The sequence below is a fragment of the Clarias gariepinus genome, chromosome 21 (genome assembly GCF_024256425.1).
Source record: "Clarias gariepinus isolate MV-2021 ecotype Netherlands chromosome 21, CGAR_prim_01v2, whole genome shotgun sequence".
Taxonomy (NCBI): domain Eukaryota; kingdom Metazoa; phylum Chordata; class Actinopteri; order Siluriformes; family Clariidae; genus Clarias; species Clarias gariepinus.
Window position 1 is genome coordinate 29289682 of NC_071120.1, and position 63384 is coordinate 29353065.

At 39.6% G+C, this 63384-nt stretch overlaps 3 protein-coding genes across 3 annotated transcripts in view; 2 read left to right on the forward strand and 1 right to left on the reverse strand.

Moving 5' to 3' along the window:
* chek2 (checkpoint kinase 2) overlaps positions 1–23048 on the reverse strand; it is a 23455-nt gene extending 407 nt beyond the window's left edge. The window contains exons 1-14 of the mRNA XM_053480872.1: positions 22820–23048; positions 21201–21526; positions 20789–20913; positions 16877–17009; positions 16386–16476; positions 4000–4096; positions 3837–3890; positions 3681–3745; positions 2344–2443; positions 1620–1706; positions 1212–1375; positions 1020–1135; positions 318–403; positions 102–218 (exon numbers count right to left, since the gene is read on the reverse strand). Of these exons, the coding sequence (XP_053336847.1) occupies positions 102–218; positions 318–403; positions 1020–1135; positions 1212–1375; positions 1620–1706; positions 2344–2443; positions 3681–3745; positions 3837–3890; positions 4000–4096; positions 16386–16476; positions 16877–17009; positions 20789–20913; positions 21201–21513 (1548 nt within the window). The 5' untranslated portion in view covers positions 21514–21526; positions 22820–23048. The remainder of the gene's footprint in view (positions 1–101; positions 219–317; positions 404–1019; positions 1136–1211; positions 1376–1619; positions 1707–2343; positions 2444–3680; positions 3746–3836; positions 3891–3999; positions 4097–16385; positions 16477–16876; positions 17010–20788; positions 20914–21200; positions 21527–22819) is intronic.
* A 3497-nt stretch (positions 23049–26545) lies between these two features.
* LOC128509091 (uncharacterized) lies at positions 26546–31506 on the forward strand. Its single transcript, XM_053480658.1, has 7 exons — positions 26546–26677; positions 26885–26947; positions 27027–27141; positions 27249–27345; positions 28591–28681; positions 28774–29032; positions 31502–31506. The coding sequence occupies exons 1-7, from the start codon at positions 26546–26548 to the stop codon at positions 31504–31506; spliced, it is 762 nt and encodes a 253-aa protein (XP_053336633.1).
* Positions 31507–32738: 1232 nt separating this feature from the next.
* On the forward strand, positions 32739–53739 carry LOC128509092 (uncharacterized). The gene is made up of 21 exons (XM_053480659.1): positions 32739–32811; positions 32898–33000; positions 33094–33225; positions 33316–33418; positions 34794–34888; positions 35014–35064; positions 35358–35733; positions 35816–35992; positions 36075–36227; positions 36439–36490; positions 39089–39227; positions 39572–39634; positions 39714–39828; positions 40112–40208; positions 40297–40357; positions 40449–40707; positions 41193–41289; positions 41372–41474; positions 41569–41700; positions 41792–41894; positions 53586–53739. Exons 1-20 carry the CDS (start codon positions 32753–32755, stop codon positions 41855–41857), a joined length of 2433 nt encoding a protein of 810 aa, XP_053336634.1. The 5' UTR covers positions 32739–32752; the 3' UTR covers positions 41858–41894; positions 53586–53739.
* The last annotated feature ends 9645 nt before the right edge of the window (positions 53740–63384 follow it).

Consider the following 63384-nt stretch of genomic DNA (forward strand, 5'->3'; position numbering starts at 1 on the left):
GCAATTTAATCTGCATAACAAAAACATTAAACAGCTTTGAGTGCATCAACATGGGCCACCAGGCCTTCTACTGTGTGTGTGTGTGTGTGTGTGTGTCTCACTCTCTGTGGTTCTATGGGTCGTGATGGTTCCGGTTCTGGTAGAACTGCTTGGGTTCTGGAATGACTGGGCTCTCCTGGGTACATCAGACTCAACGCCATCCGCTTCATCTCCTCATCCTAATCAGACAGACAGACGTCTGAGAACTGAGACAGACTGAGACTCAGACAGATAGTAGACAGGTCTCTCTCTCTCTCTCTCTCTCTCTCTGTTCTTACATTAAGCCACGGGTGCTGCAGAGCCTCGAAAATACTCAGGCGTTTATTCGGATCCACAACCAGCAGCTTCTTCACCAGATCTTTAGCTGCAACAGAACCACAAAATCAGACGAAATCAGTGAAATATTATTAAAACATACGAGAGGTGTTCGAGTCAAACCAGGACTTTTAAAAAATTAAAAGCAACAGGGGGGAAACCACTCAATATGGCAGCTTTTACAGTTTTATTTCGACTGTCGAGTCTAATTAAACACTCGTGTCTCTACCAATCAGTGACATCAGACACGTGTGCCTAGAGAACGCAGGTCAGCATGGTTTAAAGTGTGACATCTGTGTGTGTGCGCTTCCATAAGCTTTTCTGGGGAGACTCAGTCACACACATACTCACGTTGTCTATCAGAAAGGTCTCTATTTATTAACAGCAAAAGATGGAGTTTTTATATGTTTGACCAAACGCTTGTCATCTGTTACTATAGAGAACATAAACAAGTTGGACAGGCGTCTGTCCAGAGACAAATCACGTAAAGAGAGAATGAGAAGGTGAGCGTGGGAGCGTCAGCACCTTTAAGAACAGCTGAAAGAGGAGACAGGAAGGGAGCAGCATGGACGGTTTAGCACATTAATATCAGATCAGTGAGGAAGAGAGTAGAATTAACTCCTTTTATATCAAATAATCCTCTTAGTTTGTGATGGTGTTTATACCTTGGGCGGAGACAGACTCCCACTGTGAGCGAATGAAGCAGTAGTGTCCACTGATGATCTGATCACGCACAGACATGGAGCTCGACTCGGTGTTAAACGGGGGGTAACCTCCCAGACTGAGAGAGAGAGAGAGACGGGTCACATGACCAGCACAGGCTTAGTGTGTGTGTGTGTGTGTGTGTGTGTGTGTACCAGATGAACAGCAGTACTCCGAGGCTCCAGCAGTCCACGGCGTGTGTGTATCCTCCTGTAGCGTCAGCAGTGAAGACTTCAGGAGCTAAAAATGTCGGCGTTCCACAGAGAGTCTTCATCAGACTCGACTCCTCCAGAATCTTAGACTGGTTAAAGTCTGTAATCTGTCACACACACACACTGATGGGTATTAGTGTGTCATGATTGAATGATCACAAATTTGCCATCATTACTTATGCCATACATTATATGGTCAAAAGTATATGCCCCCCTGACCACCACACACACGCGCGTCCCAATCTGGAGCACACTGGATGTGATGGTCAGGGGTGCACATATTTTTGGCTGTAAATTACATGATTACATCACTTCCCATGACTGGGTGCAGAGGTTTGGGGTTCAGCAGACCTTGATGAGACACTCGTCATCGTGGGAGGCGAGAAGCACGTTCTCTGGTTTGAGGTCACGGTGGATGATGCCATTCTCATGGAGATACTGATCACACACACACACACACACACACACACACACACATTTATAAAGGGAAAAATACTTTACATACAGTTTATTGATACAAACACACGTGTGTAGGGAGACAGGGACGTGAGAGATCACACACACCATCTACTTTTTTCCCCGTAGTAAGAGAAGATGAACCTTTTGGAATTTTATGCTTTTCTGCATTAATTTGTCATAAAATGTATCTGATCTTCATCTCAGTCAACTGTGGACAAATGTAATGTTTCTCAAATAATAATAAAAATAAATCTGATATTTTATGTCTTTATTGAGAATATCCATAAAAACCTCATAGTGCGAGTGGAAAAAGTGAACTCTTGAGTTAATGAGCTCAAATCAGTTCATTAGAATCAGGTGTGAGTGAACCTACAGTCTCGTTAGGGAGATGAGTTTAGAGGAGTGGACGAGGACTCACTGATTAAAAACAACTCAAACCTAAAGCTGTCTCTTTTATTCTGCATCTCTGACTGTCTGTCCATCTTTCCCTGTCTATAAGGGAACAGTAACATCAGAGGAGTCACTTCATCGTCATAGCAACTCAGCACCTCATGACAGGTAGAACACTAAGGGCACTTTACCACAGCGTGCGTTCGGGACACAGCCGCCGTCTCACCTGCACAGCCTTCAGCATCTGAAAGAAGTACAGCTTCGCAATTCTCTCCTTTAACCGCTTCTGAGCTTTAATCCTGCTGAAGAGTTCACCACCCTCAACGCTGACACACACACACACACACTTTAATTTCTCACTCAAAGTGATCCTTATTAAAAATGTTTCATGAAACTGTACACACACTAAACGTTTACTCCTTATGGCAAAAATGATTTGTCAATGTTTTTGTAGGCATATACAGTGGAACCTTGGATTACGAGCATAATTCGTTCCAGAAGCGTGCTTGTGTAAATCAAAGCAAATTTCCAGCATAAGGAATAAAGAAAACTCAGACGATTTGTTCCACAGCCCAAAAAAATTACTACATAAAAATAATTAATACAAAATATGAAGTAAAAATAAAACAAATTAACCTGCACTTTACTTTTAAAAAGAATCGCAACAGAGCAGTGTTTCCATTAAGAATGTGTGTGTTTGAAGGCGAGAGGAGTCGGAAGGGGAACGCTGTCCAATGACATGCGCGCACGCGCAAACACACACACAGTACAGGCAGATACAGAGAGAGAGAAAAGGATCTTTAAGCTCTCTAATGAGACTTGCTTTTCCTTTACTTGCGTGCTGTACACACACACACACACACACACACACACACACACATACAGACACAAAATAAAATGTGTTTTACATACACACACACTCGAAGTGTTATAGTAAACAGTACACACGTGCACGGATGTTGATTATACCAGTAAGAGACGCGCACTAAGACCCAGCAGGGGAGATGATTACCCACAATTCCGTAGCACAAGAGAGAGAAAAAACGTTGACTCAGTTGTGATTACGTGACACTCGGCATCAAAACAAGAAGCGCATGCGCGATACATGATACTCAGTGCTCGTAAACCAAGACATACTCGTTTTTCAAGTCAAAATTTATTAAAAATATTTGCTCGTCTTGCGAACACTTGCAAACCGCGTTACTCGTAATCCAAAGTTTCACTGTATACAGTACTGTGTACTGCAAAAGTCTTTACACCCCAATTTCTCCATATTATATGAAATTTAATTATGTAGATCAAATGTAATGAGAACAAATGGCTATAAAGTGCCTAAAAATACGATTTAAAAAACTGGTTGTTTATTCTTACACAGAACAATCTCACTTATCGTCACGATGCACATTTCCAAAATCACATTTACACACAATTTTACTAAGACACTGATAAATGATTGTGAATGAATTAATATTGAATTATGTTTCCATAGCAACAGTTGGTCATTAGCGACTCCACAGGCCAACTAAAGGAGGCAGGGCTTAGAACTGGTGAATGAATACTCACTACTCCAGGACGATGTAGTAGGAGTCCTGAGTCTGGTAAAAATCTTCAGTTCTAATCAAACACGGCTGTAAGAGAAATAAATGTAATGTTTAGTGTTAACGAGCGTTTATTACTGCAGATCGCTGATCACAGAATCACAGATGGAAAAATACTCACATGATCAATTTTCTTTAAAATTTCGATCTCGCGTTCAGCGTTACGCGTTACTGTCTGTAGATGAAGTGACAGAAAACCTCTCAACCAATCAGATTGAGTCAACAATAAAAATAATTAATAAATATCTGTACATTAATGAGCTGATGCTCTCGCTGCTGCTTACACCGATGGAGGGGAAATCGTTCTTATTGATCGTCTTCAGCGCCACTTTTTTAGTGGTCTGACGATCTATGGCCAACTTAACATCTCCACACACACCACTGTAAACACACACACACACACACACACACACACACACACACACACACACAAGAAACACATTAGAATCAGTCTGCGCAGTTTAGCCTTTTTAACACCACACAGTGATAAGTAGGACATATTTGACAGAATCTTTAACACCGTACTGATGACCTGTTAATGCTTTAGGCTGCAGTCACATGACCCTGTCACTCTGACGCGTGTGGGCGTGTCTGGTTCTGTTAGAGCGAACGCTTGTGGGCGTGTTTATTAATATACAGAGGTTTCCCCTTGTATAACCAGAGTGTGTGCTCCGTCCCCTCGGGGTGTGACTGCACAAGTGTGTGACTGTAGAGTGTGTGAGGCTGTGGTGTGTGTGTGTGTGCGTGTGCTGTAGTGTGTGTGTGTGCTGTAGTGTGTGTGTGCGCGCTGTAGTGTGTGTATATGTGTGTGTGCTGTAGTGTGTGTGTGTGCTGTAGTGTGTGTGTGTGTGTGTGTGCTGTAGTGTGTGTGTGTGTGCTGTAGTGTGTGTGTGTGTGTGTGCTGTAGTGTGTGTGTGTGTGTGTGTGTGCGCTGTAGTGTGTGTGTGTGTGTGCGCTGTAGTGTGTGTGTGTGTGTGTGTGTGTGCTGTAGTGTGTGTGTGTGTGTGTGCTGTAGTGTGTGTGTGTGTGCTGTAGTGTGTGTGTGTGTGTGTGTGTGCGCGCTGTAGTGTGTGTGTGTGTGTGTGTGCGCTGTAGTGTGTGTGTGCACTCAGCTCAGAGCGAAACCGAGGTTAAGACTCTGATAATCGGGGACTCAACTATCAGAAACATTAGCAGCAGAACAACAACATCATGCTGCTTCCCTCAAGCAACCGTCTCTGATGTGAACAGGGAACTTCGGAACATTCTGACGGAGCACAAGACTGCAAACAGAATCATTATCCACGTGGGGAAAAATGATATTCGGAAAGAGCAGTCGGAACTCCTAAAGAAGGATTTCAGTGAACTCTTTGAAACACTTCAAAGACTTAAAGTTCAGTCATTCATCAGTGGACCACTCCCAGCAAGGGGAACTAACATGTTCTCACGGTTACTTGGGCTGAACACATGGCTTCAAAAAACCTGCAATTCAAAAGGAGTCAATTTCATCGACAACTTTAATCTTTTCTGGGGCCATAGACAACTGTTTAAACTGGATGGTCTCCACCCAAACAAACTCGGTGCAAGGGTGCTAAAGGAAAATATCTATTTCTCCCTCCATCATCCTTCAGCAGAGAAAGGCACATGTACGCCTGGGCGAAGTATGAGTGACCACAGACAGTTATCGAGTCATCATGGGGTTAAAGAATCCCACAAGGACATTGATAACACCACGCAGCCAAAACAACCACTGCTCATGGACATCCCGGCTCAGTCCTGCCCACAGAGCTCATCACGGACAGACTGTGACATACCACAACAGCTTCAAGATAACCTTCTGGAAAACAGCCAGGAAATTCAAGCCAATATACTACAGCCACGGGAAACACCAGAACCAGAGCCCATCTCACCAGACACAGTATCCCTCTCTCCAGCTTCTCCACTTCTAAGCTTCTCACAGAAAATGGAGGAACTGGTGTACACTGGGACCAAACTCTCCCACTCTTTTGCTGCAAGCCCCCAGATGCCAACTAAAAAACAGCGGGCTCCACAACCACCAAGGCCTATGGGCCCAGCTCGTCCTCCTCCTCCTGTGAGAGCTCTTCGACCGCTGCCACAGCGCCAAGGCTCGAACCCACCTCCTCCATCTGGTCTAATAAAACAAACAGATAGCAGCTCTCAGTGATGTGTGTCGGGTCCCCGCTATGATAGCAGAAACATTTACAAATGTTTACAGAACAAGCGGGAACCCAGTGTGCCTGTAGCTTTATCTATCTCTGTTCTATCACGTGATAGAAAGCCCAAGGCCTTCTTAAGCCGTACAGCTGAACCATCTAATCTCCGACCTGTTATACATCAAACTAAGATTACTGTGGGGACAAAAAGTAATGCCATCAAGGTAGCATTTTTAAATATTCGCTCGCTAAAAAATAAATCATTTCTAATCAATGATTTGATCACCACGAACAAATTGGATTTTATGTTTTTTAATGAAACTTGGTTAGAAGATAGCTGCAGTGCAACAGTCCTAAATGAAACAGCGCCTCCTAACTTTACTTTCATGAGTGTCTGCAGAACTGCTAGGAGAGGCGGAGGTGCAGCTGCTCTATTTAAAGATGTCTATCAATGCAAGCAAATGTCATTTGGTCAGTATTTATCTTTTGAATATCTAGGTATATTGCTGAAAGGTGCCCCACGCATTCTGTTTATCATTATTTACAGACCTCCAAAATATTCTCCAGACTTTATTGAAGAGTTTACAGAACTGCTATCAATGATTTCCTCAGAGTTTGACTGTTTTGCCATAGCAGGGGACTTTAATTTTCACATTGATAATGTAGAAATCAATATTACAAAAGAAATGATAAGTGTTTTAAACACTTTTGATCTGATTCAGCATGTGCACGGGCCCACACATAATCGTGGACACACTCTAGACTTACTCATCAGTAAGGGTCTAAATATCTCATCCATTATTACTATACTATTACCTACTATAAGGACGTAGCACTATCTGATCATTTCTGTATTTTCTTTGATATATTGATCTCTGTTACCACCGAATCTAGATCTGTATCTACCAGAAAAAGATGCATTAATGAGAACACAAGTGCACTATTTATGAAGGCTATATCTTTAACACCAAGCATTTCTGCAGACTCTGTTGATCTTCTCCTTGATTCCTTTAACTCAAAAGTTAAGAATGTTATTGACGATATTGCTCCAGAAAAGGTCCGAAAGGCGGGCAGACAGAAATCACCATGGAGAAAATCAACAGCAGTTCAGAATATGAAAAGACAATGTCGAAAAGCTGAGCGGATGTGGCGGAAGACAAAACTTGAAATCCACTGTAGCATCTATAAAGACAGCCTTCGTGTTTTCAGTGTGGAACTAGCCAAAGCTAGACAGACCTATTTCTCAAACATTATAAACAGCAACATAAACAACACACGCACTCTTTTTGCTACTGTTGAGAGACTGACAAACCCACCAAGTCAGATTCCTATTGAAATGCTCTCTGACAGCAAATGCAATGAGTTTGCTTTCTTTTTCTCTGAGAAAATCAGTAATATTAGGAGGGCTAGAGGTGAGGTCACGTGACCCGAAGCAGGATGGCAGCCTAGGAGTTTTGCTCCGCATCGAAACTCCGTATTTTTCTATTTACGCCCTATTTTTTACCCACTTTGTGATTATTTAATAACATATTTAGAAATGGAAAGTGGAGGGGATAAAGACTTTCCTATTTTTACAGCGACAAGATCACAAAAAAGTAAAGAAAAAAAGAAAAACCCCACCGCGCATGATGGAGAGGGGGAAGAGGCCGGCGCTGGTCCTCAGTCGGACACCTCGCTAATTTTAACAGAAATTAGGGCTGTCGGTGCTCGTTTAGACGGTATTGAGGGACAGCTGGGAAAAATAGCTTCCTCAGTAACAGTTCTTGAAAACTCTTTCGCTGCTCTCACCGCACGAGTTACCGACACTGAAACCCGACTTAGTATAGCTGAACAGCGGATTTCTGCGGTAGAGGACTCGGGGAGTGCACGCGGCACTCAGATGGCCGATTTGCGCGCGACCGTGGAACAACTCCAAGCGAAAGTGGATGACTTGGAGAACCGTGGTCGCCGCAAAAACTTAAGAATTGTTGGGCTTCCTGAGAAAGCGGAGGGCAACGAGCCTATGACTACATTTCTTGAGAAAATGTTGCCAGTGTGGTTACAGCTTCCCGCGGATTTCCCTGCTGTTGAGATTGAGAGAGCGCACAGGGCCCCGCTTCCATCCCAGTCTACGCCGAGCGCACCGCCGAGGAGTGTTATTGTGCGTTTCTTACGTTTCCCGGTAAAGGAGGCAGTTTTGCAAGCAGCTAAGAAAACTAAAGTCAGTTATAAAGGTGCCACATTACGCTTCTTTCCGGACTTATCTGCGGAGATTGTGCGGAGGCGGCGGGCGTTTGGGGCGGTGTGCAAGTCTATGGTGGAACGAGGTGTTTACCGGGGTTTTGCGTACCCGGCTAGACTCCGCTGTTTACATAACGGAAAGATCATTTTATTCGATAATGTTGAATCGGCTACTAAATTCCTGGAGGTTTCATATAAGTGAGCTTTCCTGATTAATTGGCGTGGACTTTAAGACAGTTTTCCTGGTGTTTTTCTTTCTTGAAACAATTTGAGGGTGTTTTTCCTATTGAACTTAATAGTGAATAAATGGCTTCTTTAAGGTGATGCAGCTATCCGGTGAAATTAGGTTTGCACGCACAAGGCCTTTTCAGGCTGTATATTTTATGACTGTTGTGCCGGATCTGCGAAGTTTATTTATTTAATTTTGTTTGTCATCTGCCATTTACTTATTTATTGTTTTCTTTTAATGTCTTAGTTAAACATTTTTTATTAGTACTATTATTACAGTGGGCTTAAGGGTTTTTTTTTTAATGGGGAGTTTTATGGCGGACTTCTCTGGCTGTTGTTTTTTCTGGTCGGTCAATGGAGGAGTTGGGGGAAGGTGTGTGTGACGTCTTGTTTTTTGGGTTATTTGAGCCCTATCGTTTGGGGATAGGGACAGGGGGGAGGGCCTGTGGGGGGTTTTGTTTGTGTTTAGCAGAGCTGACCGTACTTCAGATGTATGTCGTTTACCTCACTTCTGTCCACTTACAGCATTCAAATGTTTTGTACTGCACTAACATATGTCCAACCTGACTAGGGTGGTCACATGGAACGTGAAGGGCATGGGTAATGTAGTCAAAAGAAAGAAAATTTTAACATTCCTGAAGAAAGAAAAGGTAATTATTGCACTTCTACAAGAGACACATTTGTCAGATAGGGAACATTTACAGCTCAAAAGAGATTGGATTGGTCAGGTATATTTCAGTTCTTTTTCATCAAATAAGCAGGGAGTTGCTATTTTGATTCATAAAAACTTTCCTTTTATCTTAGAACAGACTGAACAGGATCCTGATGGCAGATTTATTTTGATTACCGGTCACATCTTGGGAAAACCCTTAACTGTTTTAAATGTGTATGCTCCGAACGAGGACAGTCCTGATTTTATATCAAAGATGATCCTATTGTTTAATCATCATTGTAATGGTCTGGGGATTATGGCTGGGGATTTTAATTGTGTTATGAATAACAAGTTGGACAGGTCATCTTCTGTAAAATCAACGTCTCGTTCTTCATAAACTCTTCAGAATATGTGTCGTGCTTCAGGCTTGGTGGATATATTATTGGAGAGAACTACATCCAGGTGTCAAAGACTATACCTTCTACTCTCCTCCCCATAATTCTTATTCCAGATTAGACTATCTATTTCTGCATTCCAGATACATTAACTGTGTAAGATCTTGTGAAATTGGTCCAATGGTTCTTTCTGATCATAACCCTGTTTATTTAGGTTTGACAGAATTTTCAACCCCTAAATCATCTTATTGGAAATTTAATAGTACTCTCCTAAATGATAATTTGTTTTGCCAGTTCCTTAAAGAAAAAATCTCCCAATACTGGCAGGATAATGAATTTTGTTCAGTAAATAGCGCCACCAAATGGGATGCAGCCAAGGCCACCTTAAGAGGCCACATCATCTCTTTTACTACTTGGCATAAAAAACAAAAGGCTGAGAATAGGAAAAAATTAGAAGAAGAGGTAAAAAGATTGAAACTGCTTCATAAAATTTCACCTACACAAATCAATTGGAATCTTCTAACTGGTGCTAGATCTAAATTAAACCTGGACTATTCAGAACATGTACAAAAATTAATAACATTTAGTAGGCAAAGATTTTATCAATATGGAAATAAACCTAGTCATCTTTTAGCATATCAACTCAACTGTGAACGAGCTGAAAGATCCATTAAGGCTATAAAAATTACTGAAGAAGTAATTTCATATGATCCGGTTAAAATTAATTCCAGTTTCAAAGGTTTTTATGAGAACCTGTACACTTCCTTGTGTACATCCCAAGACCCCATCAGTTTTTTGGATAAGGTGCAGTTACCTTTAACTTCAGAGGAGGATCAGGCTTTTCTGAACACTCCTCTTACAAAGGAAGAAATTTTTGCGGCTATTCAATCTATGCCTAGTGGGAAGGCGCCAGGGTTGGATGGCTTTCCTCTGGAATTTTATAAAAAATTTTGGCACGAGCTCTCCCCTATTTTCATGCCTGTAGTTGATAACCTTTTGGAAGACAGTCTTACTCCAGGTTCCTGGAAGACCGCCTCTATTAGCTTGATTCTTAAAAAAGGAAAGAACTCATTGGACTGTGCCTCATATCGCCCAATAAGTTTACTTAATGTAGATTTTAAAATTGTGGCCAAGGCTTTGGCTCGTCGTCTGGAGAGAATTCTGCCTAAGATCATTAAACCTGATCAGACTGGATTTGTTAAATCTCGCTATGGCTCAGACAATGTACGTCGTCTCCTGAACATAATACATCAGTTGAATACAGATGGTGACCCGGCCACTATAATATCTCTGGATGCAGAGAAAGCGTTTGATAGGGTCGAGTGGAGATTTTTGTTTCAAATATTGGAAAAATTTAATTTGGGCTCTAACTTCATCAGACTAGTCAAGCTTCTTTACTCTGATTCCACAGCTGTGGTTAACACTAATAGTTTATTATCAAGTAAATTCTCAATTCATAGAGGCTGCCGTCAGGGATGCCCCCTGTCGCCGCTCCTGTTCGCCTTGTTCATCGAACCCTTGGCAGAAGGCATTCGCATGCATGGGGGCGTCCGGGGCGTGGAGGCAGGTGGGACGGAACACCGCATATACTTAAGGCAGCCACAATCATCAATTCCTTGGGTATTGGAGATAATTAATCAGTATAGCCAGTATAGTGGGTACAAAATAAACCTGGGGAAATCCCAAGCCATGTTTTTAAATGCCCCACAGAATGTTAATTTACAGTGTCCCTTTCACATCACTGACTCTGGGTTTCTTTATTTGGGCATACACATAACCCCTGACTTAAAGGATTTATTCTCCAAGAATTATTCACCCTTAATGACAAAACTCAAACAGGATATGAATAGGTGGACTTCTTTGCCAATTTCTTTTTTTGGAAGAATTAGCACAATTAAAATGAATGTGCTTCCCCGTTTACTTTATTTATTTCAGTGCATACCCTGCTATTTGAATTCTAACTTTTTTAAGGGTCTGAATACAGCCATCAGTAAGTTTATATGGAATAATAAAAAACCCAGGATTAAATTCACTTCTCTCCTCAAGCCAAGGGAGTGTGGAGGCGGATCTTTGCCTAACATACAGCTTTACTACTGGGCTGCTCAAATCAAACAAATGCTTAGATGGTTTTCAAATGATACAGGCTCTTTGTGGGTCACTATGGAATCTTTTGCATGTGCCCCGAGAACATTAACATCTCTTCCATTTATTAATAATTTTAAGGAGATCCGGCCAGTTGTTGAAAACTTTTTGTTATTAAATACCCTTTTGGCTTGGGAAGATGTCAAAAAATATCTCCGCCTCCCCGGGAATTTGACCATGCAATCCCCAATTATTTTGAACCCCGACTTTCCTGCTTCCTTGGCTAATATTGGCCTTCGGTCCTGGGTGGAGAAAGGTGTTTTTAATTTAGCCAATTTATTTACAGATAATGTTGTCAAATCTTTCGAGACACTTAGATTGGATTATAAACTTCCTAGAACAGATTTTTTTAAATTTCTCCAGTTACGTCACTTTATTCAATCTGAAATGAGACAGGGCAAAATCCGCTTTGAATTGTCCGATATTGAGAATCATCTCCTTCTTCCAGGGGCTTTGAAGGGTCAGATTTCCTATCTGTATGGCTCCCTTTTATCAGAAACCTCTTCACCTTTGAATCCTTTAAGAAAGATTTGGGAAAAGGATATGGGCCGATCATTCACTGATGATGAATGGCTCTCTATATGTGAGGAGGTTTTTCACAAATCAACTTCAATTTCTGTGCATGAGCAAAACTTGAAATTCATATATAGAACATATCTCACCCCTGTACGCCTCCACAAAATGTATCCAAATGTATCTCAGCTGTGTTTTAAATGTAATTCAGAAACGGGAACATTGATGCATCTATTCTGGGAGTGTAAGAAAATTAATACTTTTTGGCATGAAGTGCATGATCTGGTTGAGAAAATACTGGCTAGAAAATTCACTATGTCTCCAATTATATACCTGTTAAATTGTAAAATATCGCTAGGTCTTCCTTCTGATTTAAATTGTTTATTAAATTTCATTACTTATCTGGCAAAGAAATGTATACTTATCTTATGGTCATCATCTCGTGTACCAACATTAAAGATGTGTTTGGCACAAGTGAGTAATCTTCTACCATTGGAAAAACTTACATATGACTTGCAGAACAAATCTGAACTATTCTGGCGGATATGGGCCCCTTTGTGGGATCTACTTGAACAATCATGACTCTCTCTTTCTTTTATGTTTTCTTTTACTGAATTGTTTTGCCCTTGGGTGTTTCCATGTTCACTCTTATATTAACAAATTATTGTTTGTGTTTAAATGTTTGCTGTGGGTGTTGATTGTATATCGATCTGGCTCTGTTTTTTTTGTTGTTGTTAAATATCAATAAAAATATAATAAAAAAAATATATATATTAGGAGGGCTATTAACACAACAAGTTGTACAGAGATCAGAAAAACTCAAACACAACCTCACAAAACAGTTACTATGTCTGTCTTTCAAGCAATTGATAGCAAAATCTTGAAAGAAACAGTGCAGCACCTCAAATCGTCAACCTGCGACCTTGACACACTTCCTACATCTTTTCTCAAAAGTGTGTTAAACTGTTTGGAAACAGATTTATTAGAAGTGGTGAACACTTCACTTCTCTCTGGGACTTTTCCAAACTCTCTGAAAACTGCAGTTGTTAAGCCACTTTTAAAAAAGAATAATCTTGATAACTCCGTATTAAATAACTACAGACCAATATCAAATCTTCCTTTTATAGGTAAGATTATTGAAAAGGTTGTCTTTCATCAGGTGAACAACCATTTAAACTCAAATGAATACCTAGACAGTTTTCAATCTGGTTTCCGAGCGCATCACAGTACAGAGACAGCGCTCCTAAAGATAATAAATGATATTCGTTTAAATTCTGACTCCGGCAAAATATCAGTGTTGGTACTGCTAGATCTTAGCGCTGCGTTTGACACTGTTGATCAGAACATACTAATAGAAAGACTGGAAAACTGGGTCGGGCTTTCTGGCATGGTACTCAAATGGTTCAGGTCATACTTAGAAGGGAGAGGTTATTATGTGAGTATAGGAGAGCACAAGTCCAAGTGGACGTCCATGACATGCGGAGTCCCACAAGGCTCAATTCTTGCACCGCTCCTGTTTAGCCTGTATATGCTCCCTCTAAGTCAGATAATGAGAAAGAACCAAATTGCCTATCACAGCTATGCTGATGATACCCAGCTTTACCTAGCCTTATCTCCAAATGATTTTAGCCCCATAGACTCCCTCTGCAAATGCATTGATGAAATTAACAGTTGGATGTGCCAGAATTTCCTTCAATTAAACAAGGAGAAAACTGAAGTCATTGCATTTGGAAACAAAGATGAAGCTCTGAAGATGAATGCATACCTTCACTCTAGGGGTCAGATAACTAAAAATCAAGTCAAGAATCTTGGGGTGATTCTGGAGACAGATCTTAGTTTCAGTAGTCACGTCAAAGCAGTAACTAAATCAGCATACTATCATCTCAAAAACATTGCAAGAATTAGATGTTTTGTCTCAAATCAAGACTTGGAGAAACTAGTCCATGCCTTTATCACCAGCAGGGTGGATTATTGTAATGGTCTCCTCACCGGCCTTCCCAAGAAGACCATTAGACAGCTGCAGCTCATCCAGAACGCTGCTGCCAGGATTCTGACTAGAACCAGAAAATCTGATCACATCACACCAGTCCTCAGGTCCTTACACTGGCTTCCTGTAACATTTAGGATAGATTTTAAAGTACTTTTACTTGTTTATAAATCACTTAATGGCCTAGGACCTAAATACACTACAGATATGCTCACTGAATATAACCCTAACAGACTCTCAGATCGTTAGGATCGAGTCAGTTAGAAATACCAAGGGTTCACACAAAACAAGGGGAGTCCGCCTTTAGCCATTACGCTGCCCGCAGGTGGAACCAGCGTCCAGAAGAGATCAGAGGTGATAAAACATTAGTCACATTTAAATCTAGACTCAAAACTCATCTGTTCAGCTGTGCATTTATTCAATGAGCACTGTGCTACGTCCGAACTGACTGCACTATTTTATGTTTATCTAATATCTTAAACTGTTTTATTTTTATTTTAAATTATGTTTTTATTAGTTTTACCTAGCCTTTTATTTTTATTTTAATTAAATTTTAATTAGTTTAAAGTTTTGTTGCAAACTGCATTTATTTTTATTTTAAATGAAATTTAAAAGTTTTTGTTAAAATGTCTTATTGCTATTATCTTTTATTTCATTTCATGTTTATTTTCTTCTTCTATGTAAAGCACTTTGAATTACCATTGTGTATGAAATGTGCTATACAAAAAAACTTGCCTTGCCTTGTGTGTGTGTGTGTGCTGTAGTGTGTGTGTGTGTGCTGTAGTGTGTGTGTGTGTGTGTGTGTGTGTGTGTGTGTGCTGTAGTGTGTGTGTGTGTGTGTGCTGTAGTGTGTGTGTGTGTGCTGTAGTGTGTGTGTGTGTGTGTGTGTGCTGTAGTGTGTGTGTGTGTGTGTGCTGTAGTGTGTGTGTGTGTGTGTGCTGTAGTGTGTGTGTGTGTGTGTGCTGTAGTGTGTGTGTGCTGTAGTGTGTGTGTGTGTGTGTGTGTGTGTGCTGTAGTGTGTGTGTGTGCTGTAGTGTGTGTGTGCTGTAGTGTGTGTGTGTGTGTGTGTGTGTGTGCTGTAGTGTGTGTGTGTGTGTGCTGTAGTGTGTGTGTGTGTGTGTGTGTGTGTGTGTGTGTGTGTGTGTGTGTGTGCTGTAGTGTGTGTGTGTGTGTGTGTGTGTGCTGTAGTGTGTGTGTGTGTGCTGTAGTGTGTGTGTGTGTGTGTGCTGTAGTGTGTGTGTGTGTGTGCTGTAGTGTGTGTGTGTGTGTGCTGTAGTGTGTGTGTGTGTGTGTGTGCTGTAGTGTGTGTGTGTGTGTGTGTGCTGTAGTGTGTGTGTGTGTGTGTGTGTGTGTGTGTGTGTGTGTGTGTGTGTGTGTGTGTGTGTGTGTGCTGTATGTGTGTGTGTGTGTGTGTGTGTGCTGTAGTGTGTGTGTGTGTGTGTGCTGTAGTGTGTGTGTGTGTGTGCTGTAGTGTGTGTGTGTGTGTGTGCTGTAGTGTGTGTGTGTGTGTGTGTGTGCTGTAGTGTGTGTGTGTGTGTGTGTGCTGTAGTGTGTGTGTGCTGTAGTGTGTGTGTGTGTGTGTGTGCTGTAGTGTGTGTGTGCTGTAGTGTGTGTGTGTGTGTGTATTCTGTAGTGTCTGGCACTAGGCCCTTAGCAGCAGCTCCTTAAAGTGCTGTGGGTGGTGAGACGGGCCCTCGACACTCCAGAATTGTGTTTTGAGGAACTTGGAGGTCGGACCAACAACCATGAAGTCTCTGCTGTCTCGCCCACAGCAGGCTGTAGTGCACTGGCTGTTCTGGTGCCTTTCTATCGCGGCCGGTATTGGCTTTTCCATGCCACATCGGCGTTTCCACGGGGTCTGACCGGACCGGACCGGACCGCGGGTACGAGTGAGCCTCGGGTGCCTGTGATCCGATTAGCAGTTTTCTGATGTTCAAATGATAATCAGTGTTAATGTTATGGCTGATCTGTCTATAGACATATGGAGATGTTTAGCTCCAGCTCACCATCTGTCCAATACGGAAAGAGAATAGATGGGAAATAAACTCCAGATGCAAACACCTGGATATGTTTTTTAAATGCAGTAATGAGATCACAGCAGTGCGAGATGTATTGATGTGTGACGAAACACTGCAGTGCATTAGAGTGACCTGCCGGCTCATGTCACGATGTCCACCAGAGGCACACACTCCAGACACACCAGACCGTTTGTTCAGTCACACTTTAGAACGTTTAGCTTCAGGCGTTTTAGTGTGAATGTTTAGCTTCGCGGGCTAATGCTACCTGACGTGAGCAGAGCGAGTGTAATTACTGCATTCACACTGACGGTCTGATTTTTCAGTCGGAAAGTGAAAACATCCCGAGGTGTGAGTGAACTTACGAGCCAATCTTGCGTGTGACGTGATACTTTTCTCTGAATTCTTTAGGGAAGTTTGGCTGATCGTCCTCCGTCATGTCAACAAACATAAACACTGGGGACAACACACACACACACACACACACACACACACACACACACACACACACAGAGGTATATTAATGTTTGGACACTGATGAAGTGAGACAGGGACAGGAAGCTTCAGAAATGGTCAAATATCAGAAACCCTGGAAAACTAAAGTAATAATAAAATAGAATTAAAATGATCGACACTAAACGTATCTAAACATAGTTTATAAATCGTCCTAAACTCTCTGCATTGACTCTGGTAAAGACTTCTGTTGATTGAGACACCGATTGTCTCCTGTTGGATTATTTAACTCTGGCGTGCTGTGGTACACAATAACGTACATATTCTGACAATCTCAAGACATTTATGCACCATTGTGTGTGTGTGTGGGTGTGTGTGTGTGTGTGTGTGTGTGTGTAATCACCTTTGTGTTTGGGGTCTGCGAGTGACACCACAGAGTTGTTGCTTAACGGACATCGTTTCCCTTTTCCAACCTCCGTGTCATCGACCCACGTACCGTTTCCACTCAGATCCTCCAGATACACCACACTCTCATCCTGCACACACACACACACACACACACAGTGTATTTCCATATAAAGGATATAAAAAAGATATTCTATACTGTTTGAACTCATCCCCTTCACTAGACAAAGGGACACACAGTCTGCTCTCTGCTCCGAAACGGCGCACCCCTTCTCGTACAACTGTTCCGATACTTGTGCATCAGTACCCCTTTATGGCAGAGCAGCCGTTCAGGACACAAACAGCCTCTCGTTCCCCTCGTGTCAAAGCGGGGACAGTGTCCAGAATGTGATGAAAGACAGAAGGGGACTGAAAACTCGTCATGAGAGTGAACTGCAGGAACAGCAGTCAGGTCAGTGTGAGTTCTCTCTGAGTTTAACATCAGCAAAGTAAAGGAGGGTGAAGATTTAATGCTGAATTAGCCGTGTGTCCCTCTAATGTGTGTGTGTGTGTGTGTGTGTGTGAAAAGTGGACTGAGCGGAAGTGCACTTACACATGCACCTGTACAAGTTTAAACTTATGTGATGTCACTCATACCAAAGCTGGTAATTTTCTCATCAGAAACCTTTTCCCCCTTAAATCCCCTGATTAAGGTTCGGGAGAAGGATGTGAGTCAACCACTCACTGATGAAGAACGGCTCTCTATAAGCAAGAAGGTTTTTCATAAATCAACTTTAAATCCATATACAGAACACATCTCACCCCTGTACGCCTCCATAAAACCCCCCCCTTACGCATCTCAGCTGGTTGTAAATGTAGTTCAGGAACAGGAACATTAATGTAATGTTGGACTGTAAGAAGATCGAACCTTTTCGGTATCAGGTACATGATCTCGATCAGAAAATACTGACTAGAAAATTAGATCTAAAGAACTAAATCTTCCTTCTGATTTAAACTGTTTACTAAATTTCATTAATTTTCTGGAAAACAAATGTACAGTTTATTTATCTTCTGTCCGTCGTCTCATGTACTGACTCTGAAGGTGTGTTTGTCACAAGTGGCTTCTCCCTTTAGAAAAACTTACATACGACTTACAGAACAAATCTGAACTATTCTGGTGGATATCGGCCCCTTTGTGGGATCTGCTCTAGTCCTGACCTGTTTTCTCTTTTTTTCTTTCTTTCTTTCTTTCATGTTTTCCTTCACTGAATTGTTTGCTGTGGGTGTCGATTCTATATCAATCTAGCTTTGCTTTGTTGTTAAAAATCAATAAAAATATTTTAAAAAGACGCGCAAAAATTTGTAATAAATTTTGATTTGAAAAACGAACTAGTCTTGGTTTACGAGTACCAAGTATCATGTATCACGCATGCGCTTCTTGTTTTGACGCTGAGCGTCACATGATCACAACTGAGCCAACTGTTTTTTTTTTCTCTCTCTTGTGCTGTCGAATTGTGGGTAATCGTCTCCCCTGGTCTTAGTGCGCATCTCTTACTGGTATAATCAACATCCGTGTACTGTTTACTATAACAGTGTGACCGTGTGTGTGTGTGTGTGTGCGTAAAACATATTTTTATGTTTTTTTTGTGTGTGTGTGTGTCTGTATCAGCCTGCTCTTTGTGTCTGTGTACGTCATTGGACAATGTGCCACACACACACACACACACACGCACACACTCTTTCTCTCTGCTCTACACAGAAACACTGATCTGTCGTGATTCTTTTCAAAGGTAAAGTGCAGGTTCATCTGTTTTATTTTTACTTTACAGCAGTGATTCTGTTAGTGTGTCGCTCAATCGGGTGTCATTACAGAGATTTCTTGTTTATTTTCCCGATAAAACAGTGTTTCCGTTGTGTGCGCGTGTTTGTGTGTGTGTGAAAAGAGTGGAGGAAGGGTAACTGTGTAAGACGAGAAGGGGAGGGGCTTCTTAGCTTCACACACACACACACACACAGCGCCTGCGTGCACAAACAGAAACTCTTTTTAAAGTGTAGGTTAATTTGTTTTATTTTTACTTTATATTTTGTGTTAATTATTTTTATGTATTTATTTTTTTGGGCTGTGGAACAAATAATTTGAGTTTCCATTATTTCTTATAGGGGAATTCGGTTTGGTTTACGAGTGTTTTGAAATACGAGCCTGCTTCCAGAGCGAATTATGCTCGTAATCCAGGGTTCCACTGTGTATGTGTATATATATATATATATATATCCTTATTGCCCTTTAAACCCTGTCAGCGGATCCAAGTACAAGTCCTTCTTTATAGATTAGTATAAAGTATGAAGTACAATAAAATAATTATATTTAACCCTCTTTCTTTAAAGGGATCATCCAGACACGTTTTTCATTAAATGTTAATATGATCTTTAGGGTCCTAATGAAAAGTTTGTAATATATTTAATTTAAAATTCTCAATGGTTGTGTAAAAAAACACTACTTTTAACTGGTAAAAACTAGCTCTGTTCTCAGCAACCTGTTTCAGTACATGTTCCCTTAAATGCTTATGATCTCTGCTGAGCCCGCCCCCCCAGTTCTGTGGGGCGTGTCTTCACAACACACGTGGGGTATAGCCACGGGAGTGTAGTCCAGTGCGGGCAATGCTTTGGACGGCATTACCCACAAAGCATTGCCCACAACGCAATGCTTTGTGGGTAATGCAGTCCAAACTGAAAAACGCTGGAATATAGAGTAGTTATATTCCAGTATAATAGTACAAAAACTATAATAGTATAGTTTTTGGTTTGATTTAAGTACGGAACCTACGCGGAAGTTTGTAATATCGCCTGACAACACAGAAATTAAAAGAATGGACATGCATCGACTCGATTTGTCTTTCTCATCACTGCATGGGCATGAATTAACGGGCTGTTACGCTGCCGCGAGCAACAATAACAAAAGCGGAGAAACTTACCGAGAGAGATACGGACGCGATGTGTTTACTGATGTGTTTACATGACTTCTTAATCTTCGACAGACATCGTTATAAACCATCTAACGTAACAAAGGTAAGTATAATATAGTTTTCCGACTACGTACACAGTTTGCAACTAGACAATCACCTTAATGCATTGTTTATTATAAACGGGCGATTAGGGATTTTTAGGAGCAGCTTCCTAGTAAAACCGGCTTTATATTGACCCGCGTTTATAAAGCAGTCTGGTGAAAAATGATTAGTGCAAACATGGACGCATTTAGGTAAATCGGCGTGGACGTTAGCTTCAAAAACTAAATTCAGCGACATTTTGCTCCAGCGGCGAAAAACAATGGCCGACAGCTTCTTCTCACTCGGGGCGGGTCTTTGCTAAAACACCAGTGTCAATCAACTAGTGTAGGAGCGGCCTCTTGTGGTGTGGCGTCACATCGACAGGCATTTGTGATTGGCCCGATTTCAGAAGGGGGATGTTACTGTAATAAACGAAAAGAAAACCACTGGGCGGCTCTTTATCATCGTAGAGTGGTTGTGTACGCACTCTCCTAACACACAGTTCAGTCCAAACAGCTTTAAAAAGTGCATGTAGGCCTGTATGACCCCTTTAAATGTTTTTTTGCATAGTTTCTATTGCATTAATTTTGCATTAAAATCAGATGTGCAACGATACACTGCTTTTCCAGTAAGAACAGCTGCGTGTAATAAAATATATTTTTCTTTACTCCTAAAAACAGAAGTAAAAAAAGCACATTGGATAATGAGTTTAGTCCATAGGGAGGCGCTCTACATGCAGAGCAGCTTTAGGGTTCATGCACTAGTAAAGGTTCTGGTATGGTTACTCGGTACCCCAAGTGAGGAAGTACTTGTTCGCAGGTCTGAGACAAAGTGGCATGGGTGCGTCTCTAAGTGAAATACAGAAGCCACACCCCCTTGTTACTCACCCTGAAGATCTTGAAGTGTTTCTTGCTGTAGGTTCTGTAGCGTAGTGATTTCAGAACAATCGGGTCATTAAAACAATAATCATTGCGACTGTCCCGTCCGAAGAAGTACTGATTCTCCACACAGTCTATACAGGATGACACACTGTTAGAATAAATTTAATACACTGCCAAGTATAATAAAAAATATGATAAAAAGTCTGTTCAGCCAAGAGACATTGATGTCCAAGTGTCTGCTCTCTTGGTTTAATTAGTGTTAGTGGTGAAGAGTGTTCGGTCTGACACCAGGCTGCAAGCCGTTTAATGCATAAAGCTCATATCTTCAGTATATAGTAAAACCGTGCTGTTCCAATACTTTTGAAAAGGACTCTGTGTGTGTGTGTGCAGTATATATAGTGTGTGCTGTGACACTTACTGAGCACATTAAAGCCCCTGATTAAGGGAACTATTCTGCCCCAGTATTTGGGTTCAGGCTCCTCAGGTTCCTCAGGTATGGACGAGAGTTCGGTGATGGGGACGGTGTCCACCGAGCTCAACGTACCCGAACCAGAGGAGGACGACTGGCTGGATGAAGCTGGAGCAGACGATGAGCTGGAGCTGGGCTGAGACTGAGTCTGAGACTGAGTCTGAGACTGAGAGTGAGACTGAGAGTGAGACTGAGAGTGAGACTGAGAGTGAGACGGAGTCTGAGACTGTGTTTGTTTGCTTGGACCCGGATCTTCAGACATGCTGACCTTCTGCCTATGATATAAACAGAATAAAAGCAAAATTAGAACAGGCTATTTTAACAACATACTAGTGAAGCTATATCAATATAAACAGACTACATTAGTAGATTAAAATGGAATATAAAATGATGGTAAAATGAGAGCAAAGTGAAAGGACAGAGGAGGGGTGGACAGGGGACAGAGGAGGGGCTGATGGGGGACAGAGGAGGGGTGGACAGGGGACAGAGGAGGGGTGGACAGGGGACAGAGGAGGGATGGACGGGGGACAGAGGAGGGATGGACGGGGGACAGAGGAGGGATGGACGGGGGACAGAGGAGGGATGGACGGGGGACAGAGGAGGGATGGACGGGGGACAGAGGAGGGGTGGAAGGGGGACAGAGGAGGGGTGGACAGGGGACAGAGGAGGGGTGGACAGGGGACAGAGGAGGGATGGACGGGGGACAGAGGAGGGATGGACAGGGGACAGAGGAGGGATGGACGAGGGAAACATAATATGAGCAACAGGCAGATTTTTAATCCGAGAGTCAAATGTTATTCGAATAATTTGTAATTGACATGTTAACGATCATAAAAAGAATAAGAGCAATAAAAACATGTAACATTTACACACTTCACTTCAGCGCTGTTATTTCAGCCAAAGTGAAAATATGAACTAATCCCAGTCAAAATATTCACTTTATCTTTTCTAATTAATATCTATTGGTGCAGGTGTTTGTTTACATTGAGACAGTAGCGCATTAGTAGATTATTTTACAGTAGATTATTAAATCCCACACATAACTGTTCATAACATCACTTTTACTCCACATTTAGATTCACTGATGGTGCAGATTAAACTTCAGGCAGAGATCTAAGGACTGCAGGAGATTCAGTAAAGTCTAGACAGACAGTTTTCAGTTTTCAAAATCTGACTGGACAGACAGACAGACAGACAGACAGTAATTGTTCCTCAGACTGGTTTAGTTACATAAAGATGTCATCGAAACGCTTCTGACCAGCGAACAGCCCAAACATTTCCTTTATTGTTATTGACTGATTAATAACAATCATGTTCATGTTTATAATCAGTATAATGATGTTTAACATTAATGCAGATGTTTTGGAAATTGGTCAAAATGAAAGTGGGCGTGGCCAAAGGGGTGAGATGTGCCAATCAAAAGTCCTCTAATTTAGTTTATTGTCATTATGGTGGTTTTTATTATTATTATTATTATTACTAGTAGGAAAGTGTTCTAGCGAGCCTGTTAGTGGAACAAAGACATTATTATAAATAATTTTATTCCTGTTGTTAAATGTGACACTTACCGTAAAACCTAAAAGTCTTAAAGTTCAGAACAGAAACCGGAAGTTCATCAGAAATAAACTCTTCATCGCTCCTCTTTGTTACTGCAGGAGAAAGCGCACGCGACACCCAGGCTAAAATAAATAAATAAATATAATAATAATAATAATAAACACAGCAGCGCGTGCACTCGTGTCTAATAAACACGCGTACAGTCACCGCGCGCGCTACAGCCTCTCCACATGGCCGAGATTGCCGGGAACCTCTGGACACGCCCACAAGATTTATTTCAACCAATCAGACGGAGCCAAGCGTGAATCCTGGGAAATGTAGTTTTAATGCGTTAAACTTAGGCGACCGATTTGACGACGTCACCGGTGTGTGTCGTGTGTGTGTGTGTGTGTGTGTGACTGAATGACCGGCTCACATCCAGATTGTATTTATATGCTCACTCACACACTGTTGCACTGATTGTTATTCCCTGGATAATTTCACACTTTGATGCCGGAAGTGAACTACAGGTTGCTGAGTCACATGTACAGAGGACCCGGATGATCAGTGCTGGAACTCTGTCTTCAGGGGTTTATGAGATCGATACATACAATGATATATAATAAAATGAGTACACCTGATGGTATAAAGTGTTTATTTTTTAAATGTTAGCTTTATATTTAGTGCCCTTGTCCTACATTAAAGATTAGAGATGTAAAGAGAGATGATCGGATTGAGAGAAGAATGCTGGGAGCGCCCTCTGCTGGCGGAATCAGGCACTGACTCGGAGTCACAGCGTTACAGAAGAAACTCATGTTGTATAACAAACAGGTTCTGATAACATTTTGGGTTCTTAACCCACTTCCAGTCATTTTAAACCTCCTTAGCTGTTTTCTTTCCGTAATACAGGACATTAATTTGACCTTCTGAAATTGTGATTTTTTTTTCGCCAAAGTGTATAATTTCAAATATATGTAAAAGAAACACATTCATCTCATTATTATTATTATTATTATTATTATTAGACTTTACCACTTGATGAGTCCGGACAGTCCCCTAACATTTATTTAATAATGTTAATAAATAAGATAAGGGTTATTAAATAGTGTTTATTTGTTTAATTTTAAAGCCCGCGCGCGCGTGTGTGTGTGTGTATATATATATATATATATATATATATATATATATATATATATATATGTGTGCGCGCGCGCGCCGGGTTGCTATGGCGACCGGACAGCTGCACGCTGCGCAATAAACGCGTAAAATCAGCGCGTGTGAGCGGAGCTGCCCTCACTTTATCTCTCTCTCTCTCTCACACACACACACACACACACTGTTACGCAGGGAGTTTTTACTGGAACTAGTGGTGATTTTTATCGTGTATAAACTCACACATGTAAGTCAGTAAAGTAGATTTATTGGTGAAAGAACAGCCGAAGTTCTGATGATGAGTGAAGATGAGACAGGAGACGAGGAGCGTCCAGGTAGGGTGTGTGTGTGTGTGTGTGTTCTGTGGTTTGAGATTCCCAGCAACTGACATTTTTTTATTCAGGATTTAAATTAATTATCTTCAAGTCACCAAAAACACTCCTGATTTTCAAACATCACAATTTCACCACAAAATTAAAAGAAAAAAAAGTTTTGTTTGCCAGCACATTATATAAGAGAGCACTTTAAAAAAAAAGTAATAATAACCTTTTATATATATATACATATATACACACACATACTGCATAGATTGTACATGAGACTGAAGGATCCTCATGACTCCAAATGACTAAAGATTTATTTCATTATTGTTTACTGCACTTATTCTTTCCAACATTTTCTTATTGTTTTAAAGACATCCTTTTTCTACATCATTTATTTCCAAGACTTTTGCACGAGACAGAACTTACAGTATATAATTTTGTGAAACAGGTGGTTTTAGTTTAGTTATAAGCAGAAGAGACAAAACAAACATGCTCTACATATCTCTACCAATCATATGCTCTATATCTTTAACAGATTTAAAACCAAGTTTAAACGTCTACATTAAAAGTGAATGATAATGGGATCAATGTCTAAATAACAAACTACATAGAATAAATCCAGACGTTGAAAAGAAACATACATTTCCTTTTAATTAATGTTGGGATCAAGTCATTTATACAGACACAGAATAGGATGCTCAAAAGCTACGCACACATTTTTACTATCAAGAGAAAATTCAGTGTTCATCACGTAAAACCCTTCTGTCCATCAATCAGATTTTGTTCTACTGTAAATACTTTTACTCATGTGAGGAACTTGTTTTATTTTGTTGACACGTTAAAAAAGTATTTAAACAAGTAAATCTAAATTTAGGTTTAAGTTTTTGGAGAAAAAAAAATCTTAAACATCTTATCGAGTTTTAATATCGAATAACCAAACTGAGACTTGCCATAAATATAGCTGTAGAAGCTGGCATGGCATTTAAAAAAGATGCCATGCAAACAATCACCTCACCATCAGCAAACCTGAGTGATCAATGAGAGTGAGGAAGACAGCATCTAAACACACCAGTTCACCATAATACTCTACGTCCATGAGTCCCCCAGATCTGCTCCTTTACCTAAGGCTAATCTATTTATAAAAATGCTTGGCTAAATAAATTTTAGCCTGGACTTAAACACTGAGACTGTGTCTGAGTCCCGAACACTATTTGGAAGACTATTCCATAACTTTGGGGCTTTGTAAGAAAAAGCTCTGCCCCCTGCTGTACTGACAAGCAGCCTGCATCCTTTAATCAAAGTAGGCGTGGCGGATCGTAAGACACTAGCAGTTCGCTCAGGTACTGCGGTGCAAGACCATTTAATGCTTTATATGTCAAAAGTAGTATTTTAAAATCAATGCGAAATTTCACAGGGAGCCAATGGAGTGAAGATAAGATAGGTATTGTTTGAGTTGATTGTTCCTTTGTTTGTTTTGTGTCTTTATTATTTATTCCTTCTGTCACTGCCCTTATTAAAAGACTCTTTTGTTTATAAAACCCCTCTGCATCTATGCCTGCTCTTTCCACCCACGGCGACAACATCCGCCATTACAAACCGATCGTGACACAAATTTGTAACGTAGCAATTTGTTAGGAAATAGCATAAAAGATAAAGATATAAGGAGACTTTTTTGTCATTGTAGTGATACAGCAAAATTTATTTGGTAGCTCTCAGAAACCAGCAGCAATAAAAAAAAGTAAGTATAAACAAAAAATTATTGCATTAAAAACCTAAATATGACAATATATACAATAGCATCACTCCTGTGATTCTTTTCACTTTTTTGTGTTTAATTGTGCTTATGGGTAGGACACACTGGACCGCTTAAGCTCCAAATGTTCTTTTAGCTCCTAACAGCCATGATGTACAATATTTCCCTGTTCTCTCTTTCATTTGACTTTAGGGGAGTCCGATGTTCTACAGTGGGATGAAAAAGTCCCTGGTCCTCTGGTGAGGTAAGATACTTGGGGCTTAATATTACATGATTTTAGTCACCTGTCTTTTACGCATGTGAGAGGTTTAACTCACCCGACAGAGAACCTCACAGGGCCAAAACTGAAAATTTCAGCTTTTTAAAGTTTCAAAACACAGAATTTATATATCTGGCATTTATAATCATGGGTTACCTTCCATTGGAAGACCAGCAGCAAAGCTTTGAATCAGACCTTTATATAGTTATACAGTGTAAGTGTGTGCAGGAATCCATATGACAACTGTTCCAGCCTCTGTTGCAGGATCAACATGGAGAAGGACAAGCTGATGAAATATATCCAGGTGAAGTGTCAGGAGTGTTTGCTCCACTTGGATGAACCTGAGGAGCAATTTTCCTATTTCTTCTGGCTGGTTATGGAGCGCTGCTGTAATAGAAATGGAGTAAGTGTTGAAGCTCATTACACTGTGGAAAAAAAATATTTATCTACTGATACCATGTCACTGTTAACTAAGCAGGTATACTAGATAATTAGCTAAATAAGCTTGTTAGTATCTCGCTGGCTTTATATAGACTAAAGTTAGGTAAGTCCATGAGTCAAAAGATCTGTGTACAGTGAGAGATGAGTTAAAGAGATTTTTCTTTCACAGAGAGCAATGATGGTGGAATTCTCTGTGCTGCTCTTCAAGGGCTATGGCCTTTTGATGAGAAAGGTAAGTGTTTCACTCTACATCACCTTCTGTCGTGTGTTAGTCAGATTCATGTGGACTAACTTGAAACTATTTGCTCCAGCTTGGATATGTGCAGAGCCTAGAGAGCTGGTGTCTTCCTCTGGCAAAGCTTTTATGCTCCAAATCTCCAAGAGATAAGCAGAGAGAAGATGTTATTATGATGGGAGATGATTTCGGTATGAAATACCCACGATTGACTGATTTGCATAAAAGCGTTCCTAATAAAATGGTCTAGTTTATGGACACCGATTCTCAGACGCAAGTAATTATTTTTTTTTTTTAGCTTCCAAAGGATGGATCTATCCAGCACAAATATGCTACGTAGTGGCACAAATGGAGCTGGGATTACGACCACATTTTCAACAGACTGGAACTGAGAGGTATCATGAGTGTGAGTGTAGAGCTGTGGACAAAATTGTTGAGATTGACACAAATTCTCCAGAATTTTATGAAGAGTGATCAGATGATTTGCAATTAATTAAAGTGCCCCTTTACCATGAAAATTAACTTAACTTAATCTTCCCCAAATCAACCATTTATCGGATCATCAAGAACTTTAAGGAGAGAGATTCAATTGTTGCAAAGAAGGTTCCAGGACACCCAAGAAAGTTCAGCAAACACCAAGAGCACTTGCTCACACTCAGTGCAGAACTTGCTTATGAATGGCAGCAGGCAAGTGTGAGTGCATCTGCACGCACAGTAAGGCGAAGGCTTTTGGAGGATGGCCTGATGTCAAGAAGCCACTTCTCTCCAGAAAAAATATCAGGAACAGACTGATATTCTGCAAAAGGTACTGGGATTGGACTGCTGAGGACTGGGGTAAAGTCATTTTCTCTGATGAATCCCCTTTCCAATTTTTTGGGGGGGATTCAGAAAAAAGCTTGTCCGGAGAAGTCCTGTGTCATGCCAACAGTAAAGCATCCTGAGACTATTTATGTGTGGGGTCGCCTGTGTCATGCCAACAGTAAAGCATCCTGAGACTTTTTATGTGTGGGTCGCTTCTTAGCCAAGGGAATAGGCTCACTCAGTTTTGCCTAAGCCATGAATAAAGAATAGTACAAAAATCCTGCGAGAGCAACTTCTCCCAACCATCCAAGGACAGTTAAGAGATGAACTTTTCAAGGTTGATGGAGGTCCTTGCCATAAGGCAAAAGTCATAACTCTTGTGGCTTGGGGAACAAAACTTGGGATTTTTTTTTCCTTGACCAGGAAATTCCCCAGACCTTAATCTCCTTGAGAACTTGTGGTCGATCCTCAAGAGGCGGGCGGACAAACAAAAACACAAATTCTGACAAACTCCCAACATTGATTATGAAAGAATTTGCTGTGCCATCAGTCAGGATCATCAGTGGCCTCGAAGTTAATTGACAGTATGCCAGGGATTGAAAAAGAAGGGTCAGCACTGCAAATATTGACTTTTTGTATGAACCTAATGATAATTGTAAATAAATGTGTAAAAACATGTATGAATACTTGTAATTATACTTCAGTATACCAGAGTAACATCTGACAAAAATATCTAAACGCTGAAGCCGCAGGCTTTAAGACTAATATTTGTGTCATTCTTAAAACTTTTGGCCACGGCTGTATTATCCTTATTTGACACATTGTTTTCTTTGCACCAGTTATTCAGTCCTGAAGAAGGTAATTGAGAAAACTGAGGTCTATAAATATATGGGGTCTCTCACCTCAGGATTTGGCCAATCACACTTCAAGGTTGGAATTTCTCTTCTTCTCTGCTTTATGTCAAACATAATTTAATGAGGAACCCATCATGCTGAGAATGAGTGGCTCTCTATATGTTTTAGGAGGAAGAATCAAAGGAGCTGAGGAATCTTTACCAGCTCCTTGAAGGCAGATCAGAAGGGTTTATCCCACATGGCCCTGCGTCTCAAGATGTATATTTCTCTCCTCTTGAGGTGTCACAGGACAGTCGGCAGTTTGCTGATCATGTTACCCTGTGGGGTTTGGGTTTTCTGTACGAGTTGGTCAGTGAAGATTTGGCCTCTAGTAGCAAAGAGGAGATTGTTGAGGGGCACCTGCCCTCTGTTCCTGGTGTGTCCGATGGTAAGAAAATGCAAAAGCATAACTTAATTATGATTTATATTGTTATATTATTGAATTGAAAGGTTTATTTTTGTCAAAACCTGCTCCTTCATGGGCATCATCCAATCGGCCAATCAATTGTCAGCATCAGTGCAATGTATAAACTAATGTGGATACAGTTGTGTTCAAAATAATAGCAGTGTTAAAAAAAGTGAGTGAAGCTCCATATACATATAATAACTTTTAATTTAAATCACATAAATGCATTGGACCCCCTGCACATTCTATTTTTAATCACAACATGGAGAAAAATGTGCTAAATGGATTATTAGTTTAATGTAAGTGAAGAAAAACATATATTAATCTGTTCAAAAAAATAGCAGTCATCATTCATCTTTTAAAAGTGATAATTTTACGGTTTAAACAAAAATGCTTGAAATTCCAGTCCCGAACTATTGAGCGACTAAAATCACAGGTCCTCAGAGAACAGCTGTCTGCATCAGTCGAGGACAGGACCACCTTCATGAAAAAGTGGAGCCATCCCCAGTCACCACACGCATCCCAGGCAGACCACACGGGGCATCCAGTGATGAGATCTCCAACCAGAAGCAGGACTCCAGGACGAGTTAGACAGGTCCAGAGGGCAGAGGAGGTCTGGATCACTGGCAGCTCAGGAGCGACATGTATAGTGCAAAAGAGAGATAGGTAGAGGAAAATGGAGAGATAGAGAGAGAGGAGAAAGCAGAAGAGGAGAGAGCAAGAGAGATGGAGAGATGGCAGTTAGGTATGGTCACAGTCGAACAACGTATAATGTAAATGTATATTTAGTGCAGAGAGCAAGCAGGGACTCCGGCAAGACTATGACAGCATAACTTAAAAGGGAGGAGCCAGAAGGAAACAGACATGAGGGCTTCCTGAGATGTAAAGCAACCAATCACCTCACCGTCAACAAAACTGGGGAAGACAGCATCCAAACATACCAGTTCACCATAATACTCTACGTCCATGAGTCCCCCAGGTCTGCTCCTTTACCTAAGGCTAATCTATTTACAAAAATGCTTGGCTAAATACATAGGTTTTTAGCCTAGACTTAAACACTGAGACTGTGTCTGAGTCCCGAACATTAATTGGAAGACTATCCCATAACTTTGGGGCTTTGTAAGATAAAGTCCTGCCCCCTGCTGTATTTTTCATAATACGCGGTACTGACAAGCAGCCTGCATCCTTTGATCGAAGTAGGCGTGGCGGATTGTAAGACACTAGCAGTTTGCTCAGATACTGCGGCGCGAGACCATTTAATGCTTTATATGTCAAGAGTAGTACTCGTATCTTCTGGTTCGCGTGAGGACTTTTGCTGTTGCATTCTGGACTAATTGAAGCTTGTTTAAGCACCTTGTTGAACAACCAGACAGTAAGGCATTACAATAATCCAACCTAGACGTGATAAAAGCATGAACTAGTTTTTCTGCATCATTTGGTGACAATATATTTCTTATCTTGGCAATATTTCTGAGGTGAAAGAATGCTATCCTGGTAATATTATCTACATGAGCTTCAAATGAAAGGCTGGAATCTATACTCACACCAAGGTCTTTTACTGTTGCACTTGATGGAACAGAAAGGCCATTTAAAATCACAGTGTGTTTAGAAAGCTTACTTCTAGCTGCTTGTGGTCCTATGACTAGAACTTCTGTTTTATCAGGATTAAGCAGAAGGAAATTAATTAACATCCAATCTCTTATGTTCTGCACACATTGCTCAACTTTAGTAAACTGTTTTTTCTCATCGGGTTTTGCTGAAATGTATACTTGTGTGTCATCAGCATAACAATAAACTAATACCATGTTTACAAATTATGTTGCCCAGAGGAAGCATGTAAAGGAAAAAAAAGCAGTGGGCCTAAAACAGAACCCTGTGGAACACCAAACTCAACTTGAGAACATGAGGAATGGTCACCATCTAAATCTACAAACTGATAACGATCAGTCAAATAGGATCCAAGCCATAAGAGGGCCGTTCCCTTAATTCCTACTACATTTTCTAATCTGTGAAGGAGAATACTATGATTAATAGTGTCAAAAGCTGCACTGAGGTCGAGTAACACAAGTATAGTGATGCAACCCTGATCAGAGGCCACTAGGAGGTCATTTACTACTTTAGCAAGTGCTGTCTCTGTGCTGTGATGAGGCCTAAATCCTGACTGATACAGTTCGTTTATGTTATTTCTATGCAGATATGAACATAGCTGTTGTTATACTACCTTTTCCAGAATTTTAGAGATAAAGGGGAGGTTTTCATATCGGCCTGTAATTGGACATCTGACAGGGGTCGAGGTCAGGTTTCTTGATTAGTGGTTTAATAACTGCTAATTTAAGGGATTTAGGAACATACCCACTGCTGAGTAAACAGTTAATTACTTTCAACAGGGGTTCTGTTATTGCTGGAACTATCTGCTTGAGAAAATGTGTCGGTATAGGATCTGATTCACAGGTTGACGATTTTAAAGAGGATTGGGCTGCCACTTCATAACGTCAATCTTGTTGGTCAGGAACCAAGATGCTGTTCGCCTACTGGTGTGTTTGAGGTCATTGTTATGTTGAAACACCCATTTCAAGGGCATTTCCTCTTCGGCATAAGGCAATGTGACCTCTTTAAGTATTTTGATAAACTTAAATTGATCCATGATCCCTAAAATGTAATAAATAGGCCCAGCACCATAGTACTAAAAGCTTCCCCATATCATGATGCTTGTGCCTCCATGCTTCACTGTCTTCACAGTGTATTGTGGCTTGACTTCAGTGTTTGGGGGCCTGACAAACTGTCTGCGTCCTCTAGACCCAAAAAGGACAATCTTTCTTTTATCAGTCCACAAAATATTGCGCCATTTGTCTTTAGGCCAGTCAATGTGTTCTTTGGCGAACTGTAACCTCTTCAGCACATGTCTTTTTTCCAACAATGGGACTTTACATAGCCGTCTTCTAATAGTAAAAGTACTCAATGGTAACTTTAGATGTTCTTTGAGTCAATTTCGTTATTCTTCGATCCATTCGAATAGTAGTTTTCCATTTTCGTCCACGTCTTACTGGTTTTGGTCTCCATTTTAAAGCTTAAAAATGATTTGGTATCATTTCAGCAGAGCAGCCTATCTTTTTCTGCACGTCTTTGTATGTTTTCCATCTCTAATTAATTTTTTAATAAAGTTTTCAGAGGAAAATGCACAGGACGACCTTTTCTGCATTTATCCGTAAATAAGTGGAACTAATTAGACACCTGTTTTTCACAGAATAATTTACCTCTCATCGAACTCCACACTGATATTATTTTAAACAGACTAATTTTAATTTTTCTTCACTTTCTGTAACTTAATAATACATTTAGCACATTTTTTTCATGTTGTGATTCAGAATAGAATGTGCAGGGGGTCCAATGCATTTATGTGATTTAAATTAAAAGTTATTATATGGATATGGAGCTTTACTCACTTTTTGCAACACACTACTATTATTTTGAACACAACTGTACATATCAAGAGCTTCAGTTAATGTTTACCTCAACCATCAGATTAGAGAAGAATTTCAGGCTGCTTTATTAGTGTCAGTTTCTGAATATCAGAAACATGAGTGAGTGATTGCGTAAATTTTCCTAATGACATTTTATAGACATTGATCCTTATGGGCATGTTTAATTTTTTTATTTTCAGCTTCCAAAGATCAGTGGATCAGTCCTGCACAAAGCTTTTACATGGTGGCACAAATAGATCTCGAATCACGACAACATGTTAAACTGGTTCAATTTGTCAGGTATTGTGTGTGTGTGTGTGTGTGTGTGTGTGTGTGTGTGCGTGCATGTATTTTCCTTATTTGACATCTTGCTCTCTTTGCACCAGATTTCCAGCCAGTAAATCATCCCTGAAGAAGGTGACTGAGGGAACTGAGCTCCATAAATATGCCCTGTCTCTGATCTCGGGGTTCGGCCAATCACAGTTCAGGGTTGGGATTTTCCTTTTTCTCTGTTTCATGTCAAATATAGTTTAATGAGAAAAATAAAATAATGAGAAGAAAATCGCTCTCTATCTGTCTTAGGACTTTAAGGTCCTTCATACCTGGAAGCTCTTCGGAAGTGAACTTGATGTTGGTAATTGTGAGGGCGTTTCTACAATGGTCCTCACACTCCCTTATGTCATTGAAAGCAGCATGATAAAATGGATTACACATGTAAATTAGAGTATTTTTATTCTGGACTTGCTTTTGGGTACTAAATGTGAAATTATCATCGTTAATTTACTTTCTGGTTGTGTCTTTTAGCTTTCAGATAATCTGATTCAACCGAAAGAAGAGGAAGAACCTGAGGAGCTGAGAAAAGCTTCTGAGGATGTAGATCTCCAGGAGTTCCACCCTTCACAACACAGTAGGTTACAATTCACAGCAGCTATTTCTAACATTTCAAAATCACTTAGCTTTGTGTGTTAGTGCTAAAGATCTCATAACTCAGTAAAATATTGCTGAGGAGAGAGAGAGAGAGAGAGAGAGAGAGATAGTTCTTTGTTTAATATGACGCTGTTTACACTGAAGTCTAATAATAGATGTGTTTTATCAAGTACACAAAGAAAGATTAATCACTGGGCCGTCTGATCTGTCTTTTTAAACTAACTAAAAAAGTCTTATATTTACATTACTGTATTTGCACCATGTTTATGATAAATATAAAAGCATAGCTGGCAACGTTTCAGAAAAGCTTGGAGTGAGATTATGAAAACACAGTCATTAGTTCTGCACGTATGCACACAAACCCCCAATAGTTCATGCCCAGCCATTTTGTCTAACACTAACCATACACTTTCCCCTTGATGGCCCAGGTACTGTATATTTTAGGATTGCAGTGTTAAAGTGAAACAACAGATGCATGTGATTGTATTTATTTTAGAAATGTAAATTCAATTAAAAAGTGGGGAGAAGAAACGATAAAGAAAAAAGATACCAAATAAAGTGAGGTTGTGCTGCATGTATGATTGTGAATCTCTGTCTCACTCTCTAACATGTTTGTTATCCTTTGAGTGTTCTTATGAATATGAAAAAATTGCTACCTGATTAAACTTTTAATTATCCCCTGTATTTACCTCTTTGTATAATATTCTGTCACTGCCCTCACACACTCTTTAATGAGCCAGCTGGTGTGTAACTTTGAATGTTAATTTATTTTATTAAATTGTAGATCTGTATAGCACTATTATGACTCTTCCTGTTATTATCCCTTCTTTTGCGTGTGATTAATCCCTCACTCATGTCTGTTAATTTTAACTGGATTACACTTGGAGAGAAAATGTGGTGGAGGCTCCTGCCCTCCGACTGCACTATAACTGAGTATTGATGAAATGCATGTTGGAATGGGGGATTTGACTTTCAAATAAAAGTGATTTATAGCTGACTCGTCAGAACAGGCCTGGAGCTCAGTGATTTTGTTTACATCTTCCACAGACAATTATTTTGAATATAAAAGTGTGAGAAATTGAAAGTGTAGTGCGAGAGTGTGTGAAGATGAGTGATTGTGTGAGTCTCACACTCAAAGTGTCAGAGATGGTAGCTTTGGTAAAAGCTAGCACAGTGTTATGTACACACTGCAGATGCCCGAGCTTTGATCTATTTTTTAACTGGCACTAGGCAAAGATAATTTAGACTTGATTACACACAACAATGTGATGTATTGGAACATAGCTGAAAATAACTTAACTCACTTGTGTGTCTGTGTGTGTGTGTGTGTGTGTGTGTGTGTGTGTATGTTACAGATAAGTTTGATGCATGCTACACTGTGGTAAAGGTTTTAGCGAAAGAATGGTACGGTGCGGTCTACACTGGAGTCCGCAAAGCAGATGGGAAAGAAGTAATTCCTCTGTTATTATTTTAAATAAAACAATGCAAATACTCTGTCTTGTAATATATTATTTCTACTCATTATAAAATGGTAGCATGTAAAACTATTTAATTCTGTTGTATCCATTTAAACAGGTTGGCATTAAGTGTTTGATGAAAGACCCCGTAGATGAGCTCATCACCATCGTAAGTAAACCTACTTAACTTTCTGAAATTCTGCAGAGAAGCAACAATCACAAAACACTAATCACAGTCTTATGTTATCGAGCAGATAAACTAATGCGTTCATTTACTTTTTTTCTGCCAACATCATCACAAACATCTCAGCTCTAAAACACATCTCATTTTCACACATTGCTACAGTGGAAGACTCTAATCTAAAGTCAGTGCCTGCCTCCTAACTTAACCTCCCTAACTCATAGTAATAATGTGTGTGTGTGTGTGTGTGTGTGTGTGTGTGTGTGTGTGTGTGATTTTAGCCCGGACTGTTGCACATTCTGCCTCTGGAGGTGGCATTAATCAAGCTGGTGTCCAGGCCTCCTCTCTGTGAGAATGTGGTGGAGTTGCTGGATTGGTTTGAGACGACCAATTTCTACATCTTGGTGGTGGAGCGACCCAACCCCTGCATGGACCTCCGCAACTTCTGTAAACTTGGCAACAGTCGGTTGCCAGAACCAGTGGCTCAGAAGCTCATGCAGCAGGTGGTTCGAGCTGCTCGTCACTGCTGTGAGCATGGAGTTCTTCACTGTGACTTTGAGCAGAATCTTCTGATAAATCCAGACACACTGGAAGTGAAGTTGGTGGACTTTGGCTGTGCTGAGGTGATGACGGACGAGCTCTACACAGACTTCCCAGGTTAGTTCAGTATAGATACTGGATACATTCAGATAAAGCATGGAGTGGGGAATCGTGACAGTTTCTGTTTTTTCTCCCTTAGGAAATCCAGCTTTCTCTCCTCCTGAATGGGTACGATACAGAAAGTACTTTGGATTTTCAGCCATCATCTGGGGTATAGGTGTTCTCCTGTTTGAGTTGGTCTGTGGAGAGTTGCCCTTTGGCAATGAAAAGGAAATTGTTCAGGGGCATCTGCCATTCATTCCTGGCCTGTCTGATGGTGAGAAAATGCAAAAGCATTATTTTTTTTTGGGTTTTTAGATAAAATGATTTTACCTTCCATCTCCTCACTGCTCTCACAGAGTGCTGCAACCTCATACAGCAGTGCCTAAACAAAGACCCTGAACATCGACCAACTTTCAAGGAAATCCTGGACCACAAGTGGTTCGAGGAGGGACTTCAGGACATGACCATGTTGGTGGTTAAAGGAGCTAAAGATCATCCATGCCGGACAGGTAGGACCAAGGGAAAAAATTTGAGTTCAACATTGGGAGGTTTGAGACCTCATGTAGGGGGTGCCTGAGCCCCAACGCCCCTACCAGGATATTTATAACCTATAAAGTTAACTGTTATAACAGATGAACTTTCTTAGCTTGTTATTGTTTTTTTTGGCTCCTTACAGCCATTATGTACAAGATTTCTCTGTTCTCTCTTATTTGTCTTCAGGGGAGTCCGATGTCCTGCAGTGGGATGAAAAATTTTCTGATCATCTAATGAGGTAAGATGCTCAGAGTATAATATTAAGCTTTTTTTAGTCACTTGTCTTTTAGGCAAATGGCTGAGAGGTTTAACTTACCTGTAACATTTTTGCCCATTAACATTTTAATAACATTCAACAATTTCTATAACACAGAATTTTATTTTATGGGCACTGTACCATTAGTCATGAAATAAATTTGAGGTTATCGCATACGATCTTATAAATTAAGACACAGACCCGAATTTTTAAAGTCTTCTTAACGTCTTGTGTGTTTCACAGGTAAACTTCCATTGGAGAGTTTTTTTTACCAAAATACCTGTAACACTGAGTCCCTGAAACTATGACAACCATAACTTGTTAGCATTAGTGCATGTGCACACCATCTCTGCCCCAAAGCACCGGGTTTTAGCTTATTCACTATTTGTTGTAAAGATTTTGAGTTAGTTTATTGTACTATGATTTTTTTTTCTCAACACTGTAAAGACTTAATTATGTTTAATTATTAATTCATTATTTCATTATGACACCATGTGTACAAAAATATGGGATAAATAGCAATAATATGCTGAAAAAAAAGTTAGGCACATCAGCCTATTGTGTCTTTCTGAGACACAACAGATATATAAACTGAAAAAACGGTGCACACTGAATACTAAACTGGGCTCACGGATTAATAAAACTGAGCATGAGGATTAATAAAGCGAGATTATTAATACAATGGAACTTTGTATTGCAAGCATAATTGGTCCCGGAAGCATGCTTGTGTATCAAAACACTTGTATATCAAAGTAAATTTCCCCATAAGAAATAATTGAAACTCAGATGATCCGTTCCACAACCGAAAAATATTCATATAAAAATAATTTAATAATTTTAAAATTAGTAAAAAATATAAAGTAAAAATAAAACAAATTAACCTGCACTTTACCTTTTAAAAGTTTAGTAACGCAGAGCCGACAGTTCTGTAATTAATGCCTTTACTGACAACAACAGAAAAACATGAAGTCTATGAACAAAAATTTATGAAATACATGCCCTCTGCTTCTCGAGTTCAGCTACTTGTTCTCTGCTCTTTGCAAATACCATTACTCACTACTGCCATTTAGTGGATAGGCGAACAATCAGCCCATTATATTACAAAAATAATTTTAGCTGTAGCGATTGAGACCAATTCAATTCAATTCAATTCAATTTTATTTGTATAGCGCTTTTAGCAATTTTCAATGCCGCAAAGCAGCTTTACATAGTCAAAAGAATTATTTAAGTTTGTATGAAATGTGAATTTGTATGAATCAAAATGGTCAGTTTGTCCCTGGTGAGCAAGCCGAGGGCGACAGTGGCAAGGAAAAACTCCCTGAGATGGTAATAGGAAGAAACCTTGAGAGGAACCAGACTCAACAGGGAACCCATCCTCATTTGGGTGAAACAGAAAGCAGTAAATGATCTGCATTTATACAGTGTGTAGGGTGGGAGGCAGTTCAGCTATAATAGCTGATGTTAATTGATGTTAATATGGAGTCCAGGTAGTTATTGAAGACCCAGGTAGACTTGTAAGAAGTTCCAGTCATGAACTATCGAACTGTCAAGTCCCCAGAGAAACAGTTGCCAACACCAGTCGAGGCCAGAACCATTTTCTAGGTAGAGAGAATCATTCCCAGACACCAGACGCATCCCAGAGAGACACACGGGGCATCCATGTGACGAGATCTTCAGCCAGAAGCGGGGCACCAGGATGGGTCAGACAGGTCCGTAGGGCAGAGGGAGTCTGGATCACTGGCAGCTCAGGAACGACATGTGTAGCTCGACAGAGAGAGAGAGAAAGAGTGAAAGGGGGGGACAGGAGGAGAGAGGAAAAAGAAAGAGGGGGGGAAAGAGAAGAAGAGGAGAGATGGCAGTTAGGTATGGTCACAGTCACACAATATATCCTTCATTGGCTCCCATCCCACCCCTCTAAGAGAGCTCAGCCAATCAGCTCTCTCCAGGCTAGAGCATCTCCTGAGAATCAAAATGGCTATCTTCGGATAATAAGGCCACTGGACTCGGGGGCCCTTGCTGATAGATTTTAAATAGTGAAACACACTGGGTTTATCTGTATATTATTAGTAGTTTGGGCTAAACACAAACTGGTATACTGGTGAACTGACCTGTCCTATTTGTTCCATCAGTCCCCTCAACATCTGGCTGCTATTACTGTTGTTGTGTTACATGTGGAAGGTGCGGGCAATTTTTACACTGGTTTTACACTGCCATGGGGAAGTGATTGGGCACCAAAATTAAGCAACTTGACAGTGTACCCGTAGCACTCTCCAATCTCATGCGTTGACCTATAAATCCATAGCTGATAATGTAGGAAGGCACAAAAGAGCATTGCTCTTCATATTATTCCCCCAGGTAATAATAATATGCAATTTTCTTTTGTGTTTAATGGCAGCTCACAAACCAAATAGGTGCATAAAAAAAAGAACCTTAGCCAGTGGGGAGAGGGTCCAATCTTTCTTGAGCATGGTACAAATCAATTGTGCCTAAAGTGAAAATGCCATAAGCTTGTGGAGGAATCCAGATTATATAAATAAATAAAATTGAAATATTAGCCCACTGTTCCTAACTTTGTTCCAGGACTAACATGGAGAAGGACAAGCTGATAAAATATATCCAGGAGAAATGTCAGGAGTGTTTGCTCCACTTGAATGAACCTGAGGAGCAATTTTCCTATTTCTTTTGGTTGATTATGGAGCGCTTCTGTAAGAGAAATGGAGTAAGTGGTACTTAGTAACCCAGTATAAGGATCTATTCAGTGACAGAAAATTCAAAGCACTTTTGTAAATCACTCTGGATTAGAGCATCTGCCAAATGCATAAATGTAAAAGTAAATGTTAAGTGTTTAATTACACTGTAAAGAACAAGTTGTCCTTTGTCTTCTGATACCATGTCCCTGTTAGCGAAGCAGGAATGCTAAATAACTGGATAATAGACAAATAAGCTGAATAAATAAGCTTGTTAGTATCTCGCTGGCTTTATATAGACTAAAGTTAGGTAAGTCCATGAGTCAAAAAATCTGTGTACAATGAGAGATGAGTTAAAGAGATTTTTCTTTCACAGAGAGCAATGATGGTGGAATTCTCTGTGCTGCTCTTCAAGGGCTATGGCCTTTTGATGAGAAAGGTAAGTGTTTCACTCTACATCACCTTCTGTCATGTGTTAGTCAGATTCATGTGGACTAACTTGAAACTGTTTGCTTCAGCTTGGATATGTGCAGAGCCTAGAGAGCTGGTGTCTTCCTCTGGCAAAGCTTTTATGCTCCAAATCTCCAAGAATTAAGCAGAGAGAAGATGTTATTTCATTGGGAAATGATTTTGGTATGGATACACTCGAGTAACAGCAACATGTTCTAATCGCTTTAAATTTATTAGGAACTTTTAAGAAATTCAATCAGCCGACCTAGTGTGAGCATCAGTGCAATGTATGAAATAATATAGACACAGATCAAAAGCTTCAGTTAAAGTTTGCATCAACTATCAGAACAGAAAAGAATCTCGAGATGCTTTATTAGTCTCAGTTTAGGGTATCAGAATTGGATAATAAAATGGTCTAGTTTATGGACACTTATTCTCACAAGTAGTTTTATTTGTTTATTTTCAGCTTTCAAAGGATGGATCTATCCAGCACAAATATGCTACATGGTGGCACAAATGGAGCTGGTATCACAACCACATTTTCAACTGACTGGATCTGAGAGGTATTGTGTGTGTGTGTGTGTGTGTGTGTGTGTGTGTTCGTGCGTGTGTTTATTTTCCCTATTTGACACATTGTTTTTGTTGCACCAGTTATTCAGACCTGAAGAAAGTAAAAACTGAGGTCTATAAATATATGGGGTCACACTTCAAGGTTGGAATTTCTCTTCTTCTCTGCTTTATGTCAAACATAATTTAATGAGGAATCGTCATGTTGAGAATGAGTGGCTCTCTATGTGTTTTAGGAGGAAGAATCAAAGGAGCTGAGAAAACTTTGCCAGCCCCTTGAAAGCAAATCAGAAGTGTTTATCTCACGTGGCCCTGAGTGTCAGGATGTATCAGGATCCCCACCTGAGTGGTCACAGGACAGTCGGCAGTTTGGCGATCATGTTACCCTGTGGGGTTTGGGTTTTCTGTATGAGTTGGTCAGTGGAGATTTGCCCTCTGGTAGCAAAGAGGAGATTGTTGAGGGCCACCTGCCCTCCGTTCCTGGTGTGTCTGATGGTAAGAAAATGCAAAAGCATAACTTAATCATGATTTATATTGTTTGTGAATCGAAAAGTTACTTTTAACACAAGCATGTTGTCATGAACGGGTTGTCTGTGCTTGCGTCGTGGCATAAATGCAGAAGGCAAGGTAGACAATTCAAGAGTTCTTTTTATTTAACAACAAAAGAAAGTAAAGTTAAAACCAAAACTCGACTTTGAGCACTTTAGGAACTTTACTTTAATTCTTCTATGACAAAAAAACCCTTAACCTAACCACAAAACTATAACAACAAGAAATGCTAGACCCTTCACTGAACTTAAGTCAGGCTATTTATAATCATCAACTTAATTAGTCGCCTCGGTTCAGGTGCGCTCTTCTATTACATGACCGAGGTGCATTCTGGGATACATTGTTCAAATCAAACAAACTACAAAATAATAAACCTAATCATTGGGCGTAGGGGTTAACCCTTACACATGTTTCATTTTTTTTATTTTCAGCTTCCAAAGGATGGATCAGTCCTGCACAAAGCTTTTACGTGGTGGCACAAATAGATCTCGAATCACGACAACATGTTAAACTGGTTCAATTTGTCAGGTATTGTGTGTGTGTTTGTGAGTGTGTGTGTGCATGCGCATGTGTATTTTCCTTATTTGACATCTTGCTCTCTTTGCACCAGATTTCCAGCCAGTAAATCATCCCTGAAGAAGGTGACTGAGGGAACTGAGCTCCATAAATATGCCCTGTCTCTGATCTCGGGGTTCAGCCAATCACAGTTCAGGGTTGGGATTTCCCTTTTTCTCTGTTTCATGTCAAATATAGTTTAATGAGAAAAAATAAAATAATGAGAAGAAAATCGCTCTCTATCTGTCTTAGGACTTTAAGGTCCTTCATACCTGGAAGCTCTTCGGAAGTGAACTTGATGTTGGTAATTGTGAGGGCGTTTCTACAATGGTCCTCACACTCCCTTATGTCATTGAAAGCAGCATGATAAAATGGATTACACATGTAAATTAGAGTATTTTTATTTTTGGACTTGCTTCTGGGTTCTAAATGTGAAATTATCATCGTTAATTGACTTTCTGTTTGTGTCTTGTAGCTTTCAAATAATCTGATTCAACCAAAAGAAGAGGAAGAACCTGAGGAGCTGAGAAAAGCTTCTTAGGATGTAGATCTCCAGGAGTTCCACCCTTTACAACACAGTAGGTTACAATTCACAGCAGCTATTTCTAACATTTCCAAATCACTTAGCTTGGTGTGTTAGTGCTAGAGATCTCATAACTCGGGGGTAGTGGTGGCTCAAACAGTTAAGGCTTTTGGTAACTGATAAGGTTGTGGGTTTAAGCTGCCACTTTTGAGCCCTTTAAGCCTCTTTGCTCCTGGCTGCCCTTGCGTTCTGACCCCTGCTTCCTAACTGGGAGATGCAAAAATAATAGGAATTTACATTTAGTCATTTGGCAGACGCTCTTATCCAAAGCGACTTACATTTTTATCTCGTTACACATCTGAGCAGTTGAGGGTTAAGGGCCGCGCTCAAGGGCCCAACAGTGGCAACTTGGTGGTTGTGGGGTTTAAACCTGGGATCTTCCGAACTGTAGTCCAATGCCTTAACCACTGAGCTACCCCTGAAATTCACTGTGCTGTAAGGTACAGGTGACAAATAATTTAATCCCATTCTAAATCCTGACTTATTGAAACATAGCTGAGGGTAGAGACAGAGAAGAATGTTTTCCTTATTTTTTTTTTATTTAAAGTTTTTTTTTACTGAAAATATAAACAAGTTACACATACAGTGAAACCTTAGATTGCGAGCATAATCTGTTCCAGAAGCTTGTTCGTATGTTAAAACACTCATAAACCAAAGAGAATTTCCCCATATGAAATAAAAAAAAAACTCAGATTATTCGTTCCACAGCACAAAAAATAAATACATAAAAATAATTAGTAAAAAAATAACAAATTAAACCACGCTTTACCTTTGAAAAACGTATAAATAAATTCCAACAGATAAGTGTTTCCATTGGTGTTTGTGCGCATATGCACTGTATATGTGTGTGTGTGAGTGTTTCTGCGATACCCTCTCCCTCTTCTCGTCTTATACAATACCCCTTTTTCCTCTCTTATTTGTGTGGGACGACTTTTACACACACACACACACACACACACACACACACACACACACACACACACACACACACACACACACGCACAAAGTAACAAAAACACTGCTTAATCTGGATAAAGGAAAATTAACAAGAAACATCTGACGTTCGAGTGCACTGTAAAAACTAATCTATAGAGTTTACCCAATAAATGTGAGGTAACAATTTGAATTGACTTTGGTGGGGTAGATTTAATCCCATATATTGGGTATAAACTATCTGAAGTAAAAAGCTATTAAATACTTGCATAAATTGGGTAACAATACCTCACATTTATGTATATGTTCAACATATACATAAATTTATTGGGTAAACCTACTCATTAAATATTGTAATTTAATGACCACTCAGGTGGGGAGAGAGATACATCCTGACACTTAGGGCCACGTGAGATAAACACTTCTGATCTGCACTTCTGATCTGCTTTCAAGGGGCTGGCAAAGTTTTCTCAGCTCCTTTGATTCTTCCTCCTAAAACACATAGAGAGCCACTCATTCTCAACATGACGATTCCTCATTAAATTATGTTTGACATAAAGCAGAGAAGAAGAAATTCCAACCTTGAAGTGTGACCCCATATATTTATAGACCTCAGTTTTTACTTTCTTTAGGTCTGAATAACTGGTGCAACAAAAACAATGTGTCAAATAGGGAAAATATTGGGTATTATTGGGTAAACCTACTCATTAAAACTAGATAAAAATTATCTTTTCAAATCAAAGTAAATTAATAACAATTGCTTTCTCAGAGAAGGTAAAATTTTCCCAGCAAAATGGGTTAAATATTCAACCCAAATGCTGGGTCATATTTAACTATAATGCTGGGTTAATTCTACCACATAAATTGGTCAAATGTTCTATCCAGATGTTGGTTCATTTTAACTGGAATGTTGGGTTAATTATAACACATAAATAGGTTATTATTATTTTCATGTTTAACAGTGAATCTGTAAAAAAAATCTACTTATGTCTATGAAACAGTTAAATTACTTTGATATACTGGTTTATTACAAAAAAAAAAACTTAAAAGTTTTGCAAACCATACATATATGCAATAAACAGCATCCTATTAAATGTTCATAAAAAAAAAACATTTATTTTTTAAAAGCACAAGAACAGATAATCAACAGTGACATCATTACCATACTATTACTCACAAGGGCAGAATGGAGTAATAACACAAATAGGCTGAGGCAGCTTCTACAGAGCAGGATCATTCTGTGACATTAGATATCTTTTCTGCAGAACAAAACTATCCAGCCCTGGTTCCGTTTTAACATACAAACACTGTCTATGACTTTTCAAGTAGGCCTCGCTATTTCATAGCAACATTACAAAAAGTCCTATACAGGTGCACACTACTTTAAATAGTTAATGTCAAAAATATAAAATGCCTTGAAGCACACATCAACCGCCCCAAGTAGTGTGCATTGCTCCAGAGCCTGTCCCACCAGAATGACGAATGCCTGACTCTCCCAACGTCAGGATGTGGGGGTACGGCCTTGACACTTCAGCCTGCTGGAGGTATTTCACCATGTTGGTGCCAACCTTAGAAAGAAATGAAAGAAAGTTAAACATTTGTTGCATAACAAAGATTAAACTGAATAAGACTATCAATTTAATGTGTAATAGGATTTATACTAAATAAAAAAATTACAAAGCTAGGGTATAGGTAACCTGAAACAAAAACATGGAGACAGCTACTACCAAAAATAAAATATGCAAAATAAGCATGGCTTTTGGGATAAAGCTCATTATATATATATATATATATATATATATATATATATATATATATATATATATGAGCTTTATCCCAATATATATATATATATATATATATATATATATATATATATATATATATATATTTTAGTCAGACTAGTTAATCTTGTGGTCTGCGTTGATTTTAAGCTAATTACCGAGGAGATGCATTGTCATAGCTGGGGTCATACTGGCACATTACAATCACCCAAACATTAATGGATAGATGGGTGGGTCCATCTAGTAGTTATCTGTACAGCTGACTTAATTTAGTCTGAGTCACAAGCAACTTTGGTTAAAGAGGGCTACCTGGTTATCTTACATGCAGCAGTCATATTTGCATACTACTTGCCAAAGGGGGAAAGGTGTAAAATATTGTTATAACTCGGGAGAAACGCGGACGAATTTTAACCGCGGAGTAAATTACTAGCTAGTGAAAAACGGGAGGTTAGCAGGTGTGTATATTTGTGAGAGGGTCAGTGTTTTGTAACACCCCAGCATTTTATTGTCTACAGCAGTGAGATTAATAAAGTTCTAATGTTAATGTGGGTGCTAACGCTAGGAACCTAACTAAATGCTAGCGTCATGCTAATACTACAGTTACAGTTTTGTCAACCTGCAAACATTCTACAGAGAAAGATAAAAAGCTCAGACATCTTATCCGTTTCCTTCACACACAGGTGGGGTTCTTTGGCTAACTATAGCAGCTATTGTCAGCTAAATTATCTTACCTCAGACCAGCCTGAAAGTTTAAGTGTAACCTTAACACGGTAACAGTAATAAATCTTACATATAGTAATAATTTTTCAGTCATATGTGACTTAGGTGAGTGAACATGTGAATACAGACCTTGTATTTAACGTCATTTTCCCTTAAATGAACCGTCATCAGCGGTGTGGGAGCTCAAGAGAGACACGAAGCTCTGACTGACAGCCGCTGAATCCACCGGTGAACTTTGGGGGAGGGGCCACCAAACTTCAACCCAGCAGCTGGGTTACACAAAAACTACCCAACTCTCTGTAAATAACCCAGAAATATGACCCAACAGCAGCAACCCAGCGTTTTTTACTGTGTATGAAACACTTAAAATATAGTGCAGCACAACAGCTTTACACAACATTTCAAGTAATGAACCTGTTGCGGGCTGACGCATGCGCAATTTAAAGCAAAAAAAAAAAAACGGTTTGGGGGTATATTTTACTGCATTTTTCTATGTGATGGTTCTTACTGTTAACGAATGGGTAGCATAAATAGAATTTACCCATTACTTAAGGATTCGTTGGCTAGCTTATATTTACCACTCTCCAAAATCACTTTTTTCAGTGTGTGCGCACACTAACGGACTCACTGCTATAAAGTGAAAATAAAACAAATTAACCTGCAATTTACCTTTGAAAAGAATCACAACAGAGCAGTGTCTTCGTTAAAGTAAGAAGGAGAGGTGTGTGTGTGAAGGCGAGAGGAGGAAGAGTGTGTGTGAAGGGGCATGGTGTCCAATGACGCACGCACGCACACGTTACAGGATTAGTAAAGGCTGATACAGAGAGAGAGAGAGAGAAAATGGAACTTTAACCGCTCTAATGAGACTTTCTTTTGCTTTACAATGGGCACACACAAATTTATTATAATAAACAGAACACCGAGCAGAGGAGACGATTACCCACAATTCCGCAGCACAGGAGACAGAAAAACCATTGGCTCAGTTGTGATTATGTAGTGCTTAATGACAAGCGCATGCGTGATGCATAATACTCGGTACTCGTGCTTGTTTTAAAAGTCAAAATTTATTAAAAATCTTTGCTCGTCTTGTGGAACACTCGCAAACCAGGTTACTCGCAATTCGAGGCTCCACTGTACATACATACATGGTACACTATTGTTTTCTTCTACCCATTCCCCTCCCCTCACCTAACAAACAAACAATATAAGACCTCCTTAATCCAGTGAGAACACACTGGTGGCAATGGCTCTTCCAATTAAATAGGATCGTTCTTCTAGCAAGAATGAAGCTAAAGGGTATCATATTGGCCCTGGGCATCATTCAGGCGGGCACCACTTGAGTCAACACCAAAAAGTGCAATGAATGGGGATGGTTCTAATTTATATTTAGGCATGTAGAAGACACCCTTATCCAGAGTGACTTACATTTTTATCTCATTATTTATCTGAGTCGTTTTAGGGTTAAGGGCCTTGATCAAGGGCCCAACAGGGAAAACTTGGTGGTCATGAACTTTGAACCTGGACCTTCCAAACTGTAGTCCAATGCCTTAACCACTGAACTACCCCTGGCAATTCTAATGGTATTTGCAATGTATCTGACAAAGTATCAAAAATAAACTTCAAAAATTATATAACTTTGGGCATGTCCAGAACATATGCAGTAGCGTAGCTGGTTCCCGCTTAAATTAGTCCTCTCTAATTTTAGCCTATTTTTACCTTGGACCAGTGAAGCCAGTGGACATTTTTTAATTGAACTACTCTGTGTTTGCAAACTGATAAGGAATAAATTATAATCTGTCTCGTACCACACTGAAGCTCAAAGAAAGGGGAAAAGTTATTATTTGTCCAAACTTTCCTTAAGAAGACACTGTATACACCAATGTTTAATAATAGATTATTTTTATCAGATACACAGAGAAAGATTGGTCAGCACCGGGCCATCTGAAATTTATCTTTGTAAACTGGATGAAAAAAAATATAATTATTTACATTACTAATATTTGTATCCTGTAAAGGTTTATGAAAAAGCTAGCACAGTGTTATGTACACACTGCCTAATGCTTTTTAAAAATAATTAGTGCTGAGACAACTGCAAAGATGATTTCAACTTGGTTACACAAATGCATTGTAATGTACTGAGAATTTTCACATGCAGCGTGAGACAACAGGATCATCACAACATGCTTTTATTAGTCATGTGGATTTGGAACTACTGTTCCTTTATTTAACACTAGAAGCGCTGAGCACCGGTCATTTGACCGCTATAGGGAAAAAAAATAATACTCCACACTCGATACTGACTGGTACTTTTGATTTTGAGCCTCCCTTCATTCAGGGACACATTGGGAAACTTTTAGTTAATATATTCAGTAAATGTATGAATTATATTCAAATGATCTATAAGCCTGATTTATTTGGTACCATCTAACATTTTATTTTCAATTTATTTTATGTTTTGCTAGCGAAATACATTTTAGGCAGAGATGTCAGCTCGGTCTTATTTTGTTTTAAAACCCCCAATACAGCCAATTCCCCATCAGCAAAACCGGTTTGACAACTTCACACCTATTGTAAATAAAAGTGGAGAAGAGGCATTATAGTAATTGGTGGTCTGTGGGTGTTCGGCTCGGAGCGCGCCGTCGCGTTGTATTCAGCGAATAGATATATTTGTTTGTTGCATTTCAGGGGGAGTATGTCTGCAGTTTTACTGATAAATCTCTTTTTCTCTGCGTGCACATTTATTTGCCTTTTGATCAACGGCACTCAATTTTACTTTGCAAAAGGCGGTGTTTATTTTTTACTGTATAGTTATAGTGCATACACACACTCATTATGAAAGATTTACACTTTCTTAAGAGGGGGTTGGAATGTGTTATTCATTTATTCATTCTCTACAAGGGCACCATCTGCACAGACCAAACTGTTATGTTCTTGTACTGGTATAAAAATTCTAAATATAAACAAAAAAAATACAGTTTTTTTTCTCAGAGGTAAACGGAAAAGTGAAGTTTTTCAGCGGTTTAGTGTCACTATGCAGATGTTACACCCAGTGTACTTACCGAAATCTTTGGTTTAGTTCTTATTAAGTGGCCACACATCACTTCCACATTTCCACATTCCTGAATAGGCGCGTGGTCCGTTGCCTAGCAGCACCTAGGACGAAACGAGGCATAATCCTGGTGTTTGCTTCGGTTATGACATAGCATAGTTTATTATCTGCTGTGGTAGATCTAATTTATTCAAACTCAATAATAAAGCTTTATCTCCTCAGGAGGGGTCATTACATTGTTTTAGCATAGATCTGCTTTATCTAAAGCACTGTCACACTAAAAAAAACAGTCACAGTTCTGTGACTGAGACAGTCCAGAAGCTCCAAATAGAATGAACGAACTAATAATTGTACGTTATCACTGTTGTGTGGTGGGTCATCTTATTCTGCTCCTTTTTCCTTACATACTTTGGGGACTTCTGTGCAAGGGTTTAAATAATACCATGTGGTTCTGCCTTCCACCTTAACCGCTGTTGGAGTGGCTGCTATGACCCCTCCCTCCTAGATTCTTTCCACCTCCTCCTGAACACATGCAGATAGATCTAGTCTCCTGGAAAGATTGGGCATGGAGCGTCACTCTCCTCATCTGCCTTCTTGCTTTTTTCCTGCACATACATTGCCTTATGTATGGCAGTTATTTTCTTTGTATAAGATCTGAGATTCATTTGCAATTATTCTAGCAGTGGGCCTTTATAGGGGCCTCTACAATATGGCACAGGCTGACCCATATGCATTTCATGCGGGGGTAAATGTGTATTTCTGTTATTTGCTTGCGATAGCTCATTAGTGTGAGCGGTAAAGCATCAACCAAGTTAAGTTTAGTACTAGCGCACATTTTGTTAAGTTTGGCTTTGAGAGTCCCGTTTATTCTCTCTACCATCCCTTGTGACTGTGGATGATAGACACACCCAAATCTTTGCTTGATTTTTCAGCTGTTGTAGTACCTGCTTTACAGTTTACTGAATGAACGCTGATCCATTATGTCCACATAATTGACTATCATGTCGACAGGATCGATCACTACGTACTTAATTGGCCGGTATATGGCCAATAGGTGTCACTGTTCCCTTTCTAACGTTATGCTTGGCACCTCTCACATAGAGCTAAAAAGTCAAGCACCATGGCATGTCGATATGGAGACCAATACCCTTTTTTTTTTTCCTTACAATCTCCCCTCTTGCACAATGGTCAAACTTATGAGCATCTAAAATTAAAATGTTTAAGAGTGCTGTTATTGCAATGATTTAATGTTCATGTGAACATCAAATATCCTGTGCATCTTTGAGCTCTCATCCGGAGCCACATTAAGTGCTCGTGAGGACCTGCTTGCTGTTGAATATACATATCATCCAACTGAGGCTGCAGCTCTAAGAATTACTAATATATTAGATATTAAAAATATTTGCTACCTGCCCCTTTGCTAATTGACATGCGGCTGTAAGCGCTTTCAATTCAGCTAACTGAGCATACAATACCTGTAAATAGTGCTTAGATCGGATAGGTTTAAAGTCCTCTTCATCCTTTATTATTACTAAATTCCCTGTGTAATTTCCTAAATGCTCTCTTAAGCTAGACCCATCAACAAAGTAAGTGACCTCTGCTTCAGGTTATCGATTTAGATTCAAGATCCGGTCTAGTGAATGCCAAGGAATTAGCCACACAATCATGAGGGGCACCTTCATAGGCTAAAGGAATTAATTCAGCTGGGTTAACTGTGTTACATGGCTTAATAGAAACATCTGGATATGTGAGCAGTAAAGAATATGCTAGAATGCGAGCCTGAGTTAGAACAAATTTCCCCTGTTTTATCAGTTCTACAACTACAGCTGACATGTATCCATCAGCTCAGTTAGCCACATACAGGTAGAACAGTTTGGTATAATCAGGTATACCTAAGGTAGGTGCTTTTTGCAGTTCTTTTTTGATGGACTCAAATGCTAACAATGCATCTGTTTTCCATTTTAATGAAGCACTTAGATCCAGCAGTTCTACCCATCTCATTATCTCCCACAGTGGAGCTGTTTTTACTGCATACTCCTCTATCCAATCAGTGCTAAAGTCTGGTAACCCTAAAAACGTCATCAACTGTTTTACTGTTTTTGGCACTTTCCTTATGCTTTCTAATTAGATCTGGGCTATGGCTTTTGAACTATGTGAAATTAGCCACCCTAATAATTTGAGTTTCCATTATTTCTTATGGTTTACAAGTGTTTTGAAATACGAGCCCACATTCGGAACAAATTATGCTCATAATCCAAGGTTCCACTGAACATAGAACAACATATAATATTGTATAATCACACAATGTATATTGTATAATCATTAAACAATGATTGCCACTTCTTTTAATGTATAATATTTCACTATTTTTCTATTATTATTTGGCAAAAGCTCAGTATGTTTATACTACAGACAATACATTCCCCAACAACCTGATTACTGCTACAGTATTAATACAGGGTTCAACCACATTTATCTGTTACCACTTTTACTCTATCCCTTTATTTATAGGGCTTATACATTCACAATGTCCCTTTTTCGAAAGAATAAGGCTCATCCATGCACACTTTGTCCCTTTTCTCTTAAGGGCTCAATCACCCTCACTTGACCCTCTTTTGGCAGGGCTCATACATGCACGATAAATGCAAACAAATATCTACTTTCTTTTTTACTGAAAATCTGACTAAACAAAGATCAATCACAGTGAAGTATTTGGCTTTAGGAGGGACATTGGTTAGCAGCATGTTTGGATTTGGAACATCTGCTGGAAAATCCTCGATCATTGCTCGCAAATAATAAACAAGACACCATTTATTTTTACTCCGTATGATCACAGAAAAATTTGGAGTATTACAGCAACTGGTTGTTTCTACTAACACAGCTGCTTTTAGGAGGCCCTTAATTGTGTGTGTGTGTGTTTTTTTTTGTGAGGCAGCTTCTGCCTCAGGTTGCAAAGGACATTGTCTTATTCTTTTGACAATATTGTCTTATATTTTGAATAAGGCTGGCTGATTTTATTAGGTCTCTATTTGTATTATGCTGAGACCACAATTAAGATTGGAGTCACTCACTTACTCATCTTCTATACCACTTTATCCTGTATTCAGGGTCGCGGGGACCTGAAGCCTATCTCTGGAGGCTTAGGGCACAAGGCGGGGTACATCCTGGACAGGGTGCCAATCCATCGCAAGGCACACACACACACCCTACTGACAATTTGGGAACATCAATTAACCTAACCTACATGTCTTTGGAATGTAGGAGGAAACCCACCAAGCACGGGGAGAACATGCAAACTCCATGCACACAGAGATAAGAATCGAGCCTGGACCCTGGGAGGTGCAAGGCGACAATGCTAACCACTACACCACCATGTAACCACTAACCCTATGTGACAAATTAAATTACAATTTTTGAAATTTCTAAACATACCAGTTTACCATAATACTCTACGTACATGAGTCCCCCAAATCTGCTCATTTACCTAAGGCAAATGTATTGACAAAAATGTTTGGCTAAATAAATACGTTTTTGGCCATCTAGGCCATCTAAACATTAACAATAACATTAATTGGAAGGCTATTCTATACATGTGGGGCTTTGTAAGAAGAAGCTCCTCCCCCTGCTGTAGTTTTCATAATCCGCGGTACCAACAAGCAGCCTGCATCCATTGAACGAAGTAGGCGTAGCGGATTATAAGACACTAGCAGTTCACTCAGATACTGCGGCGTGAGTCCATTAAATGCTTTATATCAAAAGTAGTATTTTAAAGAAATTTCACTGGGAGGCAATGCAGTGTGGATAAGATAGGGGTGATGTGCTTGTATCTTCTGGTTCTTGTGAAGACTCTCGCTTTTGCATTCTGGACTAACTGAAGCTTGTTAATGCAACTAGTTGAACTACCAAATGGTAATGCATTACAATAGTTTAACCTAGAGGTGATAAAAGCATAAACTTATTTTTCTGCATTGTTTAGTGACAATATATTTCTTATCAACATTTCTTATATGAACTGCTATCATGGTAATATTATCTATGTGGACTTCAAATGAAAGACTGTAATTTATAATCACACTAAGGTCTTTTACTGTTGCACTTGATGGAACAGAAAGCCATCCAAAGTTGCAGTGTGATCAAAAAGTTTACTTCTAGATGCATGTGGTTCTATGACTAGAACTTCTGTCTTGTCAGGATTAAGCAGAAGGAAGTTAATTAACATCCAGTCTCTTATCTTAACTTCATTAAGTTGGTTTTTCTCATAATTTTTTTTTCTAAGATGTATAACTGTGTGTCATCATTATAATAATGAAACCTAATACCATGTTTACCATTTATGTTGCCCAGAGGAAGCATGTAAAGAGAAAAAGCAGTGAGCCTAAAACTAAACCCTGTGGAACACCAAACTTTACTTAAGAACAAGCAGAATAGTCAGCATTTAAATCTACCAACTGATAATCAGTCAAATAGGATCTGAGCCTGGAGAGGGCTATTTCCCTGATTACTACTACATTTTCTAATCCGTGAAGGAGAATACTATGATCAATGGTGTCAAAAGCTGCACTGGGGTCAAGTAACACAAGCATGGTGACGCTGATCAGAGGCCAATAGGAGGTCATTTATTACTTTAACATGTACTGTCTCTGTGCTGTGATGAGGCCTAAATCCTAACAGATACAGTTCATATATGCTATTTCTATGTAGATATAAACATAGCTTTTCCAGACTATCTTAGCGATAAAGGGGAGGTTTGATATCAGACTGTAATTGGACAGCTGACAGGGGTCAAGGTCAGGTTTCTCAATTAGAAAATGGTTTATTACACAGGTTGATGATTTGGCAGAAGAGATAAGTGATATTATTTCATTCTCTTCTCTTATATATGACGTGCAGTCAGTAAAAGTTGACCAAGTTCTTCAAAAAGTAAACTTAAAAAGCTGTCGTATGACAGAGATCAAAGCCACTGCGTCTTGTAGATCTTGGATCATCAAGCATCTTAGCTCTTAATCACATCACACTTTCACATTTTGTTACCTCATTTTAGATACTCATTTATAATAGATATCAAAGGAAGACTTTGATCTAGAGTCAGTGATATTCAAACCTCCTTCACTGTTGTAACTCTGCTAACCACACTTTAGATCTATTCTCTCCATGCTAACTCATGATAACCAATGCTAATAATGTGTGTGTGTAATTTTAGCTCTGATTGTTGCACATTTCGCCTCTGGAAGTGGCATTAATCAAGCTGGTGTCCAGGCCTCCTCCTCTCTGTGAAAATGTAGTGGAGTTGCTGGATTGGTTCGAGACATTCAATTTCTACATCTTGGTGGTGGAGCGACCCAACCCCTGCATGGACCTCCTGTAACTTTGTTCTGTAACCTTCGCAATGGCCGATTGACGAAATCAGTGGCCCAGAAGCTCATGCAGCAGGTGGTTCGAGCTGCTTGTCACTGCTGTGAGCACGGAGTTCTTCACTGTGACTTTGAGCAGAATCTTCTGATAAATCCAGACACACTGGAAGTGAAGTTGGTTGACTTTGGCTGTGCTGAGGTGATGACAGACAAGCTCTACACAGACTTTCCAGGTTGGTTCAGTACTGATATGGGATACGTTCAAAAAAAGCATGCAATGGGGGAATCATGACAGCTTTCTGTTTTTACTCCCCCAGGAAATCCAGCTTTCTCTCCTCCCGAATGGGTACGATACAAAAAGTACTTTGGATTTCAGGCTATTATCTGGGGTATAGGTGTTCTCCTGTTTAAGTTAGTCTGTGGAGGGTTGCCCTTTGGCAATGAAAAGGAGATTGTTCAGGGCATCTGTCAATGATTCCTGATCTATCTGATGGTAAGGAAATGTAAAAACATAATTTTTAATAATTTCTTTTAGTTTTTAAAATACAATTTTTACTTTGTCTTCTTGCTGCTTTTTTAGAGTGCTGTGACCTGATACAGCAGTGCCTAAACAAAGACCCTGAATCTTGACCAACTTTCATGGAAATCCTGGACCACAAGTGGTTTAAATAGTAATTTAATGCCACAGCATTGTTTGTAAAGGAGCTGATGATCATTCTTGCAGGACACATAGGACACACTTTTTGCCATGCAGTAAATTTGCCCTGAGGTGATTGAGCGAACTGAGGTTTATATCTTCCAGTTAGTAATTTCTGTTTTTTAGTGTTTTTTTGTTAAATGTAATTTAATGAGGAGGCATCATATTGAGAATAAATGTTTTTTTTATCCATAATTGATGCACATGGGTCTACTGTTTTACATTTTGGCTGCTGTTTGGTGCTTGATTTCTAAGAGCAACCCAGGTAAATGCTTAAGGCCCACTCTACTTAACGAAAGCTCTTAGGATGCTGCTCATCATTGCCACAAGGACTTAGTGCTCCCCATGTTGATGATTTTTTGTGATGGCTTGTGACTACATTGGCTAAATAGATTAGAATTGAAATTTCCAAGAACAGTTTGTATCCAAACAGTGGAAGACTTTCAGGAAGGTGGAAGGACCTTATGTTAACTTAAACACTTAAAAAAAAATTATATTCAACTATCAGCGCTATACAGCAAGGACTGATTTGTGGTGATGCTACCTGAATGGGGATGGGTTACTCGTTGAATATTTTTCTTAGTATTGTCATACATATTTCTTTACATTTTTCTAATTTATTTACGTATTTTTTGTGTAAAGGTTCTTTGCGACAATGACCATTGCTAAAAGCAGTATGCAAATGAAACTGAACTAAATTGGATTGAATAGATGCACAAGGGCCTGCATTACAACCAGACCTAGATTGGGCCACAACAAGGGGGAAAAAATTAAGTGATCAATAAATCAAAAGGACATGAAACCATTACTGTGTTTATTTACAAAATGAACTTGCATTTTCCCAAAGGTTATCATGGGTTTTGGAAGCTGACAAGTGTAAAACAATACGGAAGATTACGACCTTTATTATAAATTCATAACAGCTGAAGCTGGTCTGTTGAGTAACATATTAAATCCACTAGCTAATGTCGATTATATAAAAATTGGGGACATTTTATTCCTTAAAGGTAATTGAAATCATACCACGCTTTTTTTACACATTAAGTTTACTGAAAGTAAAAACAGTTGAAAGTCAGAGGACGTTTCTTTTTTTGCTGAGTATATGTTACCTCATTGACTTTACTAGTTATTTTATATGGTTCAATATACGTGGCATTGAGCTTCTTACAGCCTGGTACATTGTTCAGCAAGATATGTATTTGGTGATGTCTGTGATCATATTGGGCCACCAATACTGTTTTTTCTTAAATAATTTTCTTATAATTTTTTCTTATTAGTTTTTTGCTGGTGAACAGGAACGAAAGTGGTGCCAGACAGGCATGAAGAAGGAGTTAAAGGCCTCTGTGTCTATCTAAACTCCTGATCTATGTCCCTCCCATCGCAGGCGATACGGTCTCTCAACCAGATCAATACACAGGACTAATCATTTCTGTGTTTTTGCACACCGCACAGAAATGGACACTCATGGACATTGCACATACAGTTGTGTTGAAAATAACAGCATTGTGTTGAAAAAAATTAAGTAAAGCTCCATATCCATATAATAACCTTTTAATTTAAATCACACAAATGCATTGGACACCCTGCACGTTCTATTCTGAATCACAACATGAAAAAAAATGTGCTAAATGGACTATTAGTTTACAGAAAGTGAGGAAAAACAAATATAAGTCTGTTCAAAAAAATAGTGTCATCATTCATCTTTACAAAGTGAGGAATTTACCGTTTAAACAAAAATGCTTAAAGTTTAATCTTTCTTGTGCATCTCTAATATTTAGTTGTATAACCTGCTTTCTGAGAACTGCTTCACATCTGTGACAATTGTACTACATGTCACAATTCTCCGCATTTCTTAGTTTTGCCTCAGAAACAGCATTTTTATTTTAACTTTTCTATTGAATTAGGGTCTGGGGATCGGGCTGGACACTCCATAACGTTAATCTTGTTGGTCTGGAACAAAGATGCTGCTCGCTTACTGGTGTGTCTGGGGTCCTTGTCTTGTTGAAACACCCATTTCAAGGGCATTTCCTCTTCGGCATAAGGCAACGTGACTTCTTTAAGTATTCTGATGGACTCAAATTGATCCATGATCCCTGAAATGTGATAAATAGGCCCAGCACCATAGTACGAGAAGCTTCCCCATATCATGATGCTTGTGCCTCCATGCTTCACTGTCTTCACGGTGTACTGTGGCTTAAATTCAGTGTTTGGGGGCCTGACAAACTGTCTGCGTCCTCTAGACCGAAAAAGGACAATCTTGCTTTCATCAGTCCACAAAATATTGCGCCATTTCTCTTTAGGCCAGTCAATGTGTTCTTTGGCGAACTGTAACACATGTCTTTTTTTTTAACAATGGGACTTCTTGCTGATAGCTTGGCTTCACATAGCCGTCTTCTAATAGTAACAGTACTCACAGGTAACTTTAGGTGTTCTTTGATCATGCTGGAACTGATCATTGGCTGAGTCTTTGACAATTTTGTTATTCTTTGATCCATTCGAATGGTAGTTTTCCATTTTCTTCCACATCTTTCTGGTTTTGATCTCCATTTTAAAGCATTTGATATCATTTTAGCAGAGCAGTGTATCATTTTCTGCACTTCTTTGTATGTTTTTTCATCTCTAATCAAGTTTTAAATAAAAATACGCTGTTGCTCTAAAAAGGGTCAGAAACGACCTGTTTTACTCGGATTTTCAGAGGGAAATGCACAGAACAACCTTTTCTGCATTAATCCTTAAATAGGGGGAACTTGTTTGACACCTGTTTTTCACAAAATAATTTACCTCTCCAATTGAAATCCACATCGCTATTATTTTGAACACGCCCCATTTCAATTAATGATTTAATTACACAGAATTAGATGCATCCAATCATTTAAAAAATTTTAAGGACACAGGCAGGTGTCTAATTCAATTCAATTCAATTCAATTTTATTTGTATAGCGCTTTTAGCAATTTTCATTGCCGCAAAGCAGCTTTACACAGTCAAAAGAATTATTTAAGTTTGTATGAAATGTGAATTTGTATGAATCAAAATGGTCAGTTTGTCCCTGGTAAGCAAGCCGAGGGCAACAGTGGCAAGGAAAAACTCCCTGAGATGGTAATAGGAAGAAACCTTGAGAGGAACCAGACTCAACAGGGAACCCATCCTCATTTGGGTGAAACAGAAAGCAGTAAATGATCTGCATTTATACAGTGTGTAGGGTGGGAGGCAGTTCAGCTATAATAGCTGATAATTGATGTTAATATGGAGTCCAGGTAGTTATTGAAGACCCAGGTAGACTTGTAAGAAGTTCCAGTCATGAACTATCAAACTGTCAAGTCCTCAGAAAAACAGTTGCCAACACCAGTCAAGGCCAGAACCATTTTCTAGGTAGAGAGAATCATTCCCAGACACCAGACGCATCCCAGAGAGACACACGGGGCATCCATGTGACGAGATCTTCAGCCAGAAGCGGGGCACCAGGATGGGTCAGACAGGTCCGGAGGGCAGAGGGAGTCTGGATCACTGGCAGCTCAGGAACGACATGTGTAGCTCGACAGAGAGAGAGAGAAAGAGTGAAAGGGGGGACAGGAGGAGAGAGGAAAAAGAAAGAGGGGGGGAAAGAGAAGAAGAGGAGAGATGGCAGTTAGGTATGGTCACAGTCACACAATGTATAATGTGAATGTATATTAACTGTAGAGTGCAAGCAGAGACTCCGGCAGGACTAACTATGACAGCATAACTAAAAGGGAGAGCCAGAAGGAAACACAAACATGAGGGCTTCCTGACATGTAAAGCAAACAATCACCTCACCATCAGCAAACCTGAGTGATCAATGAGAGTGAGGAAGACAGCATCCAAACATACCAGTTCACCATAATACTCTACGTCCATGAGTCCCCCAGATCTGCTCCTTTACCTATGGCAAATCTATTTATAAAAATGCTTGGCTAAATAAATAGGTTTTTAGCCTGGACTTAAACACTGAGACTGTGTCTGAGTCCCGAACACTATTTGGAAGACTATTCCATAACTTTAGGGCTTTGTAAGAAAAAGCTCCGCCCCCAGCTGTATTTTTCATAATACGCGGTACTGACAAGCAGCCTGCATCCTTTGATCAAAGTAGGCGTGGCGGATCGTAAGACACTAGCAGTTCACTCCGGTACTGCGGCGCGAGACCATTTAATGCTTTATATGTCAAGAGTAGTATTTTAAAATCAATGCAAAATTTCACAGGGAGCCAATGCAGTGAAGATAAGATAGGGGTGATGTGCTCGTATCTTCTGGTTCTAGTGAGGACTCTCGCTGCTGCATTCTGGACTAGCTGAAGCTTATTTATGCATCTAGCTGAACAACCAGACAGTAAGGCATTACAATAGTCCAACCTAGAGGTGATTAAAGCATGAACTAGTTTTTCTGCGTCGTTTAGCGACAATAAATTTCTTATCCTGGCAATATTTCTGAGGTGAAAGAATGCTATCCTGGTAATATTATCTACATGTGCTTCAAATGAAAGGCTGGAATCAATGATCACACCAAGGTCTTTCACTGTTGCATTTGATGGAACAGAAAGGCCATCTAAAGTTACGGTGTGATCTAGAATCTTACTCCTAGCATTTCACTGCATATCCTACTGTGTATAACTGTGTACAGTAGTTACCCAATTGGAATGGTTATTACCGTCGCGCTCACCGCCGTGTAAAACCATCAGTGGCCAAAATAAATCAGTTGCATTTCAAAGTCATTCGTAAAATGGCCGCCAGGTGGCGCAAAGTGACATTTTCGCTCGTTGCAGTAAATACAATAGTGGCTGTTATATAGCGTACAGTATCTCTGTATCTGTTTACTGTTATTTAAGTTCTGGATTATTTCAGGTATTTAAACACATTGTTGGGTTGCTCATGTTGGCTCATATAAGATGTAGTTTACAAATGAATACCTGGTTGTTGTTTTTTTTTGACCCAACAACCAGTTTATTCATTATTCTTCCGTTTCTCCAAATATCAGCCTGCAAAATGTTCGAAATATTACTGTTATTGTGTCACAGGTGTGGTTTTAAGAGTTGTTTAGGCAGGAATGCGTGTGTATACAGCTCAAAACCTCCATCAGTTATTAAAGATAGCATAACACCGGACCAACTCATGTCGGAAAGAATTCATGAACGTTTTCTAAACGTGGGCTATTGTTTTTTACTTATAATATTTGTTGATTTAATTTAAATGAGGTTTGGGCTCAGGGCTTCGATTCGGCATCGTGATTCTCCTCTTTAATTTACTCCATAGTTTTAATCCGCGCTCAGCCGCATGCATGGAGTTTTCCAGAGCAACCGGCAGAAATAGACTAATGATTATGATCGCGTCAGGAAACAGCAAGCAGACTGACTCTGACCATTTAAAAAAACGTTTGCGTTCATTTTCTGACGCGCTCAAGTTCACCAAAAACAATACAGAACAGCGCAACACTTTTTTTCGTTATTGTGAGTGCGCTTAAATAAAAGTTTAGTCTTATAAAGGCTTTGTAGTCTTATATAGTTTTATTATATAGTTTTTGCACAATAATCAGAATCCTCATCTGTTACATTTTTGAGGACAAAGTTTTTTCAGCCTGTCACGGCGTGAGCCCAAATCAATATCGCTCCTCGGTCACTAGTTAGGCGGCCTCTCCTTCAGATATGCGAAGCAGCGGGGCCGCGGATTTAGGCACGGCTGGTGAACTATCCTTGCTAATGATCCCAGGTTTGCATCCCGCGCTATAAAATACTCGGGGTTTGTTGGGTTACAGTGAATTTTACTACGCGCTGTGTATGCAACAACGCGGAAGTGCGGCATGCAAGCGGGGCAAATGGAACGCGCCTCAGGGACTTTAAATCAGCGAGAGGTGGGAGGGGCCGGTCCGGCCATCCGCGGAGAGCAGAGTCAGAGCGAGCTTTCCTCACTCCTTTAACACTTTCCTTCCCATTTTTTCCCGTAAGACCTCGCCTCGAGTCCGTGCTTCATGGTGCCGCCCGTGCACTTAGGGTCGAACCCGTTACACGGCCCAAATGTAGTCAACAATATAAAAATAAATAAATAAATAAATAAAGGTTTTATGCTTGTTTTAATGTTATTTTGCAGTAAATTGAAACAGTAATAGCTAAAATTGTAAAAAGTTGAAATATTAACAAGGGCAATCAGAGCCTCCTATTCCTATTAATCCTGGGTTTTTGGTCTTTTAGTGTCACTGTGTGCGCTTTACAATGCCAGACAACATTCAAATGCAAATTATTCACCCTCCCCAGGTGTGAATCAGCTGTTCTTACCTTTACATTTAGAGAAATTGAAATACACCTCTACCCACTTTAAAAACCTCTTAAATCTGAGGCTCTTCTGAAGACTTTCAGTGAAAGGCCTCTTTTTAAATTTGTGTAATTTAATCTTCTGGATTCTAGATTCTCTAAAGTTGACATTGTTACCGTTTTTAATCCCTGGAATGGAAGAAATAGAAATTTGAAAATTATTTTTCCTTATGATAGCATAAATTGCATTGTTTTTAATCAGTTTATACAGTACACAATAATATTTTTTGGCCATTTACTTTCTAGAACAGTGACAGCTGGAACACCTAAACCAGATGCAGGATTATTTTTTATAATCTAAATAAAAATGCTTTTTTTAAATGTGGGCTTTTGGTATTTACTTGCAATATTTCTTAATTTAATTTAAATGGGGTTTGGTCTCCGGAATGTTGAGCATCAAATTCTTCAAATTTTCAAATTCAAATTCAAATTTTATTTGTCACATACACAGTCATACACAGTACGATATGCAGTGAAATGCTTAGACAACTGCTCGTGACCTAAGAATAAAAGAATAGGAATAGGAATAGGAAATAAATATGAAAATTAAAATAAAGGGTAAGTTTAACTAGGGAAGAATAAAATAAAAATATACAAATAAAAGTTAAAAATAAAATAACTGTACACAAAAATACACAATATAGAAAATATATGGAGAATATATGAAAAAAATGTAAAACAATAAGAGCAGCCAAATAAATGGTAATAAAAAAATTGTTATGTCCAGGGTTGTGCAGCTCCACATATTAAAAGTGACTTATGCAGTGCAAATATGCTTAAAGTGATTTGTGCTGAAGTGATTTGATGTGATTTGATGACCACGAAGTGTAGTTGTGCAGTGGCCAATAGTGTAAACAAATGTCCAGAATGTCCAGTGTGTGTGTAAAAACCAAATCCAAATTCAAAATTAAAATTTTATTCATACACAGTACGAAATGTAGTGAAATGCTTATACGACTGCCAGTGACCTTAAAAGAGAATTAAAGCTTATAATAAGAAATAAATATGAATAAAAGAAATACAATATATATAAAATATACTGTACAAATTGAAATATACTGTACTGTACAAGAACATTTAAGAAATTGAGAAATTTTGATATTTTGTAAAAAAGATGGTGTGCAAATATGCATAGAACAAAGTGTCAATGTGCAATGATCCAGGATGTAAACGTAAACATGTAGTGTAGATGTAAAGGTAGATGTGCGTGGAATTGTCCATAGTGTCCATGGATGTAAAAAGATTGATTGATTAATTGTGAAAAGATTGTGTTAGTTCTGCATAGTGGTGTGGTTGAGAGACCTTATCGCCTGCGGGAAGAAGCTCCTCCTCAGTCTCTTTGTGTTGGCCCTCAGGGAGCGAAATCGCTTTCCTGACCTCAACAGAGTGAACAGTCCATTGTTGGGGTGGCTGAGGTCCTTCACGACCTTCCTGGCCTTGGTCAAGCACCGCTTGCTGTAGATCGAGTGCAGGTCAGGGAGCTCGGTGCGGATGATGCGCTCAGCTGATCGCACCACCCTCTGTAGAGCTCGTCTGTCCTGCATGGTGCTGTTCCCGAACCAGGTCGTGATGTTTCCCGTCAGGATGCTCTCTATGGTGCAGGAGTAGAAATTCCTGAGCACCTTGGAGGGCAGTCTAAAGTCTCTCAAGCGTCTGAGGTGGTAAAGACGCTGCCGGGCCTTTTTTACCACGGTGTTGATGTGACAGGACCATGCCAGGTCCTGCGTGATGTGAACACCGAGGTATCTGAAGCTGTCCACTTTCTCCACTGGGCTCCTGTTGATGACGGGGGTCTGGTAGTTCCTCAGGAGCGCTGCCTCCGCGTGCTCTCTGCCACTCCGCGCACCAACACTTATCGTCAGCTGTATGCCCGCATGCCAGTGTTGCACAGCCCCCGGAACTGCACATGGACATCCATTCTTTGCATTCTCCCGCCTTCAACCCTTACTTCCCCATATTACCTAAATACATTACCCTTTTTCCTGTAAGACCTCGCCTCATGTCCGTGCTTTATGGTGCTGCCCGTGCAACATGGGTCAAACCCGTTACAGATCATAACAGTCTACTGCATTTCATTCTTATAATAACGCAAAAACACAAGCGGAGCTAAATGACCGACATCAGCTGACGCAGTAGAACGTCCTGACAATGTTATAATTTTATAGTCATTTATTTCAGTTAATAAATCTACTACAAATTTAAAAAAACACAAGATATAAGACAACACAAAACCCTACACACGTCTTTTCTAATTACACGTGATAAACTCTAAAGGCTTATTGTGTTAACATTTATTTTGTTTAAATTTGATCCTAATAGATTTAATTTAATTTGAATTCTACATTTGTAAGAAGAAAGTAAAGTTAAATCAAGATAAAAAAACATGCCCAGCGAGCCTGACGTGGATTGAGTCTCTTGGCTATTTTAAGGTGTTCCAGATTCCTGTGGTCAGTTAGTATCATGAAGGGATGAGTGGATCCTTTAAGCCAGCAGAGATGTGTAGCAACAAGTTACATTTACTCTGGTACATTTACTTAAGTAACTTTTTGAAAAAAATTACTTCGGAGTAATTTTACTTGAGTAAATTTGCGAAGAAGAAACGTTACTCTTACTCAGCTACATTCGGCTACACTCGAC

Coding starts and splice junctions, on each gene's coding strand:
- LOC128509091 (XM_053480658.1), top strand. CDS start 26,546: ATGGAGAAGGACAAGCTGATGAAATATATCCAGGTGAAGTGTCAGGAG. Junction 27,142..27,248: donor TATGATGGGAGATGATTTCG/GTATGAAATACC, acceptor TTTTTTTTTTAG/CTTCCAAAGGATGGATCTAT. Junction 27,346..28,590: donor CAACAGACTGGAACTGAGAG/GTATCATGAGTG, acceptor TCTTTGCACCAG/TTATTCAGTCCTGAAGAAGG.
- LOC128509092 (XM_053480659.1), top strand. CDS start 32,753: ATGGTGGCACAAATAGATCTCGAATCACGACAACATGTTAAACTGGTT. Junction 39,228..39,571: donor GCTTCTGTAAGAGAAATGGA/GTAAGTGGTACT, acceptor TTTCTTTCACAG/AGAGCAATGATGGTGGAATT. Junction 39,829..40,111: donor TTCATTGGGAAATGATTTTG/GTATGGATACAC, acceptor GTTTATTTTCAG/CTTTCAAAGGATGGATCTAT.